We start from the raw sequence: 71,720 nt of genomic DNA, 5'->3' as shown, positions 1-71,720 counted from the left end.
CACATCTTAATTGGTTATTTTCTACTGGTGTGTGTGTAATTAAGGCATAAAATAGGCTGACTAACAAAACAATATTCTAACACATCCAACCAAATTCTACCAAGTTTCTCCCTTCAGTTACAAGATTGTTTACATTCTTTTCCAAGTCAGAGACCAAACATAACTGTTCCAAAACTATCCAAAAACAACCCTTCTCCTACAGCCTCCCAACAAGGATGGAAAGACAGATGAATTATTCTACAAGCAACTGGGACAAATCTCATGATTCCCTGCTCTTGTTCTTGTGGGAGACCTCAATTTCCCAGCTGTCTACTGGAAATATAACACAGCAAACAGTCTAGGATGTTCCTGGAGTGTGTGGAGGATAACTTCCTGACACAGCTGGTGAGTGAACCAACTACGGAAGCTGCCCCACTGGACTTGTTGTTTGTCCACAGAGAAGGACCGGTGGATTATACGATGTTTGGAGGACATCTGGGTCATAGTGATCATGAAATGTGGTGACAAGTTGGACTCAATGATCCTCGAGGTCTCTTCCAACCTTGGCGATACTGTGATGCTGTGAGACTGTGAAATGATAGAGTTCTTGGAGAAGGAGCGGGGTCAGCAGGACTGCCACATTCCAGAGGTCAAACTTTGGCCTGCTTCGAAGGCAGTTGAAAGTTGCTTGGGAGGCAGTCCTGAAGGGCAAAGGAGCTCAGGAAGGATGGAAAGTCTTTGAGAAGGAAATCCTGAAGGTGCAAGACCAGGCCATCCTCATGTGTCAGAAGATGAGCTGATGGGGAAGAAAATGGGCCTTGCAAAACAGAATATTGGTTGAACCTCAAGAGGAAATTCTATGGTCTTTGGAAGGAGGTGCAGGCAACATGGCAGGACTACAAGGAGGCAGAAAGGTCACGCAGTGAGAAAATTAGAAGGGCTAAAGCCCAACAAGAACTTAATTTGGTCAAGTCTGTGAGAGATAATTTAAAATGTTTCCATAAATATATCAACAACAAAAGGGGTCAAGGAAAGCCTCCACCCATTACTGGATGAAGGAGGAACCATAGTGACAAAAGATGAGGATAAGGCTGAGGTTCTTAATGCCTTCTTTGCCACAGCCTGTAACAGTAAGATCAGGTGTTCCATGTCCCAGAAGACAGAGTCAGGGAGCAGAACAAAGCTCCCATGATCCAAGAGGAAATTGTGAGGTACCTGCTTTGCCACTGAGACACATACACAGGTCTTTGGGGCCAGATGGGATCCACCCAAGGGTACTGAGAAAGCTGGTGGAGGTGACCTCCAAGCTCCTTTTCATCATCTATCAGCAGTCCTGGATGACTGGGGAAGTTCCACTTGACTGAAGGCTGGTGAATGTGGTACTCATTCATAATAAAGACCTTAGGGAAGATCCAGAAAACTCCTCAAATACTGTGTTCAGTTTTAGGCTGCTCACTTCAGGAAGGATATTGAGGTGCTAGAGTGTGTGCAGAGAAGGGCTATGAAGCTGATGAGGGATCTGAGCACAAGCCCTGTAAGGAGAGGCTGAGGGAACTGGGGTTGTTCAGCCTGAAGAAGAAGAGGCTGAGGTGAGGCTTCATTGCTCTTTATAAGTACATGAAAGGAGGTTGTAGCAAGGTAGGGGTTGGCCTCTTCTCCAAAGTAACAAGTAATAGGATGAGAGGAAATAGACTCAAGTTGCACCAAGGGAGGTTTAGGATCAGATATTAGGAAAAATTTATTCACCAAAAGGGTCATTGAGCACTGGAACAGGCTGCCCAGGGACGTAGTGGAGTCACCATCCCTGGAGGGATTTAAAACGTTTGGATGAGAAGCTTAGGGACATGGTGTAACAGCTGTGTACAGGGACATGTTAGGTTGTGGTTGGACTTGATGATCATAAGATCTTTTCCAGCCAGGCAATTCTATGATTCTGTGAAAGGTGTCTCAAACTCAACTGGCTGATTTGGCAGACATGCACATAATGCTTCCATTAGAGAAGAACATCTGGCAAACAGAAACATCAGTATCATGACCAAACATGCACCACTCTTACAGCTAACTACACTGTCTGTGGAGAGTCTCAGATGGGACAAGCCTTTTGCTGTAACCTCTACCTGTGCCCAGAGCATTGTGTGTGTATGCAGCAGGTCTGCTTTGCATGGATAATCCTCTGTAGCCTGAAGACTGCAATCAGTGAGACCAGCTTTCTGCAGAACTGCACACAAGCTTCCAAATGACACACCCTGGAAAGACTGTCTGTCATGTATCCACAAGTTTTACAGTTGTTTTCTACATGGTCACAGCTTTCTAAGTTAGAGTCCCTGAATTCCCAGAGGCTGTACACAGTCACCAGCAGAAACCATATATTCTTTTATTTCCAGCTGTTTTAAAAGTAAATGGACTCCAGAATTATCTTCAATGAAACTGTATGCTTGAAGAGTTTAAGCCCCATGTAGTAAATGCAGATGGTACAAATATTATATTGTCAAGATGCTGTAATTCTAACAAGTTTGCCATTATCCACTCTGGCTGTAAGGAGTTATAAATCAGAGGTGAGTCACTGGAGGGAAAAACACTGGTAAAGTAATGATGGCAAGGCAAGGTGGATTTCAGCTAACACAACAAGCCCATTGCAAAACATCAGGGATGCTGTGAGATGGAAAATGCCCTAGTGAATGCCCACCAAGTGAGAACCCAAATCTAAATCTGGAGCTAGGACAAAAGAGGAGAACAAAACCTGAAATGTGCTGACCAGCCAAAGAAGCCGGGTAGAGGAGCGAGGGGGGAGGCGAGGTGGGGTGGGGGTGTGTGTGTGTAAGGGGAATTGTCAACTCCACCTGCTTTTCTCCCTGAAAGAAACACCATTATAAAGGGTGACTCTTGACACTCAAGAATGAGTATCTTGCCAAACCTTAATCTATATTTGGATCATTTTGGCTGGCGAGCATCTCCCCTTGTTCCTTATGTATTTGGGTGGGTTCTTGGCTGGATGTCTGTGTGTCCTTTGCAGTTGAAGGAGAGAGGGCAGAGTTTTAGGGAGGAGGTAGTCCCCTGCCCCCATCCCTGAGGCATGCCCCAAGAGCACCTAAGCCATCTCCTGGTAATACCCACCAATCTCCACCGACTGATGGAGGAACCTGGACACCAAGCTCAAGCCAGACAGCCAAAGCTAAATAGGTCATTTGCTCTCAGCATCAGCCAGACTTCCTGAAGACAAAGGCTGCTGCATGCCCAGAAGAGCTGGGCCTGTTGAATTAATAGTTCTGGCAGTGAACGTGGGGAGGAGAGGCATGCAAGTGCCCCAAAGGCACAAATCCACTCCACTGAGACACTCAAAGAGAGGCACCTCTGAAGAATGGTGGTGTCCCTGCACACACCTTATTCTAGGGCCTCTGATAGTTTTAGGAGAAATAAGTGATCATTTGGAAATACACATCAAACCATAAGTCAGTAAATATGGGGTCTTCCTACCATAGTGTTTAACAGTGGCTTTGCATACACAAATAAATTCCATCTGAAGCCTGTGTAAGCTTGGTGTTGCCTCCAAGTGAAGTGATCAAATTCATGCTTGTCATCATTGTTCAAATGGCTATGCCACCATAATCAAATATGTAAAATGATTCATACTGACTTAGACTGGTGAATTATGAAAGCACCATAGTTTCCAAACAGATTAGACAGCACTTCACATTTAAAATAACTTTGGTGGGGGGGACACACTGTACAGTAGAATGATAAAAACAAATAATACTCTAAAAGTGCAAGATTTATGATTCTCTTCCTTGACAGACTCAACATAATCAAACTGCTTGCTGGTAACACTGCCTTTCCTTGGGCCAGCTGCACTCTGAACAGGACCTGGGTATGTGTGTCCTACAGCAGGAATGAACAGAAAAGGTGTTTTGAACTTCTCCATCCACATTCCTCAGAACCGGTTTATCATCAGGATCCACCAATGTGCCAGCCTGACCACTCCAGCCCACATCTCTCACATACTCCATTCACACCTCATATGCCACCGATGCCTCTGGGCATGTGGCTGAGAAAATACTGTAAGTGTCAGCTGTTAATGTCAGAAATCACATCCCACCAAAAATAAACTGCAACTACATGGACTTTATGAATTCTGCTCTCCCTCAGGGTTTCAAACTCCTTACACACCATGTATGACAGCAGAAATAACAACTCTAACTGAATTGCTGACGTACAGCCACAGTGACATACACGAATCACCAAACACATTAACAATTGCGTTTGGAGACCAGCAGTTTTACTCTGTGCCCCACCCAAGAAACTGGAACGTTACTATTTGCAGTCATGATTATTCTTAGCTAAGTTGCCATGGAACAAAGCCTGGTTAATCCTAATGAACTGATTCAGGAACAATCTCTCTTTCTAATCTTATTGCCTAATTACGTATCACTCCCACTAGGCTAGCTTTTATCCAAGATGTAAGAACAGCAAGATTTTCAAGGAGTCGTCATTTCACTATATTGAGTGGTCACAGCACAGTCCTCTTACTAAGAATAATAAGGATGGTTTTGTTTCTCTTTGAAGCAGACAGAGCAAAGAATTTTTTCCTTCCAGAAGCAGGTGAATTGAATTTTCCATTGAATTCATAGCCTTCGGTACACATGAATTCATGTTTATTTAAGCCTTGGAAATTACAAACATCCAGTCAGTGATACTTTCTCATTTGCCAGCCAAATGAAAGCTTCAGAGAATGTGTATATAATGAGATAGATGGGCTGTTAAAAGAAGTTATTGGTGTTTTGTTTTCCAGATGCCAACTTCACAGTCACCTTGCTTCTGTCACCTGAGCACGATCTTGACCTCTTCTATTTACCAAGAGCAATACACAACATTAATTTCAAATATCTCATAACCCTCCCTTCTGGGATTAGTTTTTACTAAGCAAGAACTGGTATTTGTTCCATCATCCCCCAGTGAATGCAGGCAGCCCAGCAGTACAGCAGGAGCCTCTGACAAATGGCCCCATGCTGCAAACAAGTTCATGGGGCAAAAGCTTATGCTCTTATGCTCAGTCACCCAGTTCCTCAAGGCTGTGTCATGCAAGTGTACTGTGAGACTTTCACAATAGCTAACTCACATATCATGGCACAGCTCTTAAGAGCAAGTTCCAGAGTAAGAAGCGAATTCTTCATGGGTTTTGTGAGAATCAATATTGCAAGAATCAAATCATGGCCAGGTAATGGAAAGGAGATACTGGGGAAAAGAATGCCACTCATGTCTGCATTTTCCCTCACACAGAAATACATACTCAAAGACCTCCTTGAATAAATCCCTGGGGAAAAAATCAGGCAAGCTTCCTGTGCACACAGCTAAGCTTGCAGTGATTAAAGCCACAGAAATATTTTTCTTAAAAGAAATAAAACTGTAAGGTCACCACAGACACCATCGCTCTGTTGCCTGCCAGAGATTATGGGCAATGACATGATTTAATTTCAAAGTACCTCCTCATTGGAATAAATATGAGAGAGATATTAAAACCAGGCCTGACAATAGCGGTATTCAAAGTGAGCAAGTGTTTTGATGAAACAGATGGCAACTGTAATTAACTTTGGCATTTTCTCCCATAAACCACATAGTTTTAACTCAATTAGCTGGCCACCTTTTTTTTTTTTCTTATTTTTTTTTTTTAAACAAACCCACTTGGATCTATTCAGCAACCAATTTACATCCAAACAATAAAATAGCCAGTTTTAAGAAATCTGGATAGGATACAGCCCAGCACAGTGGCCCTCAAATGCTTCAGTGCCTGCTTTTCTCATTGCCAGGCAGTTCTGGCCCCTGCAGCAGAAGCCGGGCCAGGGAGGTGAGGGTCTGCAGCACCCAGATGCCTTTGCACCCTGGGAGCCCTCCCCTGTACTGAGATCCTCTCTGTTTGTTTACATTAAGTGCAAAGAATGCATCCTGCAGCTGCTGCAAAACAATGTGAACTATGCTGTGCAAACTAATGGCACTCGTTTAATTTTCTGTGCTAGCTCTCAGCAAAACTGGAATCTTCACTTCAGCTATTTGGACACAGACACACCAACATAAAAAAGAGCAGATAAATTAGTCCAGTTCTGTTGTAAATGTACAGGTATTTGAATTCTGCCTTGTTGCTTCAAAAGCACAATGAAGGCTATGCCCCAAACCGGCCCAAGATCATTTATCACACTTATTTTGTCAGTTTATTTTCCAGCAGAAGATTATTACTCAAAAGCAGCATTTGCTTCCAAGTGATGTGGCCATCTTTGGTGACCATTTTTAATACAATTGAAAGAGCCCTACAGCTTTACCTAAATTTCTTTAGTGGGAAGTTACATTGCAGAGGATTTCTCATTGACAGATTTGAAAGATCAGATTAGGAAAATCCTGATCCTGACATTATGTTCAACACCTTAGTGTGGACACCTACTAGAGAAATAGGAAAAGGGAGGGAATTAAGGATTTCTGATTGGTTTTTACTGTAAATAAACCAGGAAGGTTTCAGATTCCCATGGCCAGGCAGTATATTTGTGTTTCCCCTTATTTCAATGACATTATAACCATGGGAAGGCCAAGTTGGTAATTTGGTTTCTCCAGTTTCATCACTGCCTGGAGTAATGAGTGCACTGAGAAAAATGCTGGAGACAGCCCAGACCACAGCAAGTCAATGTAAAGTAATGAAGGACAGAAGTTTCAGGGCTTGTTTGTATTTTGTATCTGTAAACAGATTTTGTCTCAGTAAGCTAAGTAGCGTATGGCTTCACTCAGGCAAAATTCCCTAGGATTTCAAGGGGAAATTTGACTGCAGATGAGGAGGCTGCATCTGAAAACAGTGCCTCGAAGCACAGTTGTCAATAGATAAAAAAGCACAGTCAATGCTGGAAGTAGAAGCATCCTAAATCAGGGTAAGTCAGGCCAGCAGCACCACTGCCTTGCAGGCAGATTTCCTGTGGCACCACGAGCCATGCCTGGATTCACACCCTCAGATTTCCTGCCTCGAGGCTGCCTCCTTTCTGCTCAGACTTCAGGATGTTTAATCTGCATCTAAATCTGTCTTCTCACATGCAACTTTTTCATCTCAATAGTTCTCTCTGGTGACTGTGTATCATTCACCATCCTCCACATGCAAGCTTTGGGCAAGAAGCTGTGCTGTGGACTTCTGCAAAAGCAGCAAAGGGCGAGGTGCAAATGCTGTATGAGCAGGACTCATAGGGAGTGCTTGTGGCCCTGCTTTAAGCTCTCAGCTTCTGATGGTCAATAGGTCTGAGATTTTAAACCCATTCATCAGATAAAGGCTGTCTCACTCTTGTGTGCACCACCCACTGTGGACTGTACTTAAATCCTCTTTGCACTTGCAGAGCTTATCCCTAACACGGGTGCCGTGCACAGCAGGGTGGTGCTAGGTGCTTTCAAGCACAGCCCGGCCCCTCAGTGCCACCATGGGAAAGGTCAGTCTGCCTGGCTCTGTAATTCCCTTAGGATTTTTTTTTTTATCAAGATAAGAGAAGTAGTGACCTAGGGAACAGAAGAGTGATTATTTTGGGGAGATTACATAAATATTTTAAACATCCTTGTAAATAATGTATGTGCTATGGGAATGGGACAACTGCACAGCAGAGAAGGGCGTCAAAAGAAAATAAACAACTGCTTTAAAACGGAGGACTCTGGATACATTGGCAAGGAAATAAGTCTCAGGAGGGCAAAAAATAACTCACCATAATAATAAGGAAAGCCCAGAGTAATTTCTGAAGCTATCGTTGATGTCCTGTTATTCCTTAAGGCCGATCAGCAATAAATTGCTCTGTGGCTCCCCCTAATGGACAACTTCACCAAAACCAGGTTCAGGGGAGCAGCGAGCGACGAGATAAAACAGCACTTGGTGTAGCATAAAATCAAGATATTTGTGACCGAGTACTTACCATGTGCACAAAACCACAATGCTGTTATCATTCCCCATAGATCTGTCGTTTTATTTTTATCTCGGTAGACATTACAGCTCCTCTTAAAAGAGCTTAAAGGAACAGTGACCTAAGACACGAGGCACAGACCCATTGGGGTGAAAGAAGTGCAGAAGCCCGGCAAGGTGCAGACAGCGGCAAGCCATCGACCGCTCTGCATCCTACATCCTACATCCCAGAGAACCCCCACGTGGGGCACATCGCCATCTAGAGGGCCTAACAATGCATTACAATCTTTTCATTAGCATAAGAGCGAAGCATGAGCTCTGGCAAAGTCTGCTATGAAGAGATCGGCACCTAGCCTACTCCCTGCCAGAATTCCCAGCACAAAGTCATGCAGCCGCTGTCCACACAAGCAGACTGATGAACTCAACTCCCAGCCAAATTTCTTCACAGCTACAGCAGAGGTACTGCCTAGCCCAAGAAATGTGTTGCTGCTGAACCCTGAGCAAATTAAAAGAATCTTACAATAAAGAGACTAGAAAATTAATCACCGAGTATTAGGGGTTGGGAGGGACTCCCTTCCAGAGCAGGATCACCTAGAGCAGGTGACATCCAGGCAGGTTTTGAATGTTCCTGGAGAAGGAACTCTAAATCCTCCCTGGGCAGCCTGTTCCAGCATTCTGCCACACTCACAGTGAGAAAGTTTTTCCATATGTTCATGTGGAACCTCCCATGCTCTGGTTTGCCCCCATTGCCCCTTGTCCCATCATTGGACACCACTGAGAAGAGCCTCACTGTCCTCCTGACACTCGTCCTTTACATATTTATAAATATTAATGACATCACCACTCAGTCTCTTCTCCAAACTGGAGAGATCCAGCTCCATCAGTCTCTCCTCGTAAGCGAGATGTTCCACACCGTTCATCATCTTTGTGGCTCTGCACTGGACTCTTTCAAGCAGTTCCCTGAGGTCCTTCAGGAACTGAGGGGCCCAGAACTGGACACAATATTCCAGAGGCAGCCTCACCAGGGCAGAGTAGAGGGGGAGAAGAACCCCTCTTGACCTCCTCGCCACAACCCTTCTAATACAGCCCAGGATGCCATTGGCCTACTACGTCACTGTTATGACATAGTATCATAGTATCAGTCAGGGTTGGAAGGGACCACAAGGATCATCTAGTTCCAACCCCCCTGCCATGGGCAGGGACACCCCACATTAGATCAGGCTGGACAGAGCCTCACCCAGCCTGGTCTTAAACACCTCCAGGGACAGGGACTCAACCACCTCCCTGGACAACCCATTCCAGGGTTTCACCACTCTCATGGTGAAGAACTTCCTCCTCATGTCCAGCCTGAATCTCCCCACCTCCTGCTTCATTCCATTCCCCCTACTACCTGATCTCCTAGGCCTTCCTGTAGGCCCCCTTCAGATACTGGAAGGCCACAATTAGGTCACCTCGGAGCCTTCTCTTCTGCAGACTGAACAGCCCCAACTCCTTCAGTCTGTCCGCATGTGACCATTTGAGGCGGTGCCTTTAACAAAGGGATACTATGGCCGAATGTTTGTAAACAAAAGATGGATCTAAACTAATTTCATTGGTAGCACCTTTTGAACTGGGAGTACAGCAGTTTTCTGGTCAGTTTTTTTTCCCCTCCTTCGGTGGCTTGCAGCTTGCAGCTTTCTGGGCTTTCGGCCAAACTGACCTTGAAACTGATGAACTGCAAGGCCTGTATTAACTGCTTTCCAATTAACAACAGTTTTTTTTTTCCTCTCTCTTTCTAACCCTCTCTGGGGAAAAGGGGGAGAGAAGTGGGTACAGGGGTGGGGAACCCCCCTCAGCAGAGGAGGGAACTCTCATTTCTGTGCTACTTTGTTGTATATTTCTGTATATATTGTAAATACTGTAAATTCTGTACATAAACCTGCATTTCCTAAACTGCTTTGTAAATATAGCACCCACTCCTTTGCTAATCCGGCTGTGCATTTTTTTTTTCCTCTCAATTTTCTTCCCTCTACTCACGGGGGGGGGGGGAAAGGGCCCGGCCTTTCCCCCAACCCTACGACACCGCATAGGAGAGGTGCTCCAGCACATGACATAGTAATGCACAAACAAGCAACATCAGAGTATAGGATCACTGTAAATGCAATTGCATCCACACTGAATTAAAGAATTCATTATAAAAGTCTGTGTATTACAAATATGTACATTTCAAAGAGAACCCAGAATTCCTCTTGTGTAGATTAAAATGTACACCAGAGCTGGCACTGTGAATGTGCATTCTCGTACTAATCTTTCCTAATACTTTGCACTTCTGCAGTTGCAGCTAACACCACAGAAATTATCACAAAGGCACGAAAGTCTGGTTTCTAGTTCCGAAAATTGCTTTAGATCTGAGGTCCTCAGGAAGTCAGACATGAGGGAAAGCTGCTACAAAGTAATCTTTTACATATGTGCAAGTGACAGCAGTAAAAGCCACATTTTATTTGCATACATGTAACGGTATCAGAACATAGCTCATTTATCTCACATGCACACCAGGAACATTTAGTTTGCTTAAGGGTTTCTTTGTGTCAATCCCAACCTGGAAGCTAGCGACAACAATTCTTGTTTAGGAGAAGGCAATATTCCATATTGTCAATTATTTCTAATGCTGACTTTGAAATCAAGATGCTGTTTTAGAAGCAGAGTAAGAGTAATAATGGACAGTAGGCTGGGAACAGAGCAGAACAGCATCTGAAAATTAGAGGTAAATGCTATTTCACACTTCAAATATTTGGTTTAATCCCCAGAGAAATAATGAATTTATGCAGTGAAATATTTGACCGGTAAAGAATCATATTTAACAATCTAATACACGTTGATTTGCCTCTCAGTGGTGCAGAAACAATTTCATTTAACAGGGAAGCCTGTAGCTCAGCTGGTACAAATTCCAGTCTGCTCTGTGGCAGGAAATTGGAAGGAACCTGAAGTGACACATGGTGAAGGACTCATTCAGACAGGAATAATCAATATTGGTGGGCACCTGGCATCCAGTTAGGGTTAACCCACCATACAGTAAAGTTCTTTTTACTGCACTTGATGTCCTTTGCAAGTGTTAACTCTACGTGAACTTTGGTTTTCCTGACATCATCCTGACATGTCTGGGCAATAAGCTTTCCTCAGCTCCTTTACCCTTCAGAGTTGCTTCCCACATAATCCTACCTACCAGCTCCTTGAATAATTCAAAGGCATTTTTCTTGAAGCCTATGCTCTGTACTCTGTCTGCTACTTTCCCCCTTGGGATACCACATCCCACTATTCAATGGTCACACAGCCAAGCCTGCAATTGATTTAAAATTCCCAACCAGTTCTTCCTTGCCTGTGAACCCCAAAGGCCTATCTAGTACTTGTACCAGGAAGCTGCCCCTCACACCAGCTAGAAACCTTCCTGATTGACTAGATCCTGCTATGCTCCCTTTCCATGAGATGTCAGAGGGATCAAGTGTCCCACAGGAACCAGCATCTGTGATACAGATTTTCTCACATTGTTTAGAGAAAGCTTTGTCTCCTTTTTCACTCTGGCTGGGAGCTCTGCAACAAATTCTTATAGTGATGTCACCCTAGTTGACATTTCTGATCCTGATCAACATGCTCTCAAACTACCCTGTTGTACATCCTACCTAAGTACCATACATCCAATCTGTTCCTTCACTCATAGGGCAAAAACATCCTCCCTTCATCTTCCCATCTTTTCTGTAGAGCCTGTAGCTTATCCATCAGTGCAATTTAGCTATGTGATCTGTCCCACCACATCTCAGTTATTCCAACAGTATGACCAAGTTATTCCAGCTCTGTGACCACACACAGCTCTAGTTCCTCCATCTTATTGCCCAAGCTGTAAGCATTTTTGTGTGTACCTGAGATGTAGGCCTCCTTTCACCATTTTCTTCTTCTTCTGGAGGAGTCTCCTCAGGAAATTCTCATTAGATTTACAAGCCTGTTGGCAGATACTGCTCATTCGCTACACTGTCAAGTGGAGCTCATTCCTCCCCAACAGCTCCCAAGCCTCAGTGTCCCTGACTCATAAAAGTCAAATTCCTCCTCCATCTCTCACTAGGTGTCCTTGAGCCTTAAACAGAGTCCCATGATCATAAAAGTCAAATCCTTGTCTACAGCAATAGCTTTGCATTTTGGTGTTGTCCCACATATCCATCTATGTTTCTGCAAGTCTTTGCTCTTCACTGGCAGGAACAAGACCATGACCTGGGCTCTTAATTTCCTTTGTTATTTTTTGAAAATGCCTTTTTTTATTGTTGTTTTCAACTTAGTTCCTATTCTTTATCATTTTACAGATAAGAATGTAGGACCTATGCTCAAAGAGTTATCAGAACACTTTTTTGTCTGTGAACATTTGACTATTCCTAGTTAGAGGTAAATAGCATGGATGCTCTAACTCCTAGTCCTCTACCAAGTCAGGATGACAGCTATCTATGATAACTATATTTATTCTTAATACAAGCATTTCTTTTTTCCTCTTTAGGTTTAAAGGATTTATTTTAACTTTTATTTTCAAAAGACAGGAGCCTTCACCTAGGTTTGGAAACGACTTAAAAGGAGTTGCTTTTCCTCAATATGCTTCAAGTTCTACAGCAGTACATGGAGGGAAAATATAGAATAAAATTAAATGCTGAGTGTGCAAAGAGAAAAGGCCTATTTCAAAATTTTCTCTTGCAGCACTCAAGGCAGCCACTAGGAATAAATGCTGCTTCTCCACTGAGTTTTGCTTAAATGCTGGAGTTTGAGCTGTGCACTTTGAAGAGCCAATATTAATGTAAGCATCTAAGACAGAAAAAGTAAGCAACAAAAATGTTCTTGTATGCTTATACTTCAGAAAAAAAGATTATTTGACCAGAACTTACTTAAATGAAAGCTTCTTCAGAACACGTTGTAAGAGCAGTCTGGTAGCAAACAGTTCCAACTTCTTCCTCTCTCCTTTGAAAGACACATAAATACGAGTACAGCAATGATTACAATTACCTCAATGTACTCATGTTAGTAAGGTATGAGTGAGCTATTCTATATCACTGAATAGCCATGATAAAAAAAAAAAACCTCCTCCATATTACAAAACCACAAACACATTAACGAATCTTCAATAGTTGTATTTCCCACAAGATTTTTCTGCCTCTAAATTTAATGAGGTTAAGCAACATATTAATACACAAAGAGAAGGAAAATAAATTTAAGTATATCCAACCTGCTACATACAACCCTAAAATTATCCTTAAGCATGAAGTAAATCTATTACAAAAATCCATTAAAAGTCCAAATTTACTTGTACTGATCTCTGTTACTTATTCTTTTCCTGCCCTACTCCAGATGGAGTGCTACATCATCTCTAGACCCTAATACACTAGTTCCAGATGGCTTTCTCATGCTTTTTAATACCAAAGTAATTACTTCACAGCCACATGCATCACCTATGAACCACTGCACACCCTGTGTATAGGCTACAATACTTAAAAGGAAACTCTACAGGAAGTGGAGGGAAGGACAGGTAGAACAGGGGGTATACAAGGAAGCTGCCCGAGCAGCAAGAGTCCTGGTTAGGAAAGCCAAAGCAGAGTTTGAATTGAATCTAGCCAGGGAGATTAAAGGGAACACTAAGAACTTTTACAGGTATATTAATGGGAAGAAGAAGACTAGGGAAGGTGTGGGCCCCCTCAGAAAGGAAAATGGTGACATGGTCATAAGTGATGAGGAAAAGGCTGAGGTACTTAATAACTTCTTTACCTGTCTTCACTGCAAGGGCCTCTAGCCACACTCCTGATGTTATGGAAGTCAAAGCCAGGGACAGGGAAGAAGAACTGCCCATTGTAAGTGCAGATCAGGTTCGTGATCACCTGAAGAACCTGAAAGTGTTCAAGTCCATGGGACCCGACGGGTTACACCCACGGGTACTGAGAGAACTGGCAGATGAGGTTGCTAAACCCCTCTCTATTATATTTCAAAAGTCATGGCAATCTGGTGAAGTCCCCACAGACTGGAAAAGGGGAAACATTGCCCCCATCTTCAAAAAGGGTAAGAAGGAGGAACCAGGGAACTACAGGCCAGTCAGTCTCACCTCTGTGCCTGGGAAGATCATGGAGCAGATCCTCCTGGAGTCACTACTTGCTCAAAAGAATAGTGAAGAGGTGATTGGGAACAGCCAGCATGGCTTTGCCAAGGGCAAATCCTGCCTGACCAACCTGGTGGCCTTCTATGAGCAGGTGACAAAATTAATAGACGAGGGGCGAGCAACTGATGTCGTTTACCTGGACCTGAGCAAAGCCTTTGACACTGTCCTGCACCACATCCTGGTCTCCAAACTGGTGACACATGGGTTTGATGGGTGGACCACTAGATGGATAAGGAACTGGCTTGATGGCCGCACCCAAAGAGTGGCTGTCAATGGCTCCATGTCCCAGTGGAGGCCAGTGACAAGCGGAGTCCCTCAGGGATCAGTCCTGGGACCTGTCTTGTTCAATGTCTTTGTCAGTGACATGGACAGTGGCATTGAGTGCACCCTCAGCAAGTTTGCTGATGACACCAAGCTGTGTGGTGCAGCAGACACGCTGGAGGGAAGGGAGGCCATCCAGAGGGACCTTGACAGGCTGGAGAGGTGGGCACAAGCCAACCTCATGAAGTTCAATAAGAGCAAGTGCAGGGTCCTGCATCTGGGTCGAGGCAATCCCAGGCACAAATCCAGGCTGGGCAGTGACTGGCTGGAAAGCAGCCCTGAGGAGAGAGACTTGGGGGTGCTGGTGGACAAAAAGCTCAACATGAGCTCTCAGTGTGCACTTGCAGCCCACAAAGCAAATCAGATCCTGGGCTGCATCAGGAGAAGTGTGGCCAGCAGGTCGAGGGAGGTGATCCTCCCCCTCTACTCAGCCCTGGTGAGACCCCACCTGGAGTACTGTGTCCAGTTCTGGAGCCCCTATTACAAGAGGGATGTGGAGGTGCTGGAGCGTGTCCAGAGAAGGGCCACAAGGATGATCAGAGGGCTGGAGCACCTCTCCTATGAGGACAGACTGAAGGAGTTGGGGCTGTACAGTCTGCAGAAGAGAAGGCTCCGAGGTGACCTAATTGTGGCCTTCCAGTATCTGAAGGGGGCCTACAGGAAGGCTGGGGAAGGACTTCTCAGGATCTCAGGTAGTGATAGGACTAGGGGGAATGGAATGAAGCAGGAGGTGGGGAGATTCAGGCTAGATGTGAGGAGGAGGTTCTTCACCGTGAGAGTGGTGAAACCCTGGAATGTGTTGTCCAGGGAGGTGGTCGAGGCCCCATCCCTGGGGGTGTTTAAGAGCAGGCTGGATGAGGCTCTGTCCAGCCTGATCTAGTGTGGGGTGTCCCTGCCCATGGCAGGGGGGTTGGAACTAGATGATCCATGTGGTCCCTTCCAACCCGGAATGAAACTATGAAACTATGAAACTATGAATTTGGAGTATTTTTTTTGTCTCAAAATTGCTCAGCATAGGCAACAAATAGCCTTTTAGGGTGGGGTGAAAAAAATAAAAAGCTGTCATGTTTACATCTAAGGTCTATAATCACAGTTTTCTCAGGCCACAGCCTTGGTTCAGAAAGAGCTGCAGTTATCTAAGTAAACTTTCTTTGTGGTTGCCTCAGTTACTATCTCCTGACTGGATCGTGTTGTTTCCTGAGAAAACCATCTCCAACGGAAACCTGAAGTTAGAACTACACAGTACTGGCTCCAAAGGGTCCCTGTGCTAAAGACCAGGAACAAGTGTGATGGTAGCATGTGACACTGAGGGCTTTGATGAAATACCCTGCTGACATCATACATTGTACAATTTCTCAAAACTGCAGACCTCTGTATTTGCTTCATACTCCAATGTATGAAATTAGTGACAACTTCAACTGAAGTTATTTCCAAGTATCCAAGGACTAAATTATAGTGTTAGGCATACTCCAAGCAAATTCTTTCATTGGTGTATCTTGGAAGTGCTTCACTTGCATTTCTTTCTTATGTCAAAAGAATGATCACTATACTCAAGAGTATTCAACCTTCTCCTCCACATCTGTAAGTCATCTGAAAGGAAAACAATAAGCCCCCAATCTGATCTGTTGGTGTCTTCAAGTTCCACATAGAAACTAGCTGAATCAGTTCAGATTCCAACTCCTTCACATCCTAAGGATCTAAAACTAGCATTGTATCGGGAATGATGAAAGAACACTTAGTCTGGATAAAAAAAATACACACCAAAAATATCCTTTGACTTCCAAGAGACTTTGACAAAAGGACTGGAAAAGTCCTCATCAAATCTGAATTTAAAGAGACTGAATGCCCTAACATCAAGGGGACTTGCAAAGCCTGCAAGAGTTAAAAAGTACACTTCAACAGCTGTAAACAGGGATTAAAGAATCAAGTAGCCAGAAAAAGGAGCTATGTAGAGAAAGACAATCAAGCTTTGGTGATACATACCCAGAAATCAGAGAAGCAAACTGGTAGAGAGCAGTGAGAAACAGGTATCTTTCAGGAGTGAGATACTGAGTTGCAAAAATGACATTGCTTCTAATAAAAAAAAAAAAATCCTTTCTTGGTTCCTTCCTTTTATTCAAACAGAATAAACCATCTTCCTAACCAAATAACTGTGCCAAAACTGATGAAATGCTAGCAGGGAAGAAAGGCAGCTTTTATACAAAGCAAAACTACACTAGCAGGACCTTAATAATCAAGTGCTCTCTTTTAGATTTTGCTAAAATTGCTCCCAGGGAGGTAAAAATAAAGTAATTCCTGCATTCTAATCTGGACCCCATGAAAGGAAATGAAGGGCACTGGCCTTTGGGGCATAGAGTGGGTTTGGTCCTACATGACAGGACAAAGCTTTTGCTCTGAACAGGCAGCACTGAAGTCACCTAAGTGTAAAGCTTTCAATATTTTTCCCTTCCTTCTAGAAATTCTCTTGAAACACAGGAGACAGGCTTCAAGGAAATGAATCTGAAGCTCTTATGTAGGAGCTTACACCTGGAGATGTTTTAGTATTATTTACCTTACACTATCACTTTCATATGCTAAGTCAATAGTTACAACAGCTTAAGTCTAGGCATAATTTGGCCTGAGGAAAATGAAACTTTCCCTGTGCTATCTCCACTTTTAAATCTATACTCCTGCTGTATTATGAAGCACTTATAGTTTCTGAACAGTTAAAATGTAAGCAGCACAAAAGCAAGTATGCTAAATAACAGTGCACAAACTCCTGCTTCTTGTGGGCTTCCTCATTTACAACCAACGTGTTTTTCTAAAGCCGATGTGACATTTAGACTAACCTTGCTTTCACAAGCTTAAGAGTGCAAATATTCAGAGTAAAGCTCCATGATAATTTTACATCTCCTGCTGCCAAAGATACTTAAAAACCAGTAATGCTTAACATGATTGTTCTTGACCAGGAAAAAAAATAAATTAAAAAAAAATGGCCAGTGCAAGGCTGGGTTTCTTTTTATTGTTAGAAGCTTAAAGCATAACATTTCACCAAATACAAGAAATTTAGGGGGTTTCTGACATTACAAACATCTGATTCATCAAGAGAATGTGTTCAGCTATACATAGTCTGACGTTAAATCATCAGTTTAAGGTATATTAGTACATGCTTGAAACATGGCCAAAATACAGTCACAAAATAAGTACTTGGATGCTTCTAAGTTTGAGACAAGTCAGAGAATTGAGTGGAATAAACTTCCAACAAATGACTGTACACTCAGTGACAGCCTCAGGGCAGAATTATTCCAGGAGGACGGGTACTTTCTCATGCTTGGTTCCTTCAGATTGAATTTGGTGAGGAATTTGAGAATTTGATAAAAGCATTTTGAAAAAGACAACATTTAACAAACGTGAAAAACCAAGTTAAGTCTTCACAGGAATATAAGGATCACTCACCACTCCACTCCTCAATTGCCTGTATGCTTTACAAATCTTTAAAAAACTAATCTGTATCCATTTTGGTTTCAAAAACACAGTACACCTGAAAAACAAAACATGACTCTACTGATGGGGAATACAAAGATGTGAACACATATTTAAAATGACTTCTGAAAGTGGATCACTTCAGTAATACAGCTATAAGACAAGTTAAACAGTACAATAAACCATGCATCTTCTGACTTGTCAGATCAGCTAAACTACTTGGTTAACATACAGCAACGCTTTTGAACACTTCCGTAAATTCAGCTTTTCTAGCACAAAGGAAGAAAATAAAACCAACAGATTAAATTTGTTCTTCAAGTGGCTCAATGCTGTCCAAGTGTTTTTTAGGTGCATCATCACTATGACGGCTTTGGCAATGGGTTAAATGTTTCTTAAAGCCTCGGGGGAAATTTGATTCAAAATTACAACGTGGACACTTCAACAAGCTTTGACCATGCGCAGCAACATGGTTTTTAAGAAGAGACTCCAGGAGAAAAGCTTTGCCGCATATTTTACATTTGTATGGGCTTTGAACATTATGCTTGTTAACTAAATGGTGCAAGACGGCACCTTTCTTCATCGCACGGCAGCAGCAGATCTTGCAGTAATACTTCCCCTTGCCACGCTTCATGTACTTTGCTATTTCTTCCTCGGAGATGAAAGCCTCTTTCTCCTCAGTAAACTGCAGCACGCAGGGTGGCTGTGTGGGAGTAGCTGCATCTATTTTGCTCTCTTTGATGTAATCGGATGACTCCATATCATATTGTTCTTGGTCACTGTTGGATTCTTGCTCCTTTATCTCCATCGAGTCCATCTCTGGTTTTCCACATTCGCTGCTATTTAGTTCAGAATCTGAGTTCTCCTGGTTTTCCTTCTTGGGCTTCTTTTTGGGGCATGAATAGAATATGTCTTCTGGTGATTCTTTGGCCAATATTGATTGTTCATCCTGTGAGAATAAATCATCCAGTGGTTTCTGATCATCTAAACTGTGAGAAAGAAAGTCACTCTCTCCAGACTCACTAGGTGTCTGGGGCTCAGAGGAAAATCCTGGAGCAGACTTGTGAGGTTCGGAAAACAGCATGTTCCTCTGGATTTCAGTAGGTACAGTAGTTTCAGCGTGTCTCTGGACATCAGAGCATAAAGCAGCAACAGGCTTCTGCATCTCAGAAAATATAGCATGCTTCTGAACATCAGGGGAAACAGCAGATTTCTGGGGGTCAGTAAAAACAGCTTGTTTGGGGGTCTCAGGAGAAATAGAAGGAGTAGGTTTCTGGGACTCAGTAAAGAAGCCATGTTTCTGAGTTTCAGGAGAGGCAGATTTCTGAGAGTCTGGAAAGGAATTATGCTCCTGAACTTCAGGGGAAATGGAAGCAAGTTTCTGGACTTCAGAAAACAGAGTGTGCTTCTGTGCATCAGAAGAAACAAGAGCTGACTTCTGGCCTTCTGAACACAGTGTGTTTTTCTGGCCTTCAGCAGAAACAGCCAGCTGACTCTGGGGCTCAGAAAAGACAGCACGTTTCTGGATATCAGTAGACACAGAGGGATTAGATTTACGAGACTCTGGGAACAGAGCTCTTTTCCGATGTTCAGGGAAATGAGGCCGTTTCTGAACCTCAGACAAAGCAGCGGAGGTGGATTTCTGAGTTTCAGAAAAATACACAGGTTTCCGAGACTCGGAGAGTTTCCAAGATTCAGGAGATACTGAAGCACCAGGCTTACGGACCTCAGGAAAGAAAGAAGGCTTCCAAGAGTCAGAGGAAACTGTGTGACTAGACTTTCGAAGCTCAGGAGAAACGGGGGAAGAATGCTTCCATGTGTCAGGGGATAGAACGGGTTTCCAGCCTTCGGGGTAAACAGACGAGATGGGTTTCCATGGCTCAGAAGAAACAAGAGTAGACTTCTGGGATTCAGAAAAGGATGTAGACTTCCATGAGTCAGAAACAAACCTCCTAGGTTCTGGTGACACAACAGGGCCAGGCCTTCGGGCCTCAGGGGCAGACCGTCGCGATTCTACGGACACCGACATGGCAGGCTTTGGAGCCCAGGGAGGCACTGTGGAAGACTTCTGCATCTCATGAGGTGTAGATCTCCAGGGCTCAGGGGACACAGTTGGATCAGGTCTCCATGACTCTGGTGAGACTGCGGGAGCAGGCCTCCGGGTTTCAGGAGAAGTAGCAGAAGCAGGCTTACGCATTTGAGAAGGATGTCTCCGGGGCTCAGGAGACCCAGCCGGGGCATACCTTCGTGGTTCAGGAGATACTGCTGGAGCAGGTTTTTTTGGCTCTGGTGACACAGCAGGGGAGTATCTGCGAGGCTCTGGAGACACAGCGGGAGAATGGCGACGAGGCTCTGGTGATACAGCAGGGGAATGCCGACGGGGCTCCGGAGACATTGCTGGGGAATGCCGACGGGGCTCTGGAGACACAGCCGGGGCTGACTTCTGTGAGTCAGGCGACACAGCTGGGGCTGACTTCTGTGAGTCAGGTGACACAGCTGGGGCTGACTTCTGTGGGTCAGGCGACACAGCTGGGGCTGACTTCTGTGGGTCAGGCGACACAGTCGGGGCTGACTTCTGTGGGCTGGGGGACACAGCAGGAGATCTCTTCTGTGGGTCAGGGGACACGGCAGGAGACTGTTTCTCTGAGTCTGAGGATGCAGCTGAGGCTAACTTCTCTGGATCTGGAGATGTGGCAAGGGCTGACTTTTCTGAATCTGGGGACATGGCCTGGGCTGACTTCTCTAGCTCTGTGGAAATCACTTGAGCTGACTTCTGGGGCTCCAGAGATGATGAAGATTTCTGAAGGTTGGGGGAAACAAGAGGTTCAGATTTGGGGAGCTCAGGAGAAAGGGCAGGTTTATGTGCCTCAGGGAAAAGGGAAGATTTCTGTGGCTCCAATGTGACAGTTTTTTTGGATGGATCTGAATCTCCTTCTACCTGTCCTTTCCGCTCCTCATTCCACTTCTGAGGTGTTGCATGCTGTGCCGTGATGTGATAATACACATTGCAATACATCTTGCTGGTAAAGAAGCATTTATGACAATGAAACAGCTTTGCACTTTTTTGATAAAATATAAGTTTACCCAAACCAGCAGCATCCATTTCATCGCAATACTCTGGGTGTATGGTACCCATATGAATTTGTGTGTTTTCATAGTCTGTTCCCCTGAAGCTACAGTGATCACACTCTAGGCGCTCTGTGGCTTTATGTAGTATCTGCAACACATCCATTTTTCTACAGCCAGTAAGAGTTTTCACAGCACTGCACCTTTTGAAGAGAATGCTTCAGTTCCTGCAAAAGAAGGGGAAAAAAAATCTGTATACTCAATATTATTTTCAGCTCTTTGCCATTTATAGATAACTAACTGTGTGCTTTCCTCCCTTCTCCCATTTTAGAAAGCATAACTTCTGCACAGGTACCAGCTACTTCATACAGAAATCCAAATATAAGTGTCTCCAACTTCTGCAAGTCGTTTTACTTAAGTAGAACTTGAAAAACAAAGCTTATATTTAACAATAGGTCTTCCTAGCTATGTAAAAATATCTGCACTCAAATGATAAAAACAGAACCCAGATGATGAAGAGCTAAGTATACCTTTCATTTGATAAATGTGACTTGCTTTTCTCAACTGTCTTTTCTTCACAGATTTGAAGTGCTTTTACTTGTGTCACTGTCCTGGTGTAATACAACCTGCTCTCACAAGCAAGCACCCCCTTTCCCCCCAAAGATGGGGTGGGAAAGTAACACAAAAAGCCCTGTGTTACCATAAGGAGTTTAGTGAGATGATTACAATGTACCATGTCTCATAGCCTGTTTCACAGAAAAACACAACAAAAGCAGAAGCAGCAGCAGAAGCCAGCAACAAAACAACCCCTACACACACACATCAAGCCCACAAGGAAAGAGCAGCACCCCAAAACCAGAAACAGTAACTGGAAATAGGAAGCCTCTCGTGATATAATCTGAACTACATGCCCCATGATACTGTGCTCTGGGCAACACTTTCATTAAACAGCTGGCATGACAGCATCGTATTGGATAAACACCTGCAGATTCCATTGGCAATACCAATGACAGTTGCACAGGTAAACTGAAAATTAAAAGTACTTTGAAATGGTGGTTTTGAGAGAGCAATTGCAAAAATACATCCTCATTACAAAATTTCAAAGTAAATTAGCCGGGTTTGACACAGACAAAAATCTTTTCAAAAAGAAAACAGCAGCCTAAAGCCTGTGCCCTGTTCATGTCTCTTAAGTACTCTTTTCCTTTCAATAATTACGTGAAAAACAAAAGCTGCTGCTCATGACAACTTTATCCACTCTGAAAAGACTTTTTTCAATTCCATTATTTCATCTGCTTCCCTAACAACAACAAAAATACTACTTGAAAAATAACAACAGTGACTTTCTCCTATTTGATAACCCTCTGTATTCAAAACATTATTTACCCCACCCCAAAGAGAAAGGTGAAAGTTTCTCAAAATTATTGTTATTACAAGACCTTAAAAAAAGAAAAAGGAAAAAACAACACAAATCACCAAAAAAAACCCCAACCACCCCCAAACAAAACCCAACAAAAAATCAACAACCCAGAAATGCAGCATCTCAAATGCAAATTGCATTCAATGCTTTGGCTAGATTTCACTATTTCCAGAAGGATTTACCCAAAGTACCTACTACAAAAAGCAGAAAACCAAATCTGTCCACATTCTATAAGTCATTTTCACATAAATGTAGGAGGTATCTCTATAGTGAAAAGAAATATTTAGACATTTATTTGAAATGCATAGGCCTTTTTCTTATAGGTTCAAATAAACAGATTTTACATTATTATAATGTTAAGCTATCAGCCTAATACTGGAGGTCTTGTAAGACACAGAGGATTTTGTGTTATCTTAACATTAACTTTCCTGTCCAAATACATATTATAGTACCAATTAATTTAAAAATATGCATCCCAACCAAGTTTTCTTGATTTCCTTCTGAAGCATTTTCACCCTGGTTTCTTATGGAAATGAGGCTTACACAAACATATAGCCCTACAATCAATGCCAATCAAACTGGACAAAGGGATCTGGTCTCATTTTAAATCTCTGTAAGTTTCATGGAAATCAGACACTGAGTAGAGAACTAAAGAAATTACTCCACTGAGGCTAAGGTTGAATATTTCACTTAACAGTTACTCGATCTGTTTAGCCTCTCACCAGAATACACCAATGGTCAGTATGCAAATACTCTTAAAACCTCCAGACTAATTAGCATCTGATTCAGCCTGTAAGTAGGAAAAAAGAGGAGGAATTAAAAATACCAGAGCAGTGAGCTACTTTAGGTTTGGGGCAGGGACAAAATGAAAGTGGATCAGCAGCGCTGCTAAAAGAAGACATTGATACAGGGGAAAAGAAATAAAAAAAAAAAGCAGGACCACAGACAGAACTTTAAGAGAGACCATGCTTTAAATCTATGAGACAAATGAACAGCATCCAACCACAGGCCACGTACACACAAGAAATAATTGCACTGCTCTACAAATACTGAAGTGGAAGGCCGTTTGGGGTATAAGTTGTAGTTTCCCTGCATTTTTAGCAGCCATTCTAAAGACAATCCAAAATGCAGTCCATACCCCATTCAGTGTTGACCACAAAACACTTCCCAACATGTTGTAACAAAATTTGTAGTCCTATAAAGGATCAAAACAAACCAGAAAGACAGTAGTAGTGCTCAGCAGTCTACATCTCTGCAATAGCAAATAATCTGTCAATTGGAAAACCCCAAAGCAAACCATCTCTTAACACTCCAGAAAGACCTAAAAGTCTTTATGAATTAGGGTCTACTTTTTGGTTGAGGGATTTGGGACAATGGCAGGAGAGGAAGACTTCCATTTGAAAGCCAAAAATGCTGAACTGATCATGAGCTAAAGAAAAAGAATTGTTTTTTACCAAATCACAGCAGAACAGTTAGGACAATAAGGAGACACTTCCCAATCACATTTTCAGAAGTGAAAGGGAATATGTCATTTTCAAAATTGGTGGTAATTCTGAATCCCCCATTTTCTGTTCATTAGGGGAAAAAAGGCTTTTCAAAAATGAATTTATCATAGCTTACAACAAAGTTTACCAGGTAGTCTCTTCTACACCCTTCAAAATTTCCCTGCTCTTTACATGTCACCTAACTGTTGCCATTTTTGCAGTTTTGTCTTCCGTACTCAACTCCACTTCTCCCTACCTTCTCTCCTTTTCTTCTGTCCTATCTGACTTTACAACACAAATTTCCATTTTCTTTCCAAATGCAATGGTGAGAAAAGGTCCCTGGCTCCCTTCCATAAACTGTCCAAATTGCTACTAACCATTTTTGATCAGGAACCACAAAAGTTACAGGCACTTTCTAATTTTCGTTTCCAGACGTTTAAAGGTCAACATTCAAGCCTCTGGCATAAGAATGGATGTTAACAAGTCGATGGTACTTTCTCTCATACTGCCACTGGTTGCCATTTTTCATTTCATAACTTCAATACACTAGGTGAAACTGAAGAAAGTGACTTTTTTGCTGAAATCTGTTTAACTAAGGCATGTTACTGAGCAAGGCAACTCTTCAGTACTGCAGCACTTTAGACTGTGACTCTACGAAAGAGGAAATTGAGGTTTAGTTACCATGAGACTAGCAACAAATCTGAACAGTGCTGAGCCACTATTAATTTATGCTGACAATTTAAATTGTTGAAATGCTTCTGAAGGAGTGAGCTCTGAAATGTTGTTGGTCCACTTAGCACATGTCTGAACAGCTAGTCTGCAAGACTTTCCTCTCAGTCTCTCATGATCTCTTCCCACTCTGAGCAAAAAAGCCAGTTTCTATATAACTTTGATCACCGCTCTCCTCTATACATGGTTTTGTCACACAGACACCACTTTTTTTTTTGCCCTCAACTGCTGCATCAGAACCTGTATTACACTGGGATCCTTTCTTGCCTCATTTGGGTGAAAGTCTGAGGAACAGCATATCACTGTTTTCTAAACAGTCCCATGTCAGCATAGCCAATCAGGCTACAAACTGTATGCTCAATAACCAGGTCCCCAAGGCTTTGGACCTGCATGAACCGTGATGTAATCTGCACACAGCAGCATCTTTTTTGGCAAGACTCAGCCAAGGGCTCAGGTCCAGCCAACATGGATTTAGGAGGGGCAGGTCCTGCCTCTCCAACCTGATCGCCTTCTGTGATCATGTGACCCATCTGGTGGATGTGGGGAGGCCTGTGGATGTGGTCTACCTGGACTTCAGCAAGGCCTTTGACACCGTCCCCCACAGCAAACTGCTGGCTAAGCTGTCAGCTCGTGGCTTGGACAGCAACACTCTGTGCTGGGTTCGGAACTGGCTGGAGAGCCGAGCCCAGAGAGTGGCGGTGAATGGTGCCACATCCAGCTGGCGGCCAGTCACTAGTGGCGTCCCCCAGGGATCAGTGCTGGGCCCCATCCTCTTCAACATCTTCATTGATGATCTGGATGAGGGGATTGAGTCAGTCAGCAGCAAATTTGCAGATGACACCAAGTTAGGGGCAGATGTTAGTCAGTTAGAGGGTAGAAAGGCTCTGCAGAGGGACCTCAACGAACTAGACAGATGGGCAGAGTCCAATGGGATGGCATTCAACAAGTCCAAGTGCCGGGTGCTGCACTTTAGCTACGGCAATCCCATGCAGAGCTACAGGCTGGGGTCAGAGTGGCTGGAGAGCTGCCAAACAGAGAGGGACCTGGGGGTGCTGATTGACAGCTGCCTAAACGTGAGCCAGCAGTGTGCCCAGGTGGCCAAGAAGGCCAATGGCATCCTGGCCTGCATTAGGAATAGTGTGGCCAACAGGAGCAGGGAAGTCATTGTGCCCCTGTACTCTGCATTGGTTAGGCCGCACCTTGAGTCCTGTGTCCAGTTCTGGGCCCCTCAGTTTAAGAAGGACATTGAGACACTTGAAGGTGTCCAGAGAAGGGCAACAAGGCTGGTGAGAGGCCTTGAGCACAAGCCCTACAAGGAGAGGCTGAGGGAGGTGGGATTGTTTAGCCTGGAGAAGAGGAGGCTCAGGGGTGACCTCATTGCCCTCTACAACTACCTGAAGGGTGGTTGTAGCCAGGAAGGGGTTGGTCTCTTCTCCCAGGCAACCAGCAACAGAACAAGGGGACACAGTCTCAAGCTGTGCCAGAGGAAGTTTAAGCTCGAGGTGAGGAGAAAGTTCTTCACTGAGAGAGTTGTTCGTCATTGCAATGGGCTGCTTAGGGAGGTGGTGGAGTCACCATCCCTGGAAGTGTTCAAGAGGAGATTGGACGTGGCACTTGGTGCCATGGTCTAGTCATGGGTCTGTGGTGACAGGTTGGACTGGATGATCCTTGAAGTCTCTTCCAACCTTGGTGATACTGTGATACTAAAAAAGACAGGCCATGCTCTCTCTGCATAAATGCTCTATTACAGACAAAGGGACCTAGCTCTGCACTGCTCCAACTCAAATCCACAAAAAGGGTAAGGAAAATAATTGGTGTGATCAGTCTGGCAGGTTGCCCCATATGCATTGCAGAGAACTTGACCAAATACTAAACACAAACATCATTCCAGTCATTTGAAGCTCTGTGAGGATAAGTACAGATCTCAGGGTGAAGATCAAATTGTCATGAGAGACAGGTCCCCCACAACACAGCACAAGAGGAAACAGCCACTAGAGTATCTCTTAAACCCATTTGAAGATTCCTAGGAGTGACAAACAATCTCCCAGCTGACCATCTGCTATGCAGGCCCCAGGCCACTTTGTTTTGTTGAGTGCAATGCCAGCATTCTGTTCTGTAAAGAGGACACTGCCATCACCCCTACTCAAACTCGCTGTTAAAGGATGTGTCATGCTGCAGTGGCTATGGTTGAGGCTGGGCCACTTGCCACTTAAGACTACAGATTGCACTGCATTCCTTAATCCCTGTTTCTGCATCTCCTACTTTTCTCATTTTTCATGGCTGCAACACTGAAACACAAATACAGATACAGCCAAACAGAACTAATTACAGATGTTCACATCATGCCTCCACTTCAAGACGAAGTCCTAAGATTCAACCAAAATTCTAGAATTTGCAATATTAAACTTTATCTTAAGGCAGCCAAAATGCATTCAGAGTCTTCTTCAGACAAAGGTTTCTACTGAAATCTACCTGAACAGGTAAGTGCCTCTGTCTCCAAGCACTGTCTCCATATAGCAAGCACAGCAACAACATCAGCACCAACTCAGCTCTTTTTTGCGGACTTGAAGAAACAGAGATCAACGTTCATCACTCAGGTTAAAAGCTGCTTGAAGAGACACAAAGATTTCATCAGTGAGACTATCAGTCTCTACTGCTGCTCAGTCAACCACTCTCCCCACCTTCCATTTTTTCACCCATGTCTAGAACCTACATAAAAAAGGTTCCTACCAGCATCTCTCTTCTCTCCACAGCGATGCTGAAGATCCTTAAACCAGTTCCTGTCCCCTGCACTGCAGTTCTGGCCATAATCTCCACCACCATAGGAAGAACAGAAAAGTAGCAGGGCAAAAGAGGTCCCATATCTACCTGAGAAAGGAACAATCATCACTACTTTTCTCATTTGGTTCTTAGAACCCAAGAGCACAAAGCCACGATTTGGCAGAAAGAAGAAAAAGTGCCAATCCTGAGATTGGCTACGTATACTGCAGAGTGCCGTCAAACAGCATCAGCCATCTTTGGTGAGCTTCTTAAGACTGAGCAATAGCTGTGGCCTAAGCTAACGCATGGACAGAGAAATTTCCTTGTATTTTCCCAGCCAGCAGATATAAGCACTTCAGCAATAGTTCCTGGATTTGGTATTCCATCCTCCATGAGGATCCCACTAAAGATTAAGTTGCATTTCCTCTAGTCCATAAAAAAATCTCCCCGTGGTCAAAAAAAGTATGAGCAGGAGATACTGTGTATAAGAAAGAATCCACTCAAAGGATGGCACAACAAGGACTCTGGCAGCTAACAAGATGTCTCCACTTCTCAGCTCCATTACAAATTCATAGCTAGACTTCTACTAAACATTTCAGGTTATTTTCAATAAACACCTTCTACACTCAGAGTTGCAACATTTAATATATCTCTGTATTTTCCCTCTACAGAGGAAGAGCTGTAACTGTCATGATGGAGCACCAGAGGGAAGTAACAAAGGGTTCAAAGCTGAAGATCTAGATTGCCTGTGAGTACACAAAAAAATACAGGTTGTTGTTTTAATGTAACAGGTGGAACTTCAGAACACAGCAACAAGTTGTCTATCATATCACTTCAAAATCACACTGGCTTTGGTTCTCTCTGGCAGAAGGATCTATACCTCTTTTCCTCTTGATAAAGAATCAAGCCTGATGAGACTCAAGCAGATAACAAAGACATGCAGCACACATCAATGACGCCAGCACAAAATAAATCCCTCTCCAACCACAATGGACAACCTTTATCGGTCACTGCACAGGAAAAATACTGTTCACTTTCACCAGCCTTGGAATTTTCTTGGATGCAAAGTGTCCAGCCATATCCTCTATTGGCAAAGAGGGTCAACAGTGGAGTTTGATCCCAACACAAGAAAGTTGGATACAGCTGCAACATTGCCTCTACTTGCAGCAGCAGACTCTTGCTATGTTTAAGCAAAAGGAAAAATTACATGTTCTTGCAGTGCCAAAAAGTAACTGGCATTCTGGTGGCAACATGATGCTTCTATTGTAGCTACATCCCTGTGTTGTGACTGACAAGAAGCAGAAGTTTAGTTCCCAGAAGAAGCTGCAAATACCCCCCCAGTGTGGCAGAGCAGGCACTTCACAATGCAAATGCAGGTTAAATGGGTTCGCTTTCAATGCACAGGCAACAAAACAGGCAGTGCTGTGCCCCTGCTAATCCAGCAGCATACTCACAACTGAACTCCCAGCTACTACCCCTTCTATAGGGGCCAAGTCCCATCAGTAAGGACAATCACTGAACCACATCTTTAAAATTACACACCTAAAACCAGCACAAACACCCTGACCTGCGCAGCCACTGAAACATGCTGGAACGTGTCCAGAGAAGGGCAACAAAAATGGTGAGGGGTTTGGAGCACAAACCCTATGAGGAGAGGCTGAGGGAGCTGGGGTTGCTTAGCCTGGAGGAGGCCCAGGGGAGACCTTATTGCTGTTGACAACTACCTGAAGGGAGGTTGTAGCCAGGTGGGGGTTGTCTCTTCTCCCAGGCAACCTGTGACAGAACAAGAGGACACAGTCTCAAGCTGCACCGGGGAGGTTTAGGCTGGATGTTAGGAAGAAGTTCGTGGAAAGAGTGATTGGCCACTGGAATGGGCTGCATAGGGAGGTGAAGTCACCATCACTGGAGGTGTTTAGGAAGAGACCAGATGGGGTACATGGTGCCATGGTTTACTTGATTATATAGTGTTGGATGATAGGCTGGACTCGATGATCTCAAAGGTCTTTTCTAACCTGGTTAATTCTATTCTATTTGATATGCTGTGAAAACATGAGACGCCAGATCCAGGCAGAAAATGGCTGTATTATGCCATGACATTTTTCCAGGTTCAAGTCAGAAGAGAGCTGAAACATGGCAATACTTGATGCACATGTAAGATGACTTAAGAAACATGAAGGGGGTAGAACTGTAGATGTTCTGCAAGATTTGCACCTTTGCTAAAAGAATGACAAGTCTACAAGGCAACATTAGTTAATACAAGATCTAGCAACAGTCTAAATTGCAGAGTAGTATCAATGCATCCATGACAGATTCAGAACAGGAAAATTTAACTCCATGCACTTCTGATCAGGCTCTGTATCTCCAAGTTACTGCAGTACTGAACCTGAGCTTATGAAGTGCAACTGGACTTGCCAGAGCAGAGAGACTACAAAATAAGATTGAGAATCTTGGTGACACCATGATATGAATCCCATTTTCCATTATCCTGAAAGCAAATGAGATTCATGGGGATGAACAAAATGAAATCCAAAATTTCTATATCCCTTACTTACTCAGTACAAGTGAATCTTCCAATTACCTCTCCTACTTCTAATGGTGCACAACTGTTACCAGCCCTCTGTGTGCAGGCAAGCATCAAACCCTCCTAAAACCTGCACCAGCTACTAAAGATTTCTGCTCCTCTAGGCCTTCTCTAGGCTCCTCAAAGTGAGATTAACACAAGTAAGTGTCCCCCAGTTCAGAAGACAACTCTAAATTGACACTAACAGTCGAGATGCTTCATCCATTCCTAACGATACAAGGATGCAACCCAATGACGTTCTGCGTCTTCGGTTTATATATGCTTCACTGATCTCGGTAGCGATGCGGTCTCTCCTCGCAGAAATAATCTGTCACGAGTGGAGAGGACAGTGCCGCCGGGGCCACGTCCTGTGCATAACTCGTTTTCCCGAGGCGTCTCGCAGCGTGCTCCACCTGCTCCTCGCTCTGCCGGCCATCGCTTTAACTTTCTTTCGGGGAAGGGGTGCCTGTGGGCTGGACAGCCAGCGTCGCCCCAGCCCGAAGCCGCGGGGCCGCTCTCCCCGGCACAGGGGGCCACACCGCCCATTCATTCCCGCGCCGCCCGGCGATCTCCCTCGCTGCCTTCCCACCCAGTGCCCAGCGCCGCTACCGAGCCCCCGCCGGTTTTGTTCCCCCGCGCCGCAACCCAGTGCCGGCCGCTTGAGCGACATCCCCCCGACCCCCACCCTCGCAAGGGCCACCCGCTCAGCCGTCGCGACGCCGCGGCGGGGGCTGGACAAGGGGAAGGCCCAGGCCCGGTGCCCAGGGGGAGGGGAGCGGGCCGGGCCCCGACTGACCGTTCTGTGCGTGCGCCGGTGGCGGGAGCAGGGCTGAGAAGGTCTCCCCTCTCCGCACTCACCGCTGAGGCAGCTCCGGAGCGACAGCGGGGCGCCGAACCGGGGGCAGGGGCTGGGCGCAGCCGTCGCCAGCAGCGGTGACGGCAGCAGGCCGGGCCGCCAGCGCTTATGGGCTCAGGCCGTGGTGGAGAACAGGGGGAGGGGGAGGACGAAGAGGGGAGGGGGAAGGGGAAAAGGGGGAGGGGGGGGCTCCGGGAGGAGGCGCGCCGCCGAATAGCGGCTGCTTTATCGGTTCCCCCCGGCCCGCCCGCCGCCCAACCGGAAACGTCGTCGCTGGGCTCAGCCCCTCCCCGCCTTCCCCTGCCGGCTAGAGGCGGGGGGAGCCCGTCAGGAGAGCAGCGAGCAGGCGGAGTCACGTGCAGCTGCTGTGGCGGAGGAGAGGGGAGAAAGGAGTCGCTGCGCCCTCGCTCCGTGGGCCCATGGGCTGCTCTGTCTTATGCCGCCTTTCGCTCTCCGCCCCGCCAGCAGGGGGCGTTAGTATGCCGGCGGGGCTCACCCCGCCGCCGTCAAACGGCTAGGGCTGCAGGGGCTTCCCTCGCGCGCCCCGCCTATTAGTGCGGCAGTTGGTGGCGAGGGAGGGAAAGGCTGGGGGAGTCCAGTTGCCGCCGCGTTTTCCTGTGCCTGGTGGCTCAGGTTGCCGACCGACCGACCGCTGCTCATTCTCCCGCCCCGCTAGGTCCCACCACGCCGAGAGGGCGGACCGGGACACGCCGGCGGCTTGGCGGTACTTCGCTGTCACAGGTCCCGCGCGGGGAGGCAGCCGGGCAGGCGGCGGGCCCGGCTGCAGGCCCGGCCGTTTCTAGGAAGAGGGAGAGGCAGTATCACTGGGAGCATGATCGCCCTGTCTCTGCGGCTGTTGGCTGTGGCTCTGTCCACGCTTTGCCGGGCGAGCGAGCGATCCGGCGGTATTCATGGCCACGTGCGCGCTGCTCGCGGCTGGCGTCAGGCCCTGGTGCCGGCGGTGCCCGGTGTCGGGGGGAGCTGGGGGGGTTTGTGCGTCCGCCGGAGCGTGCCTGGGGACGGCGTTTTCTCCCGGTTACAGGGCCGAGCGGTGAAGCCGCCCAGGAGATCTTGCACCAAAGCTTGGTGTCCTCGTCACAGTGAACGTGGGTTGGGAAGGGGTACCAGAGGGCAGGAAACTGGCGAGGCAAAGCACGAGAAACGTGGTTTCTAGGTGTAACTTCCACAGCTGTTCACCTGAACCGTATCCTGGGATAAGGTTTGGGTGTAGTTTAAGATACCTTATCTGGGTGCTTACACGTCCTTTTTGTCTAGTTTGGAGAGCAGAAGGTTGATGGCTAAGCTCATTGCTTGCTTCTTGGGATCCAGGGATAGCGTATGTGGGAATGGCTCAGTGCTGCGTGAGGGGTGGTTTAGACCCGGCATTGGGAAGCATTTCTATAGTGAGAGAATAGTCAAGACACTGAACAGGCTTTCTAAAGAGGTGGATGATGGCACAAGCCTCTCTGTGTTTAAGAAGCGTTTGAGCAAATCCCTTAACTTTTGCTTTGTCCTGAAATGACCAGGTAATGGGACTAGATGGTCATTGTCAGTTCCTTCCAACTGAAGGCTTTTTTTAAAAAATATTTTTTTTTCTGCTTTGTTCTCCCCATTCTGTTCTTACTTTTCTTCATACCTTCATTCCCTAACAGTACATGCTGAGGAAATCTCTGATGACATTTCTTCCCAGCCTTTCACTAGGAATTAAACAGCTAACCATGTCCTGTGATAGGCATTGGCTCTGTCACTTTGTGGGAAGGGAAAGAGGGTAGGAGCTGTGCATTGGCCAGAGATAGTTTGACCATCTGAACAAGCTTGCAGAAAGCAAGTATGAAATGCAGTTTTTGAAAGTATTTACCCACTTTAGCTGAGTCTCCACAGGATGTCAAAACTCTATGGCTCTGACACTAGTGAGGCTCAAAGATTGAGTTCTCAGTCTGAAGGAGGATGTGCTCCTCAATTGTTGGAACTCTTTTTTAAGTGAGCAGTACCTGTTCATTTCTCCATTATTTTTCCCCCACTTTGTACTCATTTTTACAAGTGCCTGAGCTGTTTCTCTTGGAAAAAAACATAGCAAGAGCCTGAGAACAGCAGTACTCCCTCAGCAAGGAAGGTCCATCTGGCTTTTTGCTTTCTCCAAAGTGACCAACCATAAACATATAAAAGAGCATATGTGCAGTGCAGGTCTACTTCCGTCTGGGTTCTGTGGGTGCTTATAGGCCTTGATGGCTGGAACCAGCCTTCCCTGGGACCCCTACCCACACTGTCTCCTGCAAAGGCCCTAGGGGATGTGTCTCAGCTCAGCCTGGGACCTTCATTCCCAAAGTGATGTTATAGGATGGTCCTGGGACCTGGGGCTGCAGAGAGCTGCTCTCCTGGTTGAACCTCTTCAGATCCATGTCATGTCTTGTCATGCAGAGCTCAGCATAACTATTCAATTCTGCTTTATTACATTCCATTACCTGTGCTCACTGTGAGTCAAATGATGATGAGACTATTATTTGCCTGAAATGCCAAGGCTTTTCAGCTCAAAAAACACATCTGAAGGACACATACAACAAAGGTTACATGTGGAAACAGGATAATGCTTGGTTTGATTTGATTTTTCTGAATGCTTCAGGGCTCACAAGCATTAACACAACAGAATAGAATTAACCAGGTTGGAAAAGACCTTCGAGATCATGGCGTCCAACCTATCATCTAACACAATCTAATCGACTGAACCATGGCACCAAGCGCCCAATCCAGTCTCTTCCTAAACACCTCCAGTGATGGTGACTCCACCACCTCTCTGGGCAGCACATTCCAATGGCCAATCACTCTTTCTGTGAAGAACTTCTGCCTAACAGCCAGCCTAAACCTCCCCTGGCGCAGCTTGAGACTGTGTCCTCTTGTTCTGCTGCTGGTTGCCTGGGAGAAGAGACCAACCCCCAACTGGCTACAACCTTCCTTCAGGTAGTTATAGAGAGCAATAAGGTCGTCTCTGAGCCTCCTCTTCTCCAGGCTAAGCAACCCCAGCTCCCTCAGCCTCTCCTCACAGGGCTTGTGCTCCAAACGCCTCACCAGCTTTGTTGCCCTTCTCTGGACATGTTCCAGCAACTCCACATCTTTCCTAAACTGAGGGGCCCAGAACTGGACACAGTACTCAAGGTGTGGCTTAACCAGTGCAGTGTACAGGGGCAGAATGACCTCCCTGCTCCTGCTGGCCACACTGTTCCTGATGCAGGCCAGGATGCCACTGGCCCTCTTGGCCACCTGGGCACACTGCTGGGTCATGTTCAGTCTACTATCAACCAGTACCCCTAGGTTCGTTTCTCCTGGCCACTCTCCAGCCGCTCTGACCCCAGCCTGTAGCACTGCATGGGGTTGTTGTGGCCAATGTGTAGAATCTGGCAGTTAGATGTGTTAAATCTCATGCCATTGGACTCTGCCCATCTGTCCAGCCTGTCAAGGTCCCTCTGCAATGTGGATGTACAGCCAGGAGCAGGCTGACACTTCAGTTTAGCTTGTAAAAATAGCCACTGCAGTGCTTGACAACGATTTCTGTGAAGACTTTTTTCCCAAATGTCCTATCTAAACCTTGGCACGACTTGGGCCCATTTCCTCTTATCACTTGTTACTTGGGAAAAGAGACCAACTCCCACCTCGCTAGAACCTCCCTTCAGATAATTTTAGACAGCAATATGGTTTGCCCTCAGCTGCCTTTCCTCTGGGCTAAACAGCCCCAGTTCCCTCAGCCACTCCTCATAAGAGTTGTTTTCTTGACCCTTCACCAGCTTTGTTGCCCATCTCTAAACATACTCCAGCACGTCAATGTCCTGCTTGGCGTAGGGACCCAAAACTGAACACAGTATTCAAGATGCAGGCTTTGCACTCCTGAGTAGAGGGACAATTGCTTCCCTACTTCTGCTGGCCATGCTATTTCTGAATAAAAGCCAGAATGCTGTTGGCTAGCCTCTTGGGCACCTAAGCACACTGCTGTCTCATGGCTGTCAATCTGCATCTTGAGGTCCTGTTTGGATCGTTTTTCAGCCACTTTACCAAGACTAACATTGTATGGGGTGGTTGTGACTGAAGAGAAGGGCCTGGCACCTGACTGTGTTGAACCTCACACCAGCCTGTCCAGACCCCTATCCTCAAGCAGATGAGTGTACTCGCCTAACTTGACATCATCTACAAAATGCTGAGGGTGCACTCAATCCCTGGACTGTACAGCTGAACTAACAGTGTGTGCTCAGTTCCAGCATTGGCTATTTGTGTATCCCATTTTCCTTTTCTAAATGTGATAGGGACTTGTTTTTATGTACCTTGTGTGGAGGAGGCACTGATGTTTTTCAGCTGGCAGGACTCTGCAAAGATGATCTGTAGTATTTTGCATGATAAATGTGTACGCCTTGATGTGTGAGTGTGTAATGCAATGGAGGTCTGAAAGAACAAACTGCAGTGTGCCTACCTCTGTGAGCATGGGGGGTGGATGGTGAAAGCAGGAGCACTGGTGCACAAATGCATGCAAAACATGTAATGCCTTTTAAAAACAAGTCATTTTAAAAGTGGATGAATGGAAAAATATGTTTGCTGGGGGAAACAGGTATATTTCATGCAGCAGCTTCTTGTAACATAGCAACCAGGGCAGAACACAAAAACGGACATGGAGGGAGACAATCAGAGGGTGCTTATGAGGCAGTGGCCATTTTTGTTGTTTTCCATCACACAAAAATTAGCCTGACCTGGTTACTATTATCTTGACAAGGAATCACCTATACGTGTAAGTTTTGTATGGCATTGTTCACTCCAGTCTCCATGATGAGGTGCTGCCGCTGCCTGTCACTACTGTATCAGAACGACCCAGGAAAATTTCAGTGAGTCCTGTAAAGCTCAGGTGCAGTGAGCACAGCAGCATCTTATCACATCTTTGTTTCAAGACAATAGATTCCTCACAGGACTGCATAATGATTTTGGAGCTGTCACAGACGTGAATAAGGATCCCTCCATTGTCTTGTCTTGTCGCCATACACCCAATGTAGAAGCATAAGTAGTACCTGAAGAACCTTAAGTGTAAATTAAAATTATGAAAGAAAAGGAAAATATTCAAAGCCTTAAGTCCTGTGATAGGTGGTTTATGAAACTCAGCATGTGAGAAACGAACTCGCTGCTGAAAATTTATAACCAGTTTATTATAAAATAAAGGCAACACAGCGCTGGGCGCATAGCGAGTTTGCTAGAGGCGCACCCCAACAACACGAGGTGAACTGATATAGACGGCAAACATACATATTAAAACATATTAACATACATATTAACATTAAAACGTACATATTCATATATTCCCCAGCACGCTCCCACCCCTCTCCATCAGGACAGACAAAACCTGCACTTTTGACCTGGCCAGTCTTTAGACCTGTTGGTACCTCCCCTTTCTCTCCCAATACCCCACACAATACAGACCATCAGCCCAACGATCCAAGCCCAACGATCCAGGCCCAACGATCGGGCTCCCCCCCCCCCCCCGGTCCCCAGTAATTCCCCTTACGAAAGCCAAATATTATAACCAGTTTCTCACAAGCACATACCAGCACCTCTACAACTTTCTTGCAGGCTTCTTTCTGGTTTTTTTGCAAACCCTCTCTATTCTTCTCAGCACTGTTGAACTGGCTGGTGCTGGCTGGCCACAGTTCCGGAAGTTCAGTCCACAAGGGGTTTGCCTAGTCCTTTTTCTGTCATAGTGGTAGGTTACTGCATTCCTGGCAGGACCCAGGTCTTTGTTTTGTTCCTTCATTTTTGTTTTGTTCACCTCTGCTGAAGTGGCTGTGATGAGGGAGCGGAGATAAATTCTTTTGGGGATTCAGATTACCCTGAGAGAAGGTGCTGAATGCTGCTAGCTAGGCTGCAAAGTGTTACCTGACGCCAGTTAATAAGGTCTTGTCTCAAAAATAATGGGTGATAATGAAAGCAACACTTCGACTTGATGTTCAATTTTATAGCACTGAAATGATAAGAACTTTCAAGACCCATACTTAAACAGCTTAAACTGAAAATTTGAGCTAGTATCTGATCCAGATTAATTCAGTAAGTGCAGGATCTTCAAATAATGCATATTCCCCCATTTCTTTTTTTTTTTTTCACCAGTGCAACAGGGAAGGAAAGCTACATCCCATTAGTTATTTCTTACAGCTCCTTCACTGATGTGTGCATGACCTTAACATTTTTAGGACTATTTAGAAAAATGCTGACCTAGCTTGGATATTGTCAGATAAGACTCAATAGGTTTCCTTAGTCTTTCTTTCAAAGGAAACAGTTATAAATAATAATGGAAATTTAAGCGTCTCCTTTTGTCATTTAAGATTCAGCACCACCAACTCACAAGACACACTTCCCCCTGATTTTTAACATTCTGTATATTACATCAGGTATTGGGGGTGAAGTACTAAATGAGTTGGGTTTGGGGGGTGTGAGAAATTGTTTTTAATATTTGGCTTTGGCAAGGGGAATTGCTGGGGACTGTGAGGTTCGATCTTTGGGCCGATTGGTTGTCGTGGTCTTTATTGTGTGGGGTTCAATGGTTCGACCCTTGTGTATTGGGAGAGAAAGGTGAGGCGCCGACATGTCTGAAGACTGGCCAGGTCAAAGGTACAGGTTTTGTCCCAGCCCTGATGGAGAAGGGTGGGAATGTACTGGGGAAAGGTATGAATATGTATAAATATGTATGTTTGACGTCTATGTAAGTTCAACTCGTGTTGTTATGGTGCGCCTCTGGCAAACCTGCTATGCGCCCAGCGCTGTTTTGCCTTTATTTTATGATAAACTGGTTGTATTTAAAATTTAGCAGTGAGCTCGTTTCTCACAGGGGGGTTGTTTGCTTGTGGGGTTTTTGTTTGTATTGGGCTTGTTGTTGTTGGTTTTTTTTCCATTTTTAAGTGTGTTGCTCTTTGACATTCGAAATAATTTTGTCAATAGTCTGTGGGTTTTGTCACATTTTAGGCCTTTATTTGGGCCGTTCAGCTCTTGTGCTGCAAATCAAAGCTAGCAGAGAAACTGGCTGCAGCACGAGGAGCAGTGCTGGTTGTGAGAAACGAACTCACTGCTGAAATTTACAACCAGTTTATTATAAAATAAAGGCAACACAGCGCTGGTCGCATAGCAAGTTTGCTAGAGGTGCACCCCAACAACACGAGGTGAACTGATATAGACAGCAAACATACATATTCATATACCAAAACGTACATATTCATATATTCCCCAGCACGCTCCCACCCCTCTCCATCAGGACAGACAAAACCTGCACTTTTGACCTGGCCAGTCTTTAGACATATTGGCACCTCAGCTTTCTCTTCCAATACCCCATACAATACAGACCATCAGCCCAAGGATCAAACCCAATGGTCCCCAGTAATTCCCCTTGTGAAAGCCAAATATTATAACCAGTTTCTCACATGGTTAAGTGCAGCTGGCAAGAGAAGCCATTAGCTTCCAAAGATTCTCTGAAAACATACAGCCATTTAATTTTAAATGAAAAGCAGCAGAACGCGTATAAAAATTGAATGTGAGGTTGTTGAAACATTGTTGATACACTGTTGATACACTGTTTGGAAGCTGAATAAGCTGCTCCAAAACCATGACAGGCACAAAGCCTTTGTTTTTTATTTGTTGTTTTTTTAACTGATATTTACATTCCACATCAGTTCCCCATAATGTAATAGCTCATGACAGAATGCAGCCCAGTTCTAGTTTGACAGGCAGGGCCATTTCCATATTGCTAAATGTCGATAGCCTCAGAAACAAGGCAACAGAAATGCAGTGAAACTATCAAGTCGGTGACAATTTTTATTAAATGTAGAGCATTTTAAAAGAAAGAAAACAGATGGCACCTAAGTCAGTTGCAATGTACTCAGACACAGTTCCCAAGCTGCAGGGATGCTGGATCTACTTTCAGAAGCAGAGCTGAATTTGTAAAACAAAGTTACTATTGTGGCAATAAAGCTCTCACACCACGCTGAGTTTGCACAAAGGCAGGCTGCAAGCCTGAATTTATTTGGTGTCACTGGGAGAAGCGAAGAACAAGCAAGCGTGAAGCAGGTGGCAGCTCCTCTGAGGGGAGCAGGCTCAGGCCCTGCTGTATTGCTGTGCAAGGGGGATTGGGACATGGACTTGGAAACATACTCTGCTTTCATTAGCCATTGCATTTTGTAGCATTACCACGAGGTACGCCCTCACTTAGTGAGCAGAGCCTCCCCAAGCCCCACTCAGATGAGGAGTGCGGTCTTCCCTACTGACACAGCTGTATAAAACCCCGTCCCAAACTCAATCTCTGCTCCCACAGGCACCTGCCAACATGCTGGCACTGCCAGAGATTGACATCAGCACAGAGAAGCTCATCACAGCATTTTCTCTGCTGGCAGGAGACGTTTCTTCTCTCTTCAGGGTCACATTTCAGGGAAGACCCTGCGGGCAGCATTGCCTCACACCCATGGCTCCTGGTGTTGCCTTTGGTGTTGCCTCTCTGCTCCTGTCTTTCCTCAGCATGTTGTGGCAGGTGTTACACAGCTACAAAAATGGGTTTGCTGGTGGTGGCCAGTACCTCCCACTGGTCCCCTCAAGTTGTAGAATAGATGTCTGCATCTACTGAATAAGAGGTTGTCCCAAGAGTTCCTTGCCTGCAGAGTAAGAGAGCTCCAAGCCTTTAGGCAGATTCAGGGGTACCTTAGGATGTAGCTTGCGATACAGCTGGGGTGCAGATGCTGACTAGTGCACTCTCCACATCTGAACCCAAATGTTTTGAATATTCCTTCCATGAGAAGTCAAAGGCCAGGCTCTCTGCCCTGTTGTGCAGGAGGTCACAATCACAAAAAAGCAAAAATAAGTGAAAGGCTGCAGGACATGGCAGTGTGACCTGACAGACATGGGTGTTTAGCAGTTTTCACCGAGTTGCAGTTTGACTTCCACTCTGGTAACTAAAAGAGATGGAAAATCAGAAGTCCCAAATGGAACATTACTGCTAATTAAACCGTGTTAATTACCTATAATGTTATCAATAGGTACTCACAAACTGGGCATTTGGTTAAAGGTAGAGGAGTAGCCTGAAAGTCACTGTTGGCCAAAAGGTACCAAGCTTGAGTTTGTAAGCATGTGCAAAAGCACTGCTTTCCTTTGTCCTGAAGATCCCTCTCACAGGTGAGAGCACTTCCAAATGGATGGGAAACACTGGCTTTAGAGCAGGCTCACATGTGGTTAAGATCTCTGCCCAATCTCCTCCTTTTAATGCCTGACTCCTTTTAATACCTGACTCAGCCAGGACACCCATGATAAAATCCTGTCTCTCCAGTCAGGATAATCTTGGCAAACAATCTTTATAGGGGAGCTAAACCCAAATGATACTCTGACAGCAGTTTTACTTAAGCTTGTAAGTAATTTTAGTTGGCAGCTCACACAACTTGGTATTAAAGTTCTTCTCAATTGTATCTACTTCTGAAGAATGCAAAGTAGCAGAAATTTTTCTAGAGCCATAGATGAAAAAGTTGCAAAAGATCACATCTCAAAGTCATAGTCAAAATGGTTTTGCTTTTATTTAATGCTTAATACCTGGAAAAATACAACACATAATTTTCCAGTCCAGAGCAATTAGATGTTATGTTTAATAATAAAATGTCCAAAGAGGATGTAAAAATAAATTAATATCTTACTGTTGAAATTAATGACAAAGCAGGTCTTGGTTTCAGATAATTGAGGCATTTTCAGCGATGAAAGATAAATGAATGCATTCTGCCCTTCCATAAACACACAGCCTTCACTTAAACCAGTAGAAGATAGATATACACACACACAGAGAGCCACGTGTCTGCATCAGAGGGCAGAATTTGGCCTAGATCTTACAAAACATTAATACAGAATCAGGTTGGAAAAGACCTTTGAGATCATCGCGTCCAACCTATCACCTAACACCATCTAATCAACTAAACCATGGCACTAAGTGCCTCATCCAGTCTCTTTTAAAACATTTCCAGTGATGGTGAATCCACCACCTCCCTGGGCAGCCCATTCCAACAGCCACTCTTTCTGTGAAGACCTTCTTCCTAACAGCCAGCCTAAACCTCCCCTGGCACAGCTTGAGACTGTGCCCTCTCATTCTGTCACAGGTTGCCTGGGAGAAGAGACCAACCTCCACCTGGCTACAACCTCCCTTCAGGTAGTTGTAGACAGCAGTAAGGTCTCCCCTGAGCCTCCTCTTCTCCAGGCTAAGCAACCCCAGCTCCTTCAGCCTCTCCTCATAGGGCTTGTGCTCCGAACCCCTCACCAGCTTTGTTGCCCTTCTCTGGACTCGTTCCAGCAAGTCAACATCTTTCCTAAACTGAGGGGCCCAGAACTGGACACAGTACTCAAGGTGTGGCCTAACCAGTGCTGAGTACAGGGGCAGAATGACCTCCCAGCTCCTGCTGGCCACACTATTCCTCATGCAGGCCAGGATGCCTTCTTGGCCACCAGGGCACTCTGCTGGCTCATGTTCAGCCTACTGTTGACCAGTGCCCCCAGGTCCCTTTCTGTCTGGCCACAGACTACAGTTAAGACTGCAGCTGACATTCATGTGTGTTTAATTTTGTTAAGCAATAGAACTGCAGAATATTCATATATCATACATTTTCCAAATCCTACATCTGCAAGTTATATGAAACATTAGCTTATAAAAAGTCATCACTGTACAACCACTTTTGCTTTTTTTATTCAAAGTCAGTGTCAAAACCATATAAAACATCTAATTTATTAAAACCAGGTATATTAAGTGCTGAGATTTGTATTAGTGTTCCTGTTTTAAGCACAAGAATCTATTAAAACAAAAGGTCAAGGTGGCTCAGAAAATTACAAACTTTCTAACATACTTGTAGCTGTACTAACACTTATCTGACACTGTATTTCTTTGAAAACCAATGTAACACAATGAGGTACAGATACCAACAGACACTTCTCAACTGTGCAGACTGTGGGCCTCACTCATCCTGCAAACACTACTGGCTCCAGAACTTCCTCCCAGGGCTGGTCTCGCCAAATCCAACAGAAGAACCCTGCTGTAGCTCCTGACACTGCCATTTGCAGAAAGGGGTCCTGTGAGCCTCATGTCATGCTAAAGAAGTGCTTCAGATTTCAAACTGATGCAAATCCACCTTTCAATTTTTTTAATATTTGAAAAGCTTCTGAAAAATCTTCTATAAATACTCCTTTAAAACTATTAGAGGTTTTCTGTTTCAAGGTAAATCTAATGAAATATTGAACTGCTTTTAAATTAGGCAAGTAGTGTTTGCACTGCTTTTTGTAAAAAAGCAACTATATTCCTTTGCTGTAAGGTAATTTATGTCTCCAGACACTCTTCCCTTTATTGTACAGAAAGGGACAGAGCTATTAGAATTTTGTTGGTGCAGTTGTCTGTGGAGATCTGAAAGAGTATTACAGTACCTTATCACAGTACTGTGATACTACAGTCCTATGGATTTTTTTGTGATGACACTGAATCTCAAATTCATCCCTTCTCACAAGTCATTCCTCCAGTTTGTTTTATTCTCCTTCTTCACTCTTCTCAGAACCACCTCCAGCTGAATTATCTGCCTCATACTTTTTATCAAGAGCATCTTCAAAAGATTTCCCACTGCAGTCATAGCTTTTACTTGTACATCCCGTATGAGTTCGAATGCGAGCTCCTGGCTGGTATAACTGCATGGCTGGGCGGTCCTAGAAGGAAGGAGACATGGTTAATGCTCTGATTAACCTATGTGGGATACATCTGTGGGATTTTAAACTGATGAATGTTTGTGAAGAAAGGATATTTTGTGTTAAATCATTCCACATTTTGTAAGACCCAGGGAAAATGGAGTGCAATGAAAATTGACTATTTAGTATCTGCCTTTGTTTACAACACTATTCTTGGTAGCCAAGCATTTTGAATAAATAAAGAAGCTGTAAAAATTGAAGATCCCATAAGTCATTTGATGTAAACTAGAAGAAATAGTGCATGCAATTATCAAAACCAGTGTTACAGGTAAAAATCGAAAAATGTTGGTACCTTCGCTAACGTCAACTGAGAAAATCAATAGCCTGCTCATTTGCAACTCTGTAGATGAATGACAAATATTACATGTAGGCATTAAAAAAAAGACTAACCAGAGAACAGTTTAGCAGGCAACAGCTAGAAAATTGTCCTCAACTGGACTTTACCAATTGATAAATGTGTAATGCTCTTCAAACCGTCAATCGTTACTAGAGTGTAAACATGGAATGCACATATGAATTATACGTGTCCAAAAAACCCTGCACAGTCATTGCTCCACTTCATCATACCTCGCATACTGAGTATGAGGGCTGGGGAACTCACCCGCTGAGAATAGAATAGAATAGAATAGAATAGAATAGAATAGAATAGAATAGAATAGAATAGAATAGAATAGAATAGAATAGAATAGAATAGAATAGAATAGAATAGAATAGAATAGACCTTCAAGATCATCGCGTCCTTTGCTGACCTTTGCATTAAACTCGTAAGTACAATCTGAGCATGCACAAGCTTTGTGAGAGACCCAGTCGTACACTGATTTGATAATGGGAAGTGGAAGAGCGAGCCAGTTTAAAAGGAAAACAAACCTCAAACTTGCAAATGGTGACATTAAATAGCAGTTTTTATTCTTGAAATTTCAGTAATAAAACATACTGCTTAAAAACTCTGCTGAAGACTGCTTTTCCTAGGGAGAGTATTTTACTCTCACAATACTAGTTTTTAATGTTACAAAGCAACCTATTCACTGAAGCCTGAGCTTTTTCAACGGTCTTGTTTTAAGTTTAGCAAACAAAACCAAGCAGCCTGTTTTAAGGCTCTGGCAGGGCAGTGAAATCGTCCTCCATTAAGCAATGCTCATTTTCAGTTTGCTTCATAAATTGAAGCCATTCTGATCTTTTGTTCATTCATTCTTTTTGCTAATTCCCAGTATGCTCTATCTTTTTTTCTTCCTTTTTCTTTCACCTTTGTCCTTTTTATTCCACATTTTTCTCTTTAGACCAGTGGTTTAGCTAGTGGTTTGTAGCATGATATGAAATGCATAACATACCTCTTTCTACATACAAACATCTGCATAAAGCTAGATCCCCTGATAAGCAAGCGGTGTCTCTTTTGTATCACAGACTCTGTACCTCACAGCTTGCATGTAAGCTAACACAACTGTTAACTTACACGTGTTAATTCTTACAAACTTCAGAAAGAAGCCTTGCCTCTGCCTAAAATCTTGTGTTGGCATTGCTAACTCTAGAGATAAGTTGAAAAACTCAGACACTATTTTTTATCTACATGACAAATGCTTTATGGAAAAAAGTCACCACACTGCAAAAACCTTTACTAACATTGCTTATTTTGTTTAGGGAAGAAATTTACCACTCAAAGTTCTGGACTAATCCAGAGACTTGGTGAGCGCTCAGAAGTGCAACAGGGACGAAACAAAAAGGAGGCATCTTAATGCTTGACAAAAGGTCCCCAAGATCCACCATACAGTTCCAATTTTGAGGACTGATTCACCAGATTGCAAGAGCAGTGTAGTAAGAATGAGGAAAACTGGTTTTCCAATCTCTGTTTCTGAACTAGCTGTTTTTCTGGCTGTCCTATAGCTTGAGCCACTGGTGTATGTGGGAAGTGGCTAATGCATATATGAAGATAAATTTCACCCATACTGTCCAGCTGACCTTTGCATAAACAAAAAACAAGCACACCAAGCTGCCTGTGTTTGTACAAGGTGACTTACTTGGACTTATTTGGAGCCCACCTGGACTTCCTCTGTGCACACTCCATAGACTCACTCTGAATGTGACCAGTTTACTCCTTGTCATTCTTAGCCCACATCACTGATCACTTGGTTTGAAAGATGTTTTACTGGCAGAATAAATTTCTAGACAAAACAATGTTTCAGTAACCTTTTGTAGAAATTCTAGCATTGGACGGGAGAGTGAATGAGGGTGACAATGAGAGCCACCTCCTGAAAAGACCCTGGCACATCCATGAAATCAGGCAGTCTGAGAAAAATGGCATCCATGTCTCTGTGAGCCACTTAAGGAACAGCTCTACTACATACCCTCCGACAACCCTTTTTTGCACTGGTTTTGCACCTGCTCCTGCCCTGAAAATGACCACAAGGATTATTTGTCCTAACAGCAGCCTTTTCATACTGGCAGGTATATGCAAGAAGAACTTGCATATTCACACCCTCTAAATATAATGGTCTCTGAATTAGCTTTTTATTTAAGTCCTTAATAGTTCCTCTACCAAGCAACACTTGCCCAATCCATAACATAACTACTTTATGAACTAGGTAACAGAATACCTAAGAGTACCTTAAAAGACTAGAATGCCACAGTTTGTTAAATTTGCATTACAGATCAGAGGTATAACAACTTTTAATATACTCAAAAAATACAAGGCTTCCAAGAATAGAGTTCTAAAAATGCTAGGCTTGAAAAGAAGACAGAAACTCTTCTATGTGTTGTAAATATCAATGATAAATATTAATCAACCTGTGACCTTAATTTATTTGAACTGCTGTTGTCCTCTGGTAACAATAGAAATAAATCTCAGTTTTACTAAAAATAAAGAATTGCTTTTTTTAAAAAAAAAAAATCTTTGTGCTGACTTTGCAAAAGTAAAACCTGTGATCTTGAAGTATATTTAACTAATGAAAGATTATCCTAAATGAATAAAAGAACCTTATTTCTTATGCGCTCCTTTTTGGATGCCATGTCATCACACTTGTCCTCTTTACCCAGTTTGTCTACTGCCTCCATAGTGAAGCTGTAGTTGTAGTTCCCTTTCTTTCCTCTGTCTTGGTTGTATCCTTTCCCCCATTTCAGCTCTTCTTCATTCCTTCTCACAAACTTGTCAAACTCACAGTGAGCTCTATGCTTTCTGCCATCATCCAATCGATACCTTTGTCTTTCAGGTTCTTTTTCTCGAAATCTTCTCTCCAAATCTCTTTGCTCTTTGTCACTATCATTTTGTGACCTACAAGTATGTATAAAAAGAAAGAAAACCCAAGCAATTAACAGTAAAACAAAGCTGCTGAAAGAAACTGTACAAAGCCGTCCTTTGACTTCAACAGTGTTTAGATCACTTGCATGGCAAGGCTGTTTTCTTCTCATTAAAAAGGGGTTATGTGCTATTTTACCAAGTGTCTCGACTATGTATGTCTAGCCCTTGTCTAGTCATTTAGTTCAGAAAAGCAGACAAAGCTTTGCAAGCAAAACTGGACTTTTGTGCAACTGTTGTGGAAGGCCCATTCTTTTTCTATCATCCCTCTTTGAAATAACATCAATAGTTTCCCAATACTTTCCAGAGAAACACAAGCTGCACAATTAGCCCTTGTGGGCTAGTCATGAGGTGTCGCATGTATGTGGGTATTCCCTCTAAAGGGAACATTCAGGGCCCAAAGGAATGGTGCAAGTATCAGGTATCAATCTGTAAATCATTCACTGACATTGCAACTGGCAGAAAACATTTGTGAACATTAATATGTATGTTCCAGGGTTTTGTTTATTATGTCTCCAATTAATTTAGCCTTACTTTGCATATTTTATTTAGATGAAAAGACCATTACCTTACCACAACACAATACTTAATTTCTGGTATGCTGCAATGGATTTATATTATAAAGACAATTAGTATGTAACATTTTGGGGCCTGTCTGATACAATTCTCAGCTTTCTTATTCGCTTCATTGTTCCTGTTCAGTAAGCAGATGCCTCTCTCATACAGCCAAACTGCAAATAATGAAGAAAGATTACAGAATAGATTGAAATTTACAAGGAGTAAATACAGGCATTTTCTGTATTTTTATATTATGTATGTGTAAGTACTTGAAACAGGAAAGTTGCTTATGACAGTCTTCTCACGTTTTGGGAATCAGCAGACAAAATCAGAGAGGAAAGAGATTTTGCTAATGGTGTAGTGATCAAATGGTGATATGCTTTTCATTTAGAATGGCTTTGTATCAAGAAAATTGTTTCTTTCTGTATAACTTTTTTTTTTTAATAACAGAACTGTGAAAATTGTCAGCCTCTGCCATGAACCTCTGCATTGGTAGGGCTGCCAAGACGAGGGCCCCATCTCAGGAAGAGCTGGAGGCCAGCAACAAAACCTGAATGACAGCTAAGTTATTTAGCATTTTACAAGACTCTGCTTGTGTCAGCATAGAACATTCACCAAGTGGAAGCAACGTCACAGCTGTCACAGACATCCTGCACACAGAAATACTGCACGTGTAGCATTGATACATAGACATAAGTGCTACATTAGTTCTCAGGGGGTCTGCGTCTGTAAGTTGTTCTGTTTTGTTTTACATTTAATATGCTGTTCAAGGCACTAACTCCAAGGTCTAGCAAGGCCTTCTAAAAGCCAGAAAGACACACCTCAATTAGTTGACGTAGCATAGCCTGGTACCTGTCTCTTCCCCTGCCCTTTTCTGTTGGAAAGGAAGGCATGGATGTGCCTTGAGGTAGGCAGATGTGACAGTTTTAGGCGGTGCCTTTAAAAAAGGGACAGCTAGTGAGACACTCTATCTGAATGTTTTGGTGTAGAAAGGGAAAACAAAGATAAATGCAAATGAATTTCATTGGTAGATCAGTGGGAAGGTAACTTTTAGGTTTTGCTCTGTGCAGTCAGTCTGGGTCTGTTTAGGTCTGAGTCTTGAACAGCTATCTTCTGTCTGTGCTGGTGGGTGCTGACCTTCAACTAACGAGTTAAGAAACTAATTCTTTTTTTTTCTTCCCTTAGCACATGCTTTGAACTAACAGAATTTCCCCCTTAATAATTACTTTTCTCTCTCTAACCCTTTTTGGGGAAAAAAGGGAGGAAGGGGGAAAAAGGTTTTTTTGGGGGGAGACCCTCCTCCATCGAGGAGAGGGGCAGGTTTTCTGTGTTACGTTCTTTGCTGTATATTTTTGTATATACTGTAAATACTGTATATTGTGTCTATATTCATCGCATTTCATCCTGCTTGTAAAATATAGCTTTTTCCATCTGCTCCTCTGAGTTAGCCGTGGGTTTTGTGTGTGTGTGGGAAACTGAACTTCTCTCACCACCACAGCAGGTGGCAGAGATAGAAGCTCCAGTTTCAGAGTGGTTAAAGTAGCTGTCTAAACTTCAGTCACAGCAAACAGGCAGACAAGACATGATGGTGGGATAACCAACTACAAAATATAGGTAGAAGAGAAAGTTACACAGCCAGAGAAAGAGAAAGCAGAAATGAATTGAAGGGAATGGAAGCATATTTCTGTTTGGTATAGTTTCAAATCCATAGGTGATCATGGACACTCATGCACCTACTGAGGTTTTAATTCATGGTAGAAAGCTATTGCTACTCAGCATTAAAACACGGTTTCAAACAGGCAGTTCAGTCTCCTGCATGCAGAGCTGATTTCTGAGTCAGTTACAAAGTAGATTCCACTTTAATTCGTGATCCAGCTGAAATAGCTCATAGCTTGCTACCTAATCACACCCACTAAAAATCATGATGAAATGAGCACTTGCGAAGACAAGATAACACTTACTGTACCTGTGCAGCCAAAAGGGTTCTGTTTTACACCTGGAAAATCTACATTAATGACTTTATTAAAATTATAGGATCAATAGTAAAAATGTGATATGGCACCACCAAAAGCTAGATACATAAAAAGCCTTATTAGCAAACAGACTTGCCCCTGTGTTTCTACTGACCCTGTTCTCTTTCCTTTGTTGAAGAACATCAGCAAAAGAGTTCCTGAATATGTTCAGTTCCCATTAGAGAACAGGAATTTGAAGTTTGCAGCACCTTTCAGGATATAGTATATTGAAACACAGAGCCCATGTCTGAAGTCCTTAGTCAGAGACAAAAGAAGATGAACAATGCATGTAGGACATTATTGTTGAACCACTTCTTCAATTAGCAAACTCAATGGGTTAATTTTCCCATATTCAAAGTTTCTTTACTTTTCTGTTTGCCTTTAGGAGCACGTTTGCAGCTCCTGCACACATTTCATAAAAATCAAGAACCTGTGTGGGGAAAGGTAATATTTAAACTACTCAGAATAGGCAGGTAGTCTGCAAAGCTCCTAGAGAATAATCTCAAACTTCCTATAATATTTTATATATCAGCTTTGGGTAACTTACTTAAATGCTCAATTGCATCCTCATGTACTGCAAATTTGTTTTGAGAGCTTAGCAGAAAAGCTCTATCAAAGAACAAAGTAGTCATTATCTCAGCAGCACATTATTCTTAGTTATGTATTTTACATATCTTATGGGTGAATCCTATTTGCAATGGGAGAGAGAATCAGCTGCTGAAAACATGTAAGACATTTCCAAGCTACAGTAGTAATAGAATTGAGCTGTACCTCATATTCTGTGTGTAACACAAAAGGCAGCAGGAGACAGACAGCCTTCTGTAAGTATCTACCATAAGGCTGTCATTCACACCATACTGCCATTGCTATTGTCCCATTTATCAAACACATTGATATGTTTACTGCAGCAAAACTAAGTATAAAGCAAAAGTAAGGGATCCCAGCCAGTTCAGCGTTTGGTGTCAGCAATGGAAGGAGTGCCTTATCTGAGCTCTTGAGGGGGAACAGATGAAACAACAATGAAACTCTGAATGATTTTTCATACACAAATCTTGCCTGTGATTTCAAAACATGTCACAAATGACAAGCTGCATCCACTAATACTGCCACCAGGTCAGTAAGATGCTGCTAACACCTTTTACAAAATAGGCAGTGAGGGATTTGTTCACACACAGAACAAAATAACTGCCTTTGTGATAAAACACCCAGTCAATGCACCACTTACATCATGTTTAAGCCTTGATATGAAAGTATTTGGGATCCAAACTGAAGCCTAAAAGATAAATACTTACTTTTCCTTAAGTTCTTTTAGTGAAGCTTCCGAAGATTTGGATTTTATGCTCCCAGATCCAGGTGATTTATCCCATTTGTTTTCCTCAATGTCAGCTTCTTCACCTTTTTCTTTGTACTTTTCACTGGTCAGTTCATCTCCTTTTTCAGGCTTCTTGAGAAGCTAAGAGATATTTGTTTATATTATAAGATTACTCTCCTCTTTTATAATAGACATTTTAACAATGTAGTAAATATATCACTAACCTATTAAGATTAAATATATCTTGTTTAAATGCTAAGAATGTATTTCATAAAATATGAAATGCAAAGTTATTTTTAAAGGGCAGTTTACTTTTGCTAAGGAGTCATTAACAGGCACTCAACTGCCCACTTTTACAGAATCACAGAATCACTGAATTAACCAGGCTGAAAAAGACCTTTGAGATCATCAAGAGCAACCTATCACCCAACACCATCTAATCAACTAAACCATAGCACCAAGTGCCTCATTCAGTCTTTTTTTTAAACACTTCCAGTGATGGTGACTCCACCACCTCCCCAGGCAGCCCATTCCAATGGCAAATCACTCTCTCTGTGAAGAATTTCTTCCTAACGTACTTAGAATATGCTTAGCATTCTTACTGGAGGAAGCACTTATCTAATCTTAGGAGTTTTATATATACAGACATCAGTATGGCCTATGATTTCTTAGAAGTCATGTAACGGAGGTCAATGTGATTGTCAATAAAGCAAGAAGGAGAACCTCTACAATACTACAAAGACAGCAGAATTAATACATCACTTCTCAATATATTATATATAAATAACACGGATGCCAAATGAACTACTTGTGATAGACTGGCATACAGAATTAGGGGCTTAGTATAAAGACACCCTGACAGAAATACAGAGAGGGGAAAAAAATCGTATCAGTAGAAAGGATTACATTACATTTTGATCTTTGAGATTTAAGATTTTCAAGAAGTCTGTTTTTTTCACAACAAATAAGCCACACAGGGCGTGAGCAGTATGTAGCATTACAGGAATAATCTTTGTAGAAGGACTGTGTCCAACTATTTCTCTAACATTTATTTTTTATGTAGAACAGCATAGAATAAACCAAACCAGGTTGGAAGAGACCTTCAAGATCATTGCGTCCAACCCATCAACCAATCCGACCCACCCAAACAACTAACCTATGGCACCAAGTACCCCATCAAGTCTCCTCCTGAACACCTCCAATGACGGCAACTCCACCACCTCCTTGGGCAGCCTATTCCAATGGGCACTCTTTCTGTATAGAACTTCTTCCTAACATCCAACCTGAACCTCCCCTGGCGCAGCCTGAGACTATGTCCTCTTGTTCTGGTGCTGGCTGCCTGGGAGAAGAGACCAACATCCACCTGTCTACAACCTCCCTTCAGGTAGTTGTAGAGAGTGATAAGGTCACCCCTGAGTCTCCTCTTCTCCAGGCTGAGCAATCCCAGCTCCCTCAGCCTCTCCTCATAGGGTTTGTGTTCCAAACCCCTCACCAACTTCATTGCCCTTCTCTGGACTCGTTCCAGCAAGTCAACATCCTTCCTAAACTGAGTGGCCCAGAACTGGAGACAGGACTCGAGGTGTGGCCTAACCAGTGCAGTCTACAGGGGCAGCAGAACGTTTCATCAGTCTTTTCATTCCACCAGTTTTTCAGAAATGAGCACATTATTCTTCTCCAATATTTAAAGCTTCTACGATGTTTCTCTCAGGTAATACTTTCCTTTCCTTTCAGAGACAGAACTAGCTTGCACGGTCATATCACCACAAATAAACACTGGGTTTTTTTAGACAACCACTTTTGGGTAACACATAACAGGGGATTGAATGTACCCTCAGCAAGTTCACCGATGATATAAAACTGGGGGGCTTGGCTGACACCCCGTTAGGCTGTGCTGCCATCCAACAAGATCTGGACAGGCTGGAGAACTGGGTGCAGGCAGACCTCATGAGGTTCAATTAGGACAAGTGCAGGGTCCTGCATGTGGGGAGGAATAACATCAGGCACTAGTACAGGTTAGGGGCTGACCTGATGGAAAGCAGCTCCATGGAGAAAGACGTTGGAGTCCTAGTGGACAGCAAGCTCTGCATGGGACAGCAATGTACCCTTGTGGCCAAGAGGGCCAATGGTATCCTGGGGTGCACCAAGAAAAGTGTGTCCAGCAGGTCTAGGGAGGTTCTTCTCCCCCTCTACTCTGTCCTGGTGAGACCACACCTGGAATGCTGTGTCCAGCTGGGCTCCCCAGTTCAAGAGAGACAGGGATTTGCTCTCTTGAAACAGCCATGAGGATGATTAGGGAACTTTAGCATCTCGCCTGTGAAGAGAGACTGAGAGACCTGGAGCTGTCCAGTCTTGAGAAGAAAAGACTAAGAGGGGATCCGATCAATGTCTATAAACGTCTGAGGGGTAGGAATCAAGTGGAAGGGGACAATCTCTTTTTGGTGATGTGCAATAATAAGACATGGAAAAATGGATACAAACTTGTACACAGAAGATTTTACCTCATCATGAGGAGAAACTTCTTTTCAGCGAGTGTGATGGAGCACTGGAACAGGCTACCCAGACAGGTAGTGGAATCTCCTCTGGAGACTTTCAAAACGCACCTGGATGCATTCCTGTGTGGACTACCCTAGGTGGTCTTGCTTTTGACAGGGAGAAGCTGGGGGCTTGGACTCAATGATCTGTGGAGGTCCCTTCCAATGTCTAACATTCTGTGATTCTGTGATTTTAATAAGTCCCTTTTCTTATGAACTTCCAGAGTGATTTTCTTTTATGTCCAGGTATAGAAAAAAAATTTAAATATGTAATTCAGCTTCAGAACTACTATTTTACAGTGTGTATATATATATATATATATGTATGTATATTTATTTATATATATCTATATATATGTACACATTCAGGTGAAGGAAACTTGTCCAGGAAGAAATAAGGAAAGAATTACACAGCTCTGTGGCTTCTCCCCACCACAAGATCTGGAGAGAGTCTGTATGTCCTTACATTAAGCTACAGAGCATTATACCAGTTATCCTCTTCAAAGCAGCCTATAAAGCCTTTCCAACACACAAAATTTAGTTCAAATGATCTATATCATCTTATACTAATAAGGTTCTAAACGCCCGGACTTAATAGCACAAAGTATACTTTCCTAAGTGAAGTAATTAAGAGCACATCCATTCAGACTGTTATAACACAGCACAGTCTGAAATTAGCAAGAATTTGTTATAACTTGATTAAATCATACTATTACAACATATCAGTTCTGAGCATAAACATAAAAAACTCTCCTCACCTATGGCTAGATGAAAGTGCAAAAGCCATATCTGCAACAGTCTTCTGACATGTTGGCACAGAACAATTTGGCTCTGTCAGATGTTGATGTAGAATGCAGCAGTGTTGTGCCGATATGTCTGAGGTACCTGCTGTAACCGCATCAGCACATCACACTTTAAAACAACACTACTTAGTCAAAGCCCTACATTACTTCCCCTTTCTGTCAGAACTGATTTTGAATCTCCACACTGCACTGCAGTATACTAAATAAACAGTGAATGAAGATCTAGATAAAACAGTGAGACAACAAAGGAACATCTAGGTAACTTCAACAGAAGAATTGTGGTTCTTTTTCATTGAGGTACCTTGATCCTTATTTCTTTTTCAGAAATTTTCTTTTGCTTCTCCACTTCTTTCCTTTTACGTCTTTCTTCTTCTCTGCGTTTCCTTTTCTCTTCCTCTCGCAGACGTTTCTTCTCCAATTCTCTCCGCCTTCGTTCTTCCCTTTTCTCTTCTCGTATTCTCTGAAGAGTTCAAAATGATTAATTGTGAATTGTCCAACAGAAAACCACGTGGAACATAAATGTTGAACTTCAGGCAAAAGTCTGAACGTACCTGCTTTTCTAATTTTCTATTTTTAATATATTCCAAAAGGGGTGTTGTTCTTCTAGCTAAAACACAAAAAATTTGTGATATAGTGTTCAACTCCTACAATATGTACTCATTTCTTTACTTCAGTAGTAACCTCTTTTTTTTTTTTTCTAGCTTTATCTGCAAGGGAGCTAAGTCATTAATAAACCTACTTGGTTTACATATTTTTTAAGGCATTCCCATCATTCTGCTTTAGAAACATTTTGTTGCTCTTTTGCTGTTACAGTTAGAAGCAAGAGAATTCTGTTGCATGACTGTTGATTAAGTAAAACTTGTTTATTTTCAGTTCAAGAGACTAGCCTTTTTCTCTTGCTCATCAAATGGTTATTTCACCAAAAAGGAATGAAATATGTTCAGAATCAATCCCTGCATTTTAATTTTGTACATCACAACCTAGCTATATTGTTGTTCATATACAGCCCGCATTACTGTAACCTCACATGGTATTTTTCAATCCCAGATTTCAAAGTGCATCATGAAGGAAACACTCTAATTCCAACATATCAATTCCATTTAACTACCATTTAGCACTCACCTCTCCATAGAAAAACAGGATGAGTAAGAGATAAATGGTTTGTCCCAGGTCACACAGAAAAGTATCAGCAGATTGAATAAAATTCTTGCCTCCCCAATAAATAAAATGCCCACACCTACTGTATCACACAGCCATCCTTATGTTACAGAGCTGTCTCCACACTCTATCCTAAGACAGCTGCCTGAAACATGCCCAAATTCTACAAAACCTTGGAGAAATTAATCAAATTATATATCATGTATAGCATTGATGACTGTCAGTACTGAATTCAAACTTTAATCCATATACTTACAGCTGTGAGAATTTAAAACAAATGTTATTAGTCTTAGATGTCCCAGGATAGTTACAGAAAATGTTTCCTACTAGAAACTATGCATAGGATCCTTCCTCAAAACAGAAGATTTCACTATTAGAATGCATGACAGGATTTGGAAGAAGAAATAGCATAGCCAAATCTAGACACAATTCATATCCCAAAAACATGTGAATATTTTTCTCTTGAAAGCATGATTACCCTGGGGACAATCCATTCATTAATGATAAAAAACCTGATACATGGCTATGAATGAGAAGGTTTGATAGGATTCAGTATTTTAATTTATTAACAAATAATAATGGTCAAAAGCAACAACCATCCTCCCTCAATCCCTAGATTTTCCATGCTGCCCCTTCCCCTTTATCTCCCACTTGCTTGCAATTTTTGACAAATTCGTGGTCTGCAGGAACCCTCATGACCAGTCTCTCAAATCTGCAGCTCTGCCCTCTCTCCTGATCCCACAAGTTCCCCTGTCTGAGCAGAGGCCACCTCTGGGCACTTTTACATGCTGAAAGTGATCACAACTAGGGGAAATGGAGGTGGGGAGATTCAGGCTAGATGTGAGGAGGAGGTTCTTCACCATGAGAGTGGTGAAACCCTGGAATGGGTTGTCCAGGGAGGTGGTTGAGGCCCCGTCCCTGGAGGTGTTTAAGACCAGGCTGGATGAGGCTCTGGCCAGCCTGATCTAGTGTGGGGTGTCCCTGCCCATGGCAGGGGGGTTGGAACTAGATGATCCTTGTAGTCCCTTCCTATGATACAAATTGTAACTGGAGGGTCTGAGGAAAGGATAAGCTGCACTGGGACTCAAGTCATGTCTGTGGCTGTAATGCAGGAGGTTTAATTAGAAATTACAACTTGAAGTTCAAGGGAGAAAGAGGCAGTGTGATGAGTACTATCAAAAGGAAAGGGAAAACAAGAATCTTCATGAAAGCTGAAACATACCCATCTCATTCATGGGCCTCACTGCACGTAACAATGTAAGAAGGTTTTCTTAAATTTTTGAAAGAAAATAAATTACAAAATGAAAGCCTGTGTCAGCAACAACTTTCATATTTTATATTACTCTACAAAAAAAGGTAGAAGAATGAGCTCATCTTCAATTTGTTAGCTCAAAATCTGTTTTATAGCTCTCTGCCACACTGAAACTGACAAGCTAACACATCTGATGTAACGCATAAAACAATGGTGCTTCACAGTAACACACAGAATGAGTGGCCCAGTCCTGCCAAAAAAAAGTCCTGGGCATGTCTTTCATTGACCTCATAAGAGTAACATCTTTGAAACTGGACATACAACTAAACCCTTAGATAATATTACTATGAACATGCTGCAGTTTTGAATAGCAGAAAAAATATAGCAACTAGTTTCATTTCCTGTGATTTAACAAAGAAACAGAGCTCCTAATATAAAGTTGCTTCAGCCTCTACTGTTCCTCAGAAATCTGCAGCTCTCAAGGCTAATCATTCTAATTGATAGACTATTTTAAAGCTAATAAATCTTTCTTGAAATTGTAAACTTTTTCTAAATTCTTAGGAATTTCTGACTGCTTTTACTCTGTTGTCAAATACCAGGGAAGAGTTGGGGTAAATAAAAATTGCTGGAGAACTTCCCTATCTAGAACAGAAACAAGTTTTATTTACAACAGAATTATCTAAATGTCCATACTTCCAACATTTTAATTTCTTCTAAATTGTTTAAGTTCCAGATCTCTCTAGTCAACTCTCAAACAACAGTAAGAAGCAATAAGAGAAGAGGAAATGGCCTCAAGTTACACCAGGGGAGGTTTAGATTAGGTATTAGGAAAAATACAGCCACCAAAAGGGTTGTCTAGTTTGGAACAGATTGCCCAGGGAAGCGGTGGAGTCTCCACCCCTGCTTACATGTGGCACTTAGGGACATGGTTTAGTGGTGGACTTGGTAGTGTTATGTTTATGGCTGGACTCAATGATCTCAAATGGGATTTTCCAGCCTAAACAATTCTGTTCTATAATTCCAATAGAAAGAGGTGGCTACTTGTACACTGTAAAGAAACAATAGCAAAGGTCAATTTTACTCTCCTGGTTGATGGTTGCACCTAGGGGAGGAGTGCAAGTTCTGCATAGTGTCACTTGGAAGTAACGGCACATCCTTATTCCCTGTCATCCTGAGACTTGCATACTGACATTGAAGATTTCAGTGATGATCTGACTAAAGATTCCCCCCAAGACTGTGAAAGTCATGCTGCATGCATACAGAAAACAAGGTGATGCCTTACTTTGAAAGCCTTTGCAGAATCTTGACCATGAGAACAAAAAGAGATCATTTCATATTTCTCAATAAAAACAGCTAATATCAGGGATCAATTATTAAGTATTCTGTTATTTTATCTTTTTAAAATAAATCTTCCATCTTTTGATACATCTACAAGTATTCAGTAGCATTAAGGACCTGTTTCAGAAGCCTCTGTGCATGCAAAGTTTCCAGGGAGGTCAAATGATTCCATGCATAGAGACTCAGAAGAATAGGTAGGGTGATTCCTGCCACTGCTTGGCTGGCTAACAAAAAATTAACTGCGATAATCTCAATCTGTTAGACTGAACATATCACCTCTTGCAGGTAATAGCATAAAGATATAAAAATAAGGTATTTAATATTCTCAATAATAAGAAAAATCAAGAAAACAGACCAATGAGTTCTCTTGTTTTGGCCTCAATCTCTCCCAAAAGAATCTCAGGATTGGCACAGATTTTTTCTTCATCAGCACAGTAACTCTCTAAAAATTTTCTATATTCCGGATCTGTGAAGACAAAAAATTTGAATTATGTAAATGCATTGCAATGTGTAACAGAAACAGAATCTGTTTTCCACTGTGGCACCAAGAAAATATCTTTACCATCTTCAATGCTCCCAGCTTTGGCATCCTTCTTCTTCAGCTTCTTTTTGGAAATCTTCTGGAATGGAGCAAATTCAACCACTGCAGGGTACTCCAATCCTTAAAAGAGATCAACATTTTTTGCAGGGAAAAAAACCAATGTTCCCTATATTCAATTAAGGTTTTCAAAACTCTTGAAACTTGTGTTGAGCAGTCTTACTTGAAATCAAAGGTGAATGTTTCTACAATCCTATTCCAATAAAAAATTACATGTAGCTGTAGTTTAGGTTCAAAACAAACTACATTTATATTTTAATTATATACATAGAGTTGGGGTTTTTTTACATGCTAGCAGGGACTGTCAAAAGGAAGATGACTACTGTTGCACAATAAAACGCTTGCATTATTATTTATAATTTCCTTTTAATTCTTCACAACTATATTGACTAGAGATATTTACATAAAATCATAAGAACTGGTACACACTACTGAGAAGTTCATCTGAAACAACTGAGTTGCTTCTGTAAAAAAAACTGTAAAGTTTTGTGGCCAAAAACCTTAAAAACTAAATAAATCTTGGGTAATATGCAATAATAAAACATACCACCTTCTTCCAGAAACAAAACTGTAAAATTCAGCATGCAGAACTGAATGAGATTTATTTCTGTTTGTGATGGACTATGCAACTTCTTGCCTGTCTTTACTTACATGGACACTTTGTTTCGAATTCTGCCTTAAATACTGGAGTCTTCTTTGGACTTGAGTCAGAACTGTGTGTTGCTTTTGAATTTTGCCTGGTTTCTATTTGCAGCAAGTTCAAGTTTACTCTTTATTCAAGTCCACTGAAAACTTGGCTTAAACCTGCTAGACTATTTGTTAACCTTCTCGAACTTGAAGAGGAGGCTCTGAGGTGATCTAATCGTGGCCTTCCAGTATCTGAAGGGGCCTACAAGAGGGCTGGGGTGGGACTTCTCAGGATATCAGGACTAGGGGGAATGGAATGAAGCTGGAGGCAGGGAGATTCAGGCTGGTTGTGAGGAGGAAGTTCTTCACCATGAGAGTGGTGAGGCCCTGGAATGGGTTGTCCAGGGAGGTGGTTGAGGCCCTGTCCCTGGAGGTGTTTAAGCCCAGGATGGATGAGGCTCTGGCCAGCCTGATCTAGTGGGGGCTGTCCCTGCCCATGGCAGAGGGGTTGGAACTAGATGATCCTTGTGATCCCTTCCAACCGTGACTGATACTATGATGCTATGAACTTGGTGTTCCTTGTTTCAGTTTTAGCCTCATAAACGCAATGCTGCTATACAGTAAGTCTCACCAGAGGGCACTTTTGGTCAAAACTTGTGCTCTCTGCACAAATGTGCCAAACTGGCTAGCTGTGTCCAAGTTATTTTGAAAACTACAGAATATTCTGGCTTCAGTCCATTGTAACAGTGGAGAAAATGCTTAATTTGGGCAAAGTGAAGTCCTGGCAGAGTCATAGTTTCTTTCTAGTTTTTCATCTAAAACACACAGAATTTTAAATCTGGGCATCACACACTGTGAGGAATGTGTTGTTCTCCATCTCTAGGAAAATCCATCCAAATCTGATTAAGTTAGGAACCTACAAAATATCTCAAGTTGGAAATGCTGAAAAAGAATTTCTGAAGAGCTCTTTTTTTAAAAGAGATCAACTCTCCAGAAGGAGTAGGTAAGACTACTTTTTGCAGGACCTCTGCAACACTGAGTGTACAGAATCTACACAAGCACAGTATCTACACAAGAAACCCACAAATCTATTTCTGTTTTATACAGTCGTGCAATGTTTTACAGAAGGTACAAGTGTATGAGGCAAGGAACTGATAAAAGGAAAGCACCATTGCTTGGTTATGGCAATTTCATGCTACTGTAGGAGACCCACATCTATCCATAACCACACCACAGACGACTTCTTTACAGTTGGGCAAATGTTTGCAGACTGATTATTTTAAAGATGGCAACCAGTTTTGTCGTTCTTGTTCTTGGAACTCAAGATCAATGCAAATGCTCTGAAGAGTCAAGTTGTACATATCTAAAAGTGGGCAATCAAAATTATACAGTCTTGCTTTTTCATAATAGGAGTAAGTGGCACAACTTGATCTCACAGAAATATGCTGAAGATACAATAATCCATGCTTGCAATGTGTTCAGTTACTGTTGTGATGAATCATGAAGTTTCCACTAGGTAATTATCTTAATAGGATCTTCATAGTCTATTGCTCAAGGTACAAGTATGCAGATGAAGCACGCACACCACATAGACAAGCAAGACTGCGTGGACAAACATATTCTGCACTTTGTTAAGTGCTACCTTTTAATGTATTTTTATGTTAAAAAATGGTATAATTAGTAAAAGGGAAGGAAATTAATGTTCTGAAATGGTATATGCATATACATACACTTATTATCTTACAAACAGTCCAACCTTTATTATCAATGAAGACATAGCCATCAAAGCGATCTCTAAAAAGAAGGATGTCCTCAGGGTTTCTAAAGTTAATGTATGCTCTTGAGTAGAGATGAGGATAAAGGCTGCAAGAAGAAACAATTTTATTTTCTATTATTTACTAGTCTGTTCAGGACTAGGGAATAAAAGAAGCAAAACTAGAATTACATCGTAATTCTCATCTGCTTTGAGAAACGGCTACCTTAAACATCCATATTGAAGTCTTTACATATACATATCTAATTATATATATATGATAAAAAGTAACGGAACAACTGATTTCCTAGCTGAAACTATGAAATGTATTCTGAACTGAGAAGAATATCTCTAGTTTGTTTTGTCTCCTAAATGGCAGAGCATATGCTTCTGTTGTGCAGGATCAAATCTTTAAGTCTAGTTTTTAATGGCTTAAGAGATAAGAGTAACAGCAGTGCCTCTGAGGAACTTCTAGGACTTCTAAGAATGTCTTTCACTGAAAGGTACGTAAAAGCGTCCATTGAAAGTGCAGTTGCCAGGCTGTCATTGTATTTAAAAAGATTTCCACCTTTAAAACAATTATATAACCTAATAACTGGCAGGACAATCCACTGAATTATATACAAATAAATAAACTCCATCTGATAGACACATGCAATGTCCAGTTGTGAAGAACAAGTATTGTGAAAATCCAAAGCACTTCCAGCAAAAGAGTACGAGTACTTACCTAAAATAATTCTGATTCTTCAAGAATTGATTGGCATAGATCTCACTTCAAGGGTAAATACTTAACGTGGCTGATAAAAACCTCAGAGTTGGCACGCCCCCCAACAGCAACGAAACTGAGGTAATTCAATGAATTACCACCTATCAGCTAAGATAATTTGACCTGTGGCATGGACATGCTATAAATCCCTGCAACTATGAGGACAGGTCAGTATTACACCAGGGTTTTGAACATATCTGAACTAAAGTCCATAACTTTAAAATACCTATGTTCATAATACTTTTGTCACACATGGCCTGTCTTCAAACAAGCTCACCACCAGCAGCAGAAGACAATAAACACAAAGCTAGTGGCAACTGTATTCCAATCCCATAGGTATTTCAGAAACAAATTTCACCATGAGTGAGAAAAGACAAAAATATGGATTGGATCACTGGACAGATATGTGTGGTGACTGAAACCAACAGAGTTTTATCCTTTTCAAATGTGCATCCATATGGATTCCACATTTGAATGTTAGAAGGTGACCATGAAAAGCAGTGCTGTCACTAACTAATGATTCTGTAAATTTACCAAATGCCTGCTTGGTATTGTAGTCTGGATAAATGATTAAAAAACCCTAGAGGCCATTGTTCATTTAGACATCTTGCAAACACCAGCTATGGAGTGTTTCTACAGCATGCAGAGGATACACCTTCGAAAGAGCTATTTCATCCGTATACACTCACTGTATTTTGGTATTCCAGGATGGGAATAGCATTCAGTGAACTGTACACCAGTAACCACGAAAATGCCTGCTAGGGCATGGCTAGGACTGGTGATACAAAGCACTGCTGCAAGATCCTGCAGGCATGGCACCCTCTTTAATCTGCTACACCTACATGGATGCCACACAGTTACGGACCACAGAATCACAGAATCAACCAGGTTGGAAAAGACCTCAGAGATCATCAATCTAACCTATCACCTAACACCTCGTGACAACTAAACCATAGCTCCAAGTGCCACATCCAATCTTTTTTTGAACACCTCCAGAGACGGGGACTCCACCACCTCCCTGGGCAGCCATTGCCCCTCACCTCAAGCCTAAACTTCCCCTGGCACAGCTTGAGACTGTGTCCTCTTGTTCTGCCTCTGGTTGCCTGGGAGAAGAGACAAACCCCTCCTGACTACAACCTCCTTTCAGGTAGTTGTAGAGAGCAATAAGGTCTTCCCTGAACCTCTTCTCTTGCAAGCTATGTCTAGACAGCTTGAACAAATAAGCATGGTGGTACCCAGTTGGGTTTTGTCATGGTGTTCTGAAAACCTGTAGATACTTGCAAATTTCCAGTCTGCACAGGTACCACAACCTACCTCAAGGGTGGCTGTGGATTTATGCCCAAGATGGAAAGATGAAAGACGACAGCTTCCTTCTCATAGGTTTCAAAGAAAAGGAAAAAAAAAAAGAAACAAAAAAAAAGATGATGAGAGAAAAGAGGAAAGACGAGAGAAGAAAAAAAAATGAAAGGAAGGGAAAGGGAAAATATTCAATGTTATACTTTTCATAGTTACATAGAGTTTAAAAAAATTGTGTAAGGCCTAAAAGTGTATGTAAAGGAGGGTATTTTATTGTGGCAATCTATAGCAGTGCTGGAAGAATTATCTTTGTGCTGCCTAATGGCTGGAACAGGAAGAAGTCTCCAATAACTGTATCTCCCAGGAAAAAGGCAATTTCCTTCCTCATCATGTTAATAGAATTGTTCTTGCAATCCATGTTCTCTGGTGTTTAAATTAAATGAGGCCTGATATTAGAAACTGATAAAATTATACACTTCAGTTGGTGAATATTCTCAATACAAAACCAGGAATCTAGACAGAGCTCAGTTATTATCTGAGATTGAGAAATTGTGTTTAAGTTTCCAGTCTAAACAACTATTTCAGTGTTTTATCCATCTTCATCTTGTGTAAATCACAAAACCTTTCCACAGATGAGACTGTGACTAGCACAACTGTCCCAGCCACTACATTATAGTGGCAGATCTTCTCTCTGTATGTACACAGCAAGTAACTTTGCCATATAGTTGGATTCATATTTTTTTTCTGCAGTAACTTACAACCTTATGGTTGGGCACATAACCGTCATGAAACAGGACTGAAAATAAAGAGACGTATTCCTTCCTTGTTTCCTTTAGCTTGTGCATCAACAGCATCTGTTTAATCAGCTATGACAATGCAGTCTTTCCCTGGTACACAACATAGTACTTCTCTGATATTTTCAGTTTAAGCTTATCAGAGTGAGTGTATTAAAAGGAAAAAAAAAAAAAAAAAAGAGAAACATTTGCTATAGTTATTAAGCATTTATTAGTAAGAACAAATGAGCCTGAGATGTATGAAAAGGACTCTGGAAAACAGAGCTTTGGAATTTAGGTTGCTAATAAGGGATCAAATGTTGTTGCTACACATTATTAAGAACTTCAAAAACTTCACATCAGCAGAAAGATAAAAAAATGTAACAGCATGCTTGTGCACAGTAGGATATGAGGAGAGAGTAGTATGAGGAGAGACTGAGGGAGCTGGGATTGCTTAGCCTGGAGAAGAGGAGGATCAGGGGTGACCTCATTGCACTCTACGACTACCTGAAAGGTGGTGGTAGCCAGCCAGGAAGGGGTTGGTCTCTTCTCCCAGGCAACCAGCACCAGAACAAGGGGACACAGTCTCAAGCTGCGCCAGGGGAGGTTTAGACTCGAGGTGAGGAGAACGTTCTTCACCGAGCGAGTTGTTCATCATTGGAATATGCTGCCCAGGGAGGTAGTGGAGTCACCATCCCTGGAGGTGTTCAAGAGGGGACTGGACGTGGCACTTGGTGCCATGGTCTAGTCATGAGGTCTGTGTTGATAGGTTGGACTCAGTGATTCTCAAGGTCTCTTCCAACCTTAGTTACTGTGATATTGTGATACTGTGATATTGATGTGCACAGTGACACAATAAAATAGAACTGTCTGTCCATCACTGTTGCTATATATCAGGGCAGAAGGTGGTAGAAGCATGGCTATGCCACTGCTTAGCAAGTACAGGCTGATGAAGCCAAATCCACAAATAGTTATTTCTCACATGCATGCAAGTTAGCCATCAGGAGAGCTTAGTGTATAAAAGCCTGATCACTGACTCTTTCAGATCTCCCTTACACTTCTTACCCAGCCAAGTGTGCACTGTGCATAAAAGAAAACACGTAAAACTCACTCTCTAAATGGGAACCAAACCAAACCTAACAAACTGGAAATGCTTAGAGCTGGCCTGCTTATAACACTTTCTCGGGGTTTCAGGTATCTGACTTCCAATTGCTGCTCCCCATCCTGGATTCCCTTCCTACCTACCTAATGAGAAATCACCAGTGTAACTATGAAGCAAAGAATGAATAGGGCTTCATAGGGCCACAGGCACTCTGTAGCTAGAACCCTCTTCTAGGAATGTTTTTGTACTTTGTATTCAGCATTTATTGGATAAAACACAGCTTTTGCTCTTCAGGATTCTGCCTTCCAGCTGAGTCCTGCAGAAGAGCCATTGAACTGTGTGTCACTTCCTTTTCAAGGATCCAGCAGCACAGATTTCAGTTGAGGTTGTATGGTTAATTTTACAATCAGACAGTTCCATTTTGCCATATGCTTGCTGACTCTAATGCTGTTTTCCATCTGCATCATGTTTTGGACAAATGCATTACATGTGACCTTGGCATCTCTGGGATATCACTTAGAGCAATCTGTATGGAAATATCCTGGGTGAGTCTGGCTGTGCACTTTCTTCAGTGCAACACATTGCTGCTTTGTTTTTCACTGTGCATTCAAGGGTATTCAATCTTTTAGGCTACATGTATTTCTGTAATGCTGTCATCTCTTTAAGCCCTTACTTGTACGGTAATTTTAATACCAAACACATTCTAATGGCTTCTTCTAAAATGTATCTTTCAACAGTTGTGTAAAAGAATTGGAATATAGGGAAAGCAATTTAAAATATTTATCTACAATGCAAACAGCAACATGCAAACTATAAATCAGCTATCCTATCTTAGTAAAAATACTTATCAGTCATGGTGTGTATATACATTTACATCCATATATACATCTCTACAACCAGATCTGGAGTATTAAATATACTCCTCCACCCATTTTATATATATATATATATACACACTATATATATTTTATTATATAAAAACTTCTGAGCAACAGGTAACTCATCATCTGCATTCTCATGTCAAAATCCACTGGCCTTCCTATTTTTACAGCGAACACAATATGCCCTCCAGTGACACAATCACTCATTCCATCCAGAAGTTGGTAGCAACAGTTCCCCTGAAGTCATAAAGGGCCTGCCCCTTCCAAACTGCAGCTCCTGGGTGCATACCACCATCCTACAGCCTTACAGCTATTTGCCTACAATAATCCTTAAGAAAACACTGAGAAGCCATTAGGAACAGAAAAGGAGTGCTGCTTGCAAGAAGCTTTATGACTGTCTGTGATACATGGCATGCCATCAACTATTTGACTGTTTTTCACATCAGCAAAGCTGCTGTTCAGCTCATTCTCCTTTTATAACCTCACAACAGCATTCATGTGTCCTAGCACTCATCATCAAGTGCCAGTCCCAAGGGATGACCCAAATCCTGCAGGACAACAGCTCAGTCACTTGAAATTTTAGAAGACTCAGGAACACTTACATGCAGGCAAAAAAAGAATGAGTACCTGGACAAAAATAGTTAATGTTTGGACTCTGAGAAGAAGAGAGACTGTCAGGAAGGCAGTCTTTATTATCAGCAATAGATAGCATGTCTATCCAAAAAACATCTCTAAAGTTTATAGAATCAGTCACAGAAACAGTGTTTTGTCTGCATCCTGATGTCAATGTACAAGAGAGATGAAATCTAAGACAGTGAATCACAGTAATTTGAAAAAAATGAACAAAACACAATGCAACAGTCACTTCCTGGAGATTATTTTACTGAAACAGATGTAACATGAAAAGTGTTACACATTGATGACATTACTTAAATTAAATTTTAAAGTGTTTTATAGCTTGTCTGTAGTTAAGAAATTGTAAACATAAAAGAGAACCTTTAGACTGCAAAACCAGAGAACTGGAGATGATATGCATGTCCTGTTTGTTTTGTCTTCTAGGGGGAGAGGACCTTGGAAATGGAAATGTTGTTACACCTCTCTAGTCCTTCCCCTGACAGAAACTAGTAGTGGAATCTTAGAGAACGTTTATTAAGAAGGGGAAACTATGCAGCTACTTATGGCATAGGTACTTTGTAATACAGAACTTGGATCCTTGGGTTTAACAGGTTCTCACAGATAAGTTTGTCTAAATAAAAATTTCTCTAACTGCTCCTGAACTGGTTTTATCCTCGTTTCATTGGCCATGAGGATGATCAGAGGGCTGAAGCACCTCTCCTATGAGGACAGACCGAGGGAGTTGGGGCTGCTCAGTCTGGAGAAGGCTCCGAGATCACCTCATTGTGGCCTTCCAGTATCTGAAGGGGGCCTACAGGAAAGCTGGGGAGGGACTTCTCAGGATATCAGGTAGTGATAGGACTAGGGGGAATGGAATGAAGCTGGAGGTGGGGAGATTCAGGCTGGACATGAGGAGGAAGTTCTTCACCATGAGAGTGGTGAGGCCCTGGAATGGGTTGTCCAGGGAGGGGGTTGAGGCCCCGTCCCTGGAGGTGTTTTAAGACCAGGCTGGACGAGGCTCTGGCCAGCCTGATCTAGTGTGGGGTGTCCCTGGCCATGGCAGGGGGGTTGGAACTAGATGATCCTTGTGGTCCCTTCCAACCCTGACTAATGCTATGATTCTATCATCAATTTTTGACATGTAGTTCTACAGTTTAACAGCATTTTGGGGAAAAAAAAAAAAAACAGAAAAAAATAAAAAGAAGTGTGCACTCCACAGCTGGAAGAAAACTGAGCAAGCTCTTTGAAACTTGTTATCTAGTTACATGGGATGGGATTAAACTCAGATGATGCAGTTCTAGAAGTAAATTTGTCTGCCTCTACATTAAAACACTTATAAGCCCGTTTCCAGCAAACAGATCCTCTTCAGTGAGTAGCTTCTCCAAATCATTCTCCTGTTGGGTAATATGAAATTTTCTTTTCGTCTTCCCAATTTTTATTATGACTGATTTCACTGGATTGGTTGCCACTATGAACACAATACAAGATGCAGAAAAAAAGCTAATGGAGGACACTATAGAGAAAACATGTCCTGTAGCTCATCCTACAAATGGCATGAAGACACATACAAAGAGAATTTTCTGAAATTCTGGCTGGGGTCAGAGTGGCTGGAGAGCAGCCAGGCAGAGAGGGACCTGGGGGTACTGGTTGATAGGCTGACATGAGCCTGCAGTGTGCCCAGGTGGCCAAGAGGGCCAATGGCATCCTGGCCTGGATCAGGAACATTGTGGCCAGCAGGAGCAGGGAGGTCATTCTGACCCTGTACACTGCACTGGTTAGGCCACACCTCGAGTACTGTGTCCAGTTCTGGGTCCCTCAGTTTAGGAAGGAGGTTGACTTGCTGGAATGTGTCCAGAGAAGGGCCACAAAGTTGGTGAGGGGTTTGGAACACAAGCCCTATGAGGAGAGGCTGAGGGAGCTGGGGCTGCTTAACCTGGAGAAGAGGAAACTCAGGGGTGACCCTATCACTCTCCACAACTACCTGAAGGGAGGTTGTAGACAGGCAGAGGTTGGTCTCTTCTCCCAGGCAGCCAGCACCAGAACAAGAGGACACAGTCTCAAGCTGCAGCAGGGGAGGTTTAGGCTGGATGTTAGGAAAAAGTTCTATACAGAGAGAGTGATTGCCCATTGGAATGGGCTGCCCGGGGAGGTGGTGGAGTCACCATCACTGGAGGTGTCTAGGAAGAGACTTGATGGGGTGCTTGGTGCCATGGTTTAGTTGATTAGATGGTGTTGGGTGATAGGCTAGACAGGATGATCTCGAAGGTCTCTTCCAACCTGGTCTGGTTTGGTCTGGTCTATTCTATTCTATTCTATTCCACTGAAACACAATGCTTTATACTCAGAATGAGTTCTGTGTTGGGTAAGACTATAACCCACTGCATTAATGTTGTCTCTAACTTGCATTTGCAGGAAGCTTATATTCTGGAGTGTGTAAACGTGAGAAGGGCTAAATCATGGGTACATGGGTATGTGTCAGCATTTGAAGGGGACAAAGTGATCTTGGGCCATTCAAAGAACAAATCATCAGTCAAACCAATACTCTGCAGATGTACAGCTCAAGGCCTTTTAAAGTGAGCAGTTTGCTGGAAGAAGCTGCAGCCATGCAAATCTCGTGATGATAAATCCATTCTCAAAAAGTACATCTTTTGTAGGAAAGCATAATTTTCAAAAAGCAAGATAAAGCAAAAAGTGAACACAAACCAAATCATGGTGAAAAATTCAAGCTTACAAAAAGAACCCACATTTTTTCTACAGTTTAAAGGCAGAAAAGTATTTTTCTAGAGTTGTGAGGGCAGAAGAGAACATAAATACAAAACCTAGGAGCAAGAGAACATTTTTCTCCTAAACTATTGTTTCATTACAGGACTCAAGAAAACTGACAATCCAAGGAACACATATCAGAGATTTCCTTGTTCAAAAAAAAAATAAAAGGCTAAATATGTGTATTCTTTGCTTGTAGCATCTTGAAGTCCAGTAGCAAAATATTAGAAATCCAGCTTTATTTTCTTCACACTTGCTATTTTTAATCACCAAGATCTGTTCTTCAAGGCAAAGGAGTTTAAAGTTTTAAACATGTCCTGATCTCCCCCCAGAATGAGCTCCTGTGTAGTAACTGTAAAGACTTACTGCAAATCTAAACTCTCCTATTTCCTAACCACATAACTTGTCGTTCTATCAAAAAAGCCAAAGCACCTCCTATTTGGTTGCTGCACATGTGTATAACCATCTGGGTCAGTTCTGCTTAGTAAGAGCTGTTGTTCCTCTCCAACTGTGGAAATGACTCCAAGACAACCTATACAGTCAGAGTTAACCATCTACTAAAACAGTGGTGGCAAGAAGTGGCAGTATCATTTCAAATAAAATCAGCCCAGGAACTCAACCATGCCAAGTGTAATTTGACACAAACGATCCCCAGTCAAGGAAACGCTATCTGCTCTTGGTGGGGTCACCCAGAACTTTAAAAGCTGGTCAGCAGCAATCATCCAGGATTTCTCTGCAGTCTGTGGAAAGAATCTGGAGCCTGTGGAGGATGATTCATCACACTAAGATAGGCTAAGAAAGGCAGGATGGATCTTTTACTTCCAATTTTTCAGAAAACACAGGGATGAAGCGTACACAGTGTTTCGTCTTATGGAAAACCCAGAAATTGTCTTGTTTAAAGGGGAATCACACTTCACTACTGTGATACTACTGTATAAATGCACAAACAATTCTGACTTATGAGACAAGTGAGACAAAAATAAATGTGATTATTTGAAATAAATACAAGAACTTGTAAGCAACAAAGAAACTAAGCTCAAATGCCACTAATGAAAAAAGTTCAATGGTACTTGCTCTAGGCTGACTCTTTCTCATAGCTGATGAAATGCATTACCAGAGAAAGTTAAAAGAAACATCAGGGTTTCAGGTAAAAATGTTTCTGATTCACATACAAAATGTTCCATTTTGAAACCACCAGTGTAAAAGAAAAGGGCACTGTCTCTTCATATGTAGCTTTACACAAATGTTTCAAGTAATTACTAAACCAAAAAAAGGCTTGGTGGGAGAAATATGTCATTTGCTACATCTAAAATACCTTAATTAGGTTCTAAGCACCTGAAATCCTGCACAAAAGGCTCATCCTCACCTGGGATCAGCAGTGCAAAACTCAAAATAATCATGGGCAGGTAGAGGATGTAGCTGCTCCTCCAGTTGCTCCTTAGTTAGACAAGGAGGAAGCCGTCGAATAACTACCTGCATATATAAAAGAAAATGGAGGTTTATCTCTGATCTAAATACTGTAGAAAGATGCTAAACAAATCATATTACTCCACCTTAAAAGCTCTTCTTCAAAATGAGATCTTCAATTAGAGTGCTAGCCTTCTAGTGATTTACCTCCTTGGACTTGCTGACAGATGGATCAATTTCCCTAACTCAGTTGCTGCTAACATAGAATTGTAGCTACTGAAATATTCTGATGAAAAGCTGCCATTTAGTAAAGAATGGAAGACAATAACAGCCAACCTAAAAACTACTATGACCATTTTTTACAGTACTTATTTATCAAAACATTTAATTTTAACCAGATTTAAAGTCTTTTATTACAACAACATTTTGGTGTATTAGGTTTATGGGTCCAGATGCCGACAGCAGGTGCTGCTTGGGCGGCCTTGGTGAAGAGAGGCTGCAGCTGCCTTGTGCTGGATACAGTCAGCTCTAAATGACACACCACAGAGCACAGCTGAGCTCCTCAGCTATGATGGTGGCACCTCTGGAAAAGTGTATTTAAGGACAGAAAAGGCTGCACAGCAACATTAGAGACAGAGGAGTGAATGGGGAAAAACTTCTGAGAAACAGCACTGGAGACACCAAGGTGTGAAAAAGAGAAGGAAGCATTCCAGGCACTGACATAGAGATTTCCATGGAGGAGACAGTGATGAAGCAAGTTGTCTCCATACAGCCCAGGGAGGACCATGGTGGAGCAGGCATCCACAATGCAGCCCCTGGAGATTCCGTGCAGGTTTTCTGGCAGGACCTGCAGCCTGTGGAGGGCAGCCCACAATGGAGCAGGTTTATTCTGAAGGACTACAGCCAATGGAGAAGACCCATGCTGCAGTGGGAGGGATGCTCACTGGAGCAGTTCATGAAGGACTGTATCCCACAGCAGAGACTCCATGCTGGAGAAAGGGAAGAGTGCAAGGAAGAAGGTGCAGCAGAGGAGCTGTTATGTTCTGTTCACAACCCACATTCTCCATCCTCCTGCACTGCTTCAGGGCAGGAGAGGTAGAAGGAATTTTTTTAATTAACAATGAAGTAAACTCCTTTTTTCCAAGTTGCATCTGTTTTGCCTGCAAAGACACTTTGTAAACAATCTCTCTCATGGGTCTCAACCCATGCATTTTTCCATCTTATTTTCTCCCCTGTCCGGGTAAGGAGTGAGATAACAGCTAGATGGGGGTCTGGAAACCACCCAAAGTCAACCCACCAACTAGGTGGCCAATAAAGGCCAGGAAAGCATATTGAAACCTTAGGGACAGAACGATGTTAACACAGAGAACAGTAAAATGGCCAGCAAGTTTAAGACAATGTGAAGCTTGCCAATATCTGAATTCACCTTAAGTTACAGTGATTTGTGGTGCTTGTTTTCCAATTTAGAAAAATGGAAACACGTTGAATCTCCTAATACTCTATATAAATATTCTTAGAAAAGTGCTCAAGTAAAGCCAAGTAGAGAAAAGCGCTCATTTCCTTGCAGGAGCTGCTTTGCCACAGCCAGCCTAGGCTTAAGAAATACGATGAAAACGCACACAAAGTTGCAGTGCTGCTGCTGAGGTTCCCTAATTACCTCCGCGAACAAACACCTCGATTCAGCAGATGAAGCAGCGTCCGTTCAAACACGAGCCTCCCGAAATCTGACTCAATCTGTCCAACAGGGCCTACCTGCTTCTCACTGCACACCTCTCCCGACCCATCTCCCACCCAAGACGCTCCTTACCGCGCTCCCGCACCTGCCCGGCCCTCCCAGGCACCTCCCTCTCCACCTCGCTCCCCTCACCTCGCCGCCTCTCCAGGGGCGAGACTCCGTGCGCCCCCCCTCCTGCCCCCGCACCCCCCGCCCGGAGCTGCGTTCGCGCCCCCTTACTTTGCTCAGAGCCGTTTTTTTCTCCTCTCGCTGTTTAGCCGGCACCGGGTGAAGCGGCGGCGGCAGCGGGGAGGGCGGGGAAGGCGGTGGCGGCTGCGGAGGGTTTGGTGGCGCGGAGTCCGGGTCGCGGCGCGGCGACTCCCGCCGCTGCGGGATGTCCATGGGCCACTTCTCGCGGACGCTGGCCCGCGTCAGCCCCGGCCCGACCTCTCGCTCCGAACGTACGGAGCCACCGCAGCCGCCGCTGCCCGCAGCGAGGCGGAAACCTCGCGCGAACTGGTGGCGGCTCGGCAGAATCTCGCGCGCGTCTGCCGTGGGGCGCGCGGTGCTGCGCCGCCCCACTCCGGCGGCGGTCGCGTGGGCTGGGGGGCGTCCTTAGGGCCTTTGCCCGCCCCGGCCTCCCTGACGGCCGGGAGAAGGGTTTCGGGAGCTCCGGTGGGGAGGGCAGAGGTTGTCCATTCCCCTCCTCTCATGTGGCCCGACCTAAGCTCACAGG

At 43.1% G+C, this 71,720-nt stretch overlaps 2 protein-coding genes and 1 pseudogene across 7 annotated transcripts; 1 reads left to right on the top strand and 2 right to left on the bottom strand.

Annotated features, from left to right (window-relative positions):
- Positions 1 to 17,336: 17,336 nt before the first annotated feature.
- On the bottom strand, positions 17,337 to 30,932 carry CHAMP1 (chromosome alignment maintaining phosphoprotein 1). 4 transcript variants are annotated; one of them, XM_068137313.1, is made up of 2 exons: positions 30,629 to 30,932; positions 17,337 to 21,109 (listed from the first exon to the last, which is right to left on the bottom strand). In XM_068137313.1, exon 2 carries the CDS (start codon positions 21,046 to 21,048, stop codon positions 18,121 to 18,123), a length of 2,928 nt encoding a protein of 975 aa, XP_067993414.1. In that variant the 5' UTR covers positions 21,049 to 21,109; positions 30,629 to 30,932; the 3' UTR covers positions 17,337 to 18,120. The 4 variants fall into 4 exon arrangements, with proteins under 4 accessions (XP_067993414.1, XP_067993431.1, XP_067993441.1 ...); XM_068137330.1 differs by having other exon boundaries at positions 30,691 to 30,932; XM_068137340.1 differs by lacking the exon at positions 30,629 to 30,932 and adding an exon at positions 30,039 to 30,395.
- Positions 21,790 to 26,143, top strand: LOC137444255 (uncharacterized; annotated as a pseudogene).
- A 9,296-nt stretch (positions 30,933 to 40,228) lies between the features above and the next one.
- On the bottom strand, positions 40,229 to 71,467 carry UPF3A (UPF3A regulator of nonsense mediated mRNA decay). Of its 3 annotated transcripts, XM_068137282.1 has the most exons (10): positions 71,225 to 71,467; positions 69,230 to 69,336; positions 59,671 to 59,777; positions 57,252 to 57,350; positions 57,045 to 57,155; positions 53,493 to 53,548; positions 53,243 to 53,401; positions 49,588 to 49,748; positions 45,407 to 45,701; positions 40,229 to 42,400 (listed from the first exon to the last, which is right to left on the bottom strand). In XM_068137282.1, exons 1-10 carry the CDS (start codon positions 71,384 to 71,386, stop codon positions 42,227 to 42,229), a joined length of 1,431 nt encoding a protein of 476 aa, XP_067993383.1. In that variant the 5' UTR covers positions 71,387 to 71,467; the 3' UTR covers positions 40,229 to 42,226. The 3 variants fall into 3 exon arrangements, with proteins under 3 accessions (XP_067993383.1, XP_067993392.1, XP_067993402.1); XM_068137291.1 differs by lacking the exon at positions 59,671 to 59,777 and having other exon boundaries at positions 71,225 to 71,311; XM_068137301.1 differs by lacking the exons at positions 57,252 to 57,350; positions 59,671 to 59,777 and having other exon boundaries at positions 71,225 to 71,311.
- Between the last annotated feature and the right edge of the window lie 253 nt (positions 71,468 to 71,720).

The sequence above is a fragment of the Melanerpes formicivorus genome, unplaced genomic scaffold (assembly GCF_026170545.1).
Source record: "Melanerpes formicivorus ecotype bairdi unplaced genomic scaffold, bMelFor1.0.p_v2 SCAF_1, whole genome shotgun sequence".
Taxonomy (NCBI): domain Eukaryota; kingdom Metazoa; phylum Chordata; class Aves; order Piciformes; family Picidae; genus Melanerpes; species Melanerpes formicivorus.
Note: the sequence above shows the minus strand (reverse complement) of the source record. Positions and strands in the feature narration are given on the sequence as shown.

Excerpts from the sequence above, each read along its gene's own strand:
- CHAMP1 (XM_068137313.1), bottom strand. The coding sequence starts at position 21,048 with ATGGATGTGTTGCAGATACTACATAAAGCCACAGAGCGCCTAGAGTGT.
- UPF3A (XM_068137282.1), bottom strand. The coding sequence starts at position 71,386 with ATGGACATCCCGCAGCGGCGGGAGTCGCCGCGCCGCGACCCGGACTCC. Across the intron at positions 53,549-57,044 it reads CAAAACAAGAGAACTCATTG|CTAGAAGAACAACACCCCTT; the intron begins GTCTGTTTTCTT and ends TTTGTGTTTTAG. Across the intron at positions 45,702-49,587 it reads CTAAAAGAACTTAAGGAAAA|GTCACAAAATGATAGTGACA; the intron begins GTAAGTATTTAT and ends ACATACTTGTAG.